General features: G+C 42.2%; 2 protein-coding genes across 5 annotated transcripts; both read left to right on the forward strand.

Annotated features, from left to right (window-relative positions):
* Nucleotides 1-5,277: 5,277 nt before the first annotated feature.
* On the forward strand, nt 5,278-11,452 carry LOC111152146 (MICOS complex subunit MIC26-like). Its single transcript, XM_022510501.1, has 4 exons — nt 5,278-6,750; nt 6,948-7,790; nt 10,715-10,803; nt 11,191-11,452. Exons 1-2 carry the CDS (start codon nt 6,521-6,523, stop codon nt 7,315-7,317), a joined length of 600 nt encoding a protein of 199 aa, XP_022366209.1. The 5' UTR covers nt 5,278-6,520; the 3' UTR covers nt 7,318-7,790; nt 10,715-10,803; nt 11,191-11,452.
* Nucleotides 11,453-24,911: 13,459 nt separating this feature from the next.
* On the forward strand, nt 24,912-60,661 carry LOC111150860 (lysosomal associated membrane protein 3). Of its 4 annotated transcripts, none has more exons than XR_002640824.1 (7): nt 24,912-25,200; nt 31,932-32,677; nt 33,570-33,698; nt 43,969-44,026; nt 47,280-47,450; nt 52,654-52,771; nt 58,985-59,038. XR_002640824.1 is itself a non-coding variant. In XM_022508513.1 (7 exons), the coding sequence occupies exons 1-6, from the start codon at nt 25,152-25,154 to the stop codon at nt 49,421-49,423; spliced, it is 1,293 nt and encodes a 430-aa protein (XP_022364221.1). In that variant the 5' UTR covers nt 24,912-25,151; the 3' UTR covers nt 49,424-49,450; nt 58,985-60,645. The 4 variants fall into 4 exon arrangements, 3 of the variants coding, with proteins under 3 accessions (XP_022364221.1, XP_022364232.1, XP_022364212.1); XM_022508513.1 differs by lacking the exon at nt 52,654-52,771 and adding an exon at nt 49,284-49,450 and having other exon boundaries at nt 58,985-60,645; XM_022508524.1 differs by lacking the exon at nt 52,654-52,771 and having other exon boundaries at nt 58,985-60,661.
* Nucleotides 60,662-60,948: the final 287 nt, after the last annotated feature.

The raw sequence follows: 60,948 nt of genomic DNA on the forward strand, positions 1-60,948 counted from the left end.
TATTTATTTTAGAGCACACAATGAGGAGGGGCAAAAGGAGGGGGAGAGAAAAAAACACAAGCGGACTGAGTGCTGAACACAGAGCCCAGTGTGGGGCTCAATCTCATGACCCTGATATCAGACCTGAGCTGAAATCAAGAGTTGGACCCTCAATGGACTGTGTCATCCAGGTGCCCCTTAATATTACTTTTAATAGGAAAACAAGTAATGTGAGATGGGGAACACCCTGTCTGTGATAGTGTTAAAATTTATCCTCAAATTGATACTTCTGTCTTCAAATAGTAGAATCAAATTATCTTCCCTTTGAGTGTGGGCTGTATTTGTGGCCCTAATAAAGAGAATGTGATATAAGTGATGGTAACTGACTTCTAAGACTGGGTTATAAAAAGCATTTTGGCTTCTTCCTCATTCTCTGTCTTGGATTACTCCCTGTGGAAGAAGCAAGCTACCATATTGAGAGGACAGTGAAGCAGCTCTATGGAGAGACCCATGGAGCAGGAGCTGAAGCCTCCTGCCAACAGCCGTGGGAATGAGCCTCCTTGGAATAGGTCTCCAGCCCTACTCAAGCCTTTAGATATCTTTAGCTCCAGCTGATGCCTTGTCTAAAACTTCATGAGAGACCCAGAGCCAGAAGAACCTAGCTAAGCTGCTCTGGAAGTCATTACTAGAAGACCATGAGATAATAGATGTTGTTTTAAACTGCTAAGTTTTAGGGTTGTTTGCTAAACAACAATAGATAAGTATATTACATAATAAAAAGCTGGTTAATAAAGTATTGTATTGGCATACAACTGAACTCTATGCAGTTGTTTAAAATAATGTCTTCTGCCTGAGATGTAGGAAACTAGAAAGAACACCATCCTCATACTTACAAGATCAAAAAAAACCTGGAAAATATGCAAATTCACTTTTCTTGGACCCATGATAGAGCTCAGCTCATAGGGCGACCATGTAACCTGAAATCTAAGAAAAGACACCTTCAAAGGGAGTTGGGACTCCAGCACTTGTTTACCTGAAGCAAAGACCTACTATGAGTTGGCAAGAGAAAATAGAAACCCTAGGGGCCACAGGTATCATGGAAATTTGCATCCACTTATAGATTTTTCTGCAAGAGCCTCACTACACACTCACAAAAATGATTAGCAGAAGTCCTAAGAAAGCAACCTTCTTGTCACAGACCAGGAGAGAGGAATATCAGTTGCTGCAGGAAAGGCATGAAACTATGCTCAGATTCTCTTGCCCTATCTTTCCTACAGAACAAAAGCAGAACTCAGTGCCAGAGAAGGGGCAATAAACACTTACACTTTAGGGGGCTGGCAAATCCAACAGCAGCTCAGGAAAGACAGCAGAATAAAAACCAAATCTGATCTTGCAGGAGAGGCAGGAATATGTGTCAGGCCCAGAGCTGCTGGGGGAGGAGGTACTTGGAAGACCACACATTAACTCTCACCCCAAGACCTGGAGACATAATGCCTGCTTGACTGAGTCTCCGTGAGAACTGAGCACTCACCCTCAGCCCCAGGCCAACTGATAACCATTGGCCAATAAGCAACAGTGGGCTGAGAGGCTGTCTGACAGACACCAGGGAAGACCTAAACTGCAGGTGGAGAAGACACTGAGGAAAACATTTGGGCAAACAAATCCATACCTTAAACACAGGTAACACTTGAGGAGTTGGAAGTGTGTAACTATAGCAACAAGAAGCCAAGGATCTACACAGAGGAATGAAAACTGCAAGAAATCATCATCACATGAGTAGGTGCATTATTTATATCTCTAAAAAGATAACTGCTGCTTAAGTAAAAAGTAATAACAATATGTTGTAGAATGTATAATAAACAGAGAATTAAAATGTATGACAACAATAGAAGTGATGCCAAGAGGGAAGAAACTGAAGTATACTGGTGTAAGGTGTGACGTGTTATTGAATCATTTGAAGGTACATTGTGACACCTTAAAGTTATATCCTGTAAACTCTAAAGCAAACACTAAAATAACATGCAGAGTTATAATAAATAAGCCAACAAATGAGATGAAATGGAATTTTAAAAATGCAATTAATCCAGGAGTCGGTAGAGAAAGAGGAGAAATGAAACCAAGAACAGACAGGAAAAATAGAAAATAATTGCCAAGATGGTAGATATAAACATAACCTATCATATGGTCCAAACACCTCAATTAAAAAGGAGAGATTGTCAAATGGATATTAAAAAAAAAAAAAAAAAGACCACCCTTGTGGCCTGCTTAAAGAAACCCACTTTAAGTATTTTTAGATTAACTGAACAAGAAGGCCATCAGACTGAGGTGGTTTTAATGCCTTAGTAGCTTAGGCAAGCAAACCAAAACCTATGCCTATAATGCCTCAAGGTTAGGAAACTGAAACCTAAGTACAACCAATCACAAACACCCAGCTAGCTTTTCTCAAAGAATGCAACCACTTAGGCTATAGCTACTTGAATAATTTCCTTGCTTCGCTTCCACCTCTTCTCTATGAAAGTCTTTCCACTAGCACCTGACAGTGGAGTGCTCCTAATCACTTCTGGTTTGGCACTGCCCTATTTGAATTGATTTTTGCTCAAATATACAAAAAGTTTTAAAAAATGTTTTATTTATTTATTTGACAGAAAGAGGTCACAAGTAGGCAGAGAGGCAGGCAGAGAGAAGGGGAAGCAGGCTCCCTGCTGAGCAGAGAGCCCAATGCGGGGCTCCATCCCAGGACCCTGAAATCATGACCTGAGCTGGAGGCAGAGGCTTAAATCACTGAGCCACTCAGGCGCCCCTCAAATATACAAAATTTTTAATATGCCTCACTTTAAAGACACAAATAGATTAAAAGTGAAAGAATGGAAAAAGATACACCATGCTAACACTAATCCAAAAAAAAAAAAAAAAAAAAGCCAGAATCACTATGTTACTATAAAATAAAGCAGGTCTCAGAATAAAAAATATGACCAAAATAAAGAAGATCATTAAAAAATGATAAAATAGCTAATCCATCAAGAGAATATAGCAATCCTAACTGTTTACACATCAATAACAGAGCTTCAGAATACACAAAGCAAAAACAGAACCACAAAGAGAATAAATAATCCATAATTATAGTCCAATATTTCAACTTCTCTCTTGAGAATTAATAAAACAATAGAAAAATGGAAGAATATAGAATACCTGAATAACATGAAATGTAAATGGATTAAACACACCAATTAAGGTGCAGGTACTGGCTGAATGAGTAAAAAAAAATGATCCCACTATATGCTATCTACAAAGACACACTTCAGATTTATACTTCAAGACTCAAATAGATTGAAAACAAAAAGATAGAAAATGATATACCATACACAGAGTAACCAAATGAGAACTGGAGTACCCATAGTAATATTATAAAAGTACATTTTAGGGGCACCCAGGTGGCTCAGTGGTTTAAAGCCTCTGCCTTCGACTCAGGTCATGATCCCAGGGTCCTGGGATCAAGCCCCACATCGGGCTCTCTGCTTAGCTGGGAGCCTGCTTCCCCCTCTCTCTCTCTGCCTGCCTCTCTGCCTACTTGTGATCTCTCTCGCTCTCTCTCCCTCTCTCTGTTAAATAAATAAATTATTTTTAAAAAGTACATTTTAAAACAAAAATTGTTACAAGACAAAGAACATTTTCTAATTACGAAAGGGTCATTCTATCAAGAATATATAAAAGTCATTAACACAGAGAAGTCTAGCAGCAGAGCCCCCCAAAACGTTAAGCAAACATGAACAGAACTGAAGGGAAAAATAGACAATACAACAACAGTAATTGGAGCTTTTAAAACCCTACTTTCAATGGATAAAATAATTAGACAAAAAAACCAAACAGGAAATAGTCTCAAACACTATAGACTAACTAGAACTAACAGACAACTATAGAATGCTTCACATTCAACAAAAGCAGAATACACATTTTTCTCAAATGCTCAAACAATATTCTTCAGGATAGATTGTATGTTAAGTCATAACATATTAACTTGTTGCCTCAATAAATATGAAGGAATTGAGATCATAAGTAGGTTCTCCAATCCTAATGGAACGAAACTAGAAATCAATAACAGAAGGAAATTCGGGGGGGTTCACAGATATGTGGAAATTCAAATCAAACTCTTAAATAACCCTAATAATAGGTCAAAGAAGAAATCACATTGGAAATTAGAAAATAATTTGGGATGAATTAAAATGAAATTATAACATACCAAAACTTATGGAATATATCTGACACAGTGCTTAGAGTTTCCAGTAGCTTCTGAAACACCCAGCTGGGGCATCTCTCCTCTAGTCAAAGGCAGGAGTCCTGATAAACAACTCCAAAACTCTGATCCTCTGACCTACTCAGGAGACTGGTTTCAGACACCCTCCAGTAAATGTTGACTGAATGAATGGTTGAGCCTTCTTCCCTAAAGCCACAGAGCCCTTACTATGTATCAGGCTAACTGCTGCTTCCATGTACAACTTTCAGTGACCCCATGTCCTCTAGGGTTGAAGCTGAACTCCTCAGCCTGGGTTTTGGCCTTTCCAAAATGACACTAACTTGACCTTTCAACCATATTCCCAACTTTTTCTCCAATATTCTCCAGTCAGGGCTATAACCACTCAAGAGATTTTGCTCCCTGGGTGCTAGGAGAAAGGGCACAGATGTCAGGGCTAAGTAGGTCATTATGCCAATCTTAGCCTATTGCATGATGCTGGGTGGTTCAGTTTCCACATCAATAAAATTGGAATTTAAAAAAAATCTGCCTTGAGGGGTGCCTGGGTGGCTCAGCGGGTTAAAGTCTCTGCCTTCAGCTGGGGTCATGGTCCCAGGGTCCTAGGAGTGAGCCCTGCATTGGGTTCTCTGCTCAGCAGGGAGCTTGCTTCCCCCCCTCTCTCTGCCTGCCTCTCCGCCTACTTGTGATCTCTGTCTGTCAAATAAATAAATAAATAAAATCTTTTTTTTTTTAAATCTGCCTTGAGGAGCACCTGGATGGCTCAGTTGGTTAAGTGTCCAACTCTTGAACTCAGCTCAAGTCTTGATCTCAGGGTTGTAGTTCAAGCCCTGCATTGGAGCCTACTTTAAAAAAAAAAAAAATCCACCTTGAAGAGTACCATATGTATTACACAGTGCTAGGCACATTGTGGAGATTCCTTATATGGAAATACTTTTACTACTACTACTACTACTACTACTACTACTACTACTACTACTACTACTATCAAGCAAACAATCCTAATCCAGCATATTACCTGTGGCAATAACCTGGAGATGTCCTGTCGTGTGGGCTGCAGAGAGCTGCTGGGGTGCATTAGGCATAAGGTGACCCCATTAGTTAACTCCCAGAAGGCAGAGAAGGACCGTCCTTAACAGCACAGCATAGTGGTGAAGAGCTCACAGCTCAAACCCAGCTCTGGGTTTTTGGATGAATTATGTCACTTCCTTGTGCTTAAGTCCTTTTCATCCTTTATTTGATAAAATGCAGATGATACTGAATAGTCTTACTGTGAGAATTAAATGAGATGAAGCTTTCAGACTAGTGCCTAGATGGCTGTTTGCATATTATCATTAACAACTTGTTAACCACATTCTTTCCTCCAGGGAAGGAAAGGAAAGGCTTGTCCATGATTTTAAACCAGGTCTCCACTCCACTGCCCCTCAAGTGAAAATGTGATAGAGGTGGCCTTAAAAATTTTTGCATGATTGGGACACCTGAGTGGTTCAGTTGGTTAAGTGTCAGTCTCGTGATTTCCTATCAGGTCAGGATCTCAGCGTCCTAACATCAAACCCTGGTTAGGGCTCTATGCTCAGTGTGGAGTCTCCTTGAGATTCTCTTCCTCTCTCTCTGCCCCTCACCCTGTTTGTGCGAGCATGCAGGAGTGCATACTCTTTAAAAATTTTTTTTAAAGTTTTGCATAATTGTAGGAAATAGTGAAAAATCCAGTTTGAAAGAAAAATAAAAATAGTTTGCCCATTTGAAATCGGCAGGGTAAGGAGCAGCCATGGAACAAGTGGACTCTACAGTGGTCCCATTATGCCATCTAGTGGACAGCAAAGGAAAGGCATGATTTTATCTTCAAAGGTAGTAACTTACCCAAAACGTGTATATTGATGAGAATAAAAACTCACTAATAGGTTCACATGTCAATAAATTTCATTCAATTTTTAAACCAACATAAAAGTTCAGAGTTCTATACACTAAGTGCTAAAGTTAAATTCTCAAAACCACTTAGGAGTTATGTGATGTATGCTAGAAAGATCATCCACTGAAGGAAAAGAGAATACACACCAGACCTTACTAGCATGAATTTTCACAGCCCACCTTGCCCATTCTTCTTATCCTTCTCCACCAACATTCTTCATGCTTATTCTGGTACATATACTTGGAGTGCCCCAGAGACTCAGAGTGTACCTAATCAATGCACCACTAGCCCTTGATTGGTACCAGAGCCATTCTGCTCATTTTCCAAGAATGCAACTATCACTTAAAATTTTGCTGTAATCGGCAGGAGCCACCTCTGCCAGCAACATGTTCAAGGTAATTCAGAGGGCTGTGGGGCCGGCCAGCCTGAGTCTGCTCACCTTCAAAGTCTATGCGTCACCTAAAAAGGACTCACCTCACAAAGCTTCTGTGAAGGTTAATGAGCTTTCACTCTACTCGGTTCCCGAGGGTCATTCTAAATATGTGGAAGAGCCAAGGACCCCACTTGAGGAAAGCATTTCACATCTCCGACATTATTGCGAGCTGTATAAAAGTTGGTGTCAGGGGGGCACCTGGGTGGCTCAGTGGGTTAAAGCCTCTGCCTTCGGCTCAGGTCATGATCCCAGGGTCCTGGGATTGAGCCCCGCATCGGGCTCTCTGCTCAGCGGGGAGCCTGCTTCCCCCTCTCTCTCTGTCTGCCTCTCTGCCTACTTGTGATCTCTGTCTGTCAAAAAAAAAAAAAAAAAAAAAAAAGTTGGTGTCAGGAAATGTACTCCCAAACTAAGCCTAAGATGCAGAGCTTGGTTCAATGGGGGTTAGGCAGCTATGAATATCTCCAAAATGCACCTCCTGGATTTTTTCCAAGACTTGGTGTTATCAGTTTTGCTGGCATTGTTGGACTTCTTTTGGCTAGAGGCTCAAAAATAAAGAAGCTGGTATATCTGCCTGGATTCATGGGACTTGCTGCCTCTCTTTATTACCCACAACAAGCCATCGTATTTGTCCAGGTCAGTGGGGAGAAATTATATGACTGGGGTTTACGAGGATACATAGTCATAGAAGATTTGTGGAAGGAGAACTTTCAAAAGCCAGGAAATGTGAAGAATTCACCTGGAAATAAATAGAATGCTGCATGCTCTGCCCATTTTAATCAGTTATAGGTAAACATTGAAAACTCCATGGGGTAAACCAATATTTCTACAGAAAAATGGCAGAGAAGTCAGTACCGAATGTAGTAAATTGGCTTTCTTCTTCAGGATAAACTATGCTAGGCTTCTTTGTTATCTTGGGTGATACCATATTACAAGTGGACTAATCGGAAATCCTTTCACCTAGAGAGAATGTCTAGCCTTAGAACTCGTTCTCATGTTGTTATTTATGTACATAATTAAAATTCCAAATTAAAAAAAATTTGCTGTAATCAAATTGACTGTTTTTCGAGGACCCATGTGTTTGGTTTTGTTTTTCGCGCGTGTGTGTGCGCGCGCGTGCGTGCACATGTTGTTTCCTTTCAAAGCCGTTTATTACTTTTATAGTTTGTTTTCTCCTCCAGATATTGATGAGGGTGAAGACAATGGCAAACAAATCTCCTCAAAAGGTGAGTAATAATAGCATATTTGAAGTACCCACAGCTGTTCTGAAACCTTCTCTTTAGTATTATTGTCATCACTATTAACCATAATAATAACAGGTGTTATTTATTAAATTCCTAAGGTGTACCAGACATTTTACTTTATAAGCCCTTTTTTTAATCTTGATCTCAAAACTGCAATGGATATTATTATCACTATTGTTATAGACAAGAAAACGGATGCTCAGAGAGACCAAGTGACTTACCCAGGACCACACAGCTAGTAAATGAGTGACAAAGTCAGAACTACCCTCAGGTCTCACTGACTCCAAAGTCTCTGCTCCTACCACTGGACAATGGGCCTTTCATTTATTCACTCATAGGATCTGTCAGACTCTGAGCCCAAGATTCTGGGGTCCCCTGAGTGCTGTCACCTTTATAGGAACTAAGACTTAGTCCCTAAGACCCCTGAGAGCCCATGGCCAGTGAATCCAGGAGGAAGGGCTTCAATATGCAAATGACAGAGATGTAGCAAAACTCAGACTGGGAGCTGCACTTTTGTCCCCTGCACTTCCGGCTTTAATAGATGGACCTTCTTCAAGGTGTGCTGGTTCTGAGAATGCTGAGTCTTTCCCAGGAGCTGGGGGGGCAGGGGGGAGGGGTACTGGGAGAATAGGATATAGTCTCTGCTGCCAAGAGCCTGGGACCCACGGGGGAGACGCAGGAGGGCTCGCTCAGAGCAGCTGCCGTTTGTGTAAGAAGAAATTCTGTCTTGAAGAGTCTTACAAGGTGATTGTGGGGTAGCCCATCACCTCCACAGTCCCTCTCCTCCTCTGTCTCCCATAATAGAATGGGATAGAATAGAATAGAACACAATGGAGTAAAATACAATAGTAGACTAGAACAGACTAGATCAGATCAGAATATCATACCTGTAAGGGGAATATTTTTCCATAAACTTGTTTTCATTTCAGAGATGTGTTATGTGTGTCCACTGTGTTGGATGGAAAATGGGCATCTCTCTGGAGCTGCTTCTAAGGCGTATAGACAACTTTGGTTTAGACTAAACTGGGCGGCCTGAGGGACTCCAGGCCTCCCCCACCCTCACCCATGGTACCAGGAATGAAGGAGGCCTTGTGTGCTGACAGTCCCCAGGCAGGAGGTGGCATCTGGGTCATGAAGCACTGGGAAGATCATTTCTTTCCAGGCTCAGGCAGATCCTTCCTGAAGGCAGGAAAAGGCCCAGGTGACCTTGAAATGATGCAGTCAACCTGTGGCCAAATGTGCAAGAGGTCCCCTTTGGCAGCCCTGTGCCGGGTTGAGGGTCCCCTTTCCTCTGGCTGGGCCCACAAGAGAGGGGAAACCCACTACCAGTGCCTGGTCGTCATTTTACCCCAGGTGTCACCTCCTGCAGAGTGGCTGGAACTGGCTGTCAGGTGTCTAAGCTGCACCATCGCCGCCCAGTCCTGCCGCCCCCAGGCCCTGAGTGCTCCATGGTTGCCTGAGGCCTCAGGCCAGGCCCCACCCCTGCCCTCCCAGCAGGTGGCTCTGGGGTCCCCCCCACCCCGCTTTGTCTGGGGCACTGAGGCCACGGACCCTGGAGACATCGTCTTTCTGTTCAGACAGGGGGTTGGGGAGAGGGTGGTCCAGAGCAATGTCTCCAGTGTCTTCCCTTATAGCCTTTTAGCAAGACTGCCATTCCTCATCCTCCCTGTCTGCTCCCTGGTGTAAGGGGGTCTGGGTTGGATGACTGCCCTAGAGAGATGTCTCTGGGTGTTACTGTGGATGGATGCCCCTGAATCCTGTCTGGGGGAGGGCAGTGGGAGGCAGTTCCCTGAACCAGTTTCTCCTCTACCCTCAACCCCTCACCCTACCATGTCCTGGGACTAGAAATCAAACCAGGTTTGCTGCAGTCTGAGAGCACTGTGTCCAGCTGCCTTACAATCCTCCAGCATCAGGTGGGGTCCCTGGAGGCCTTCAGGAAGGGGCTGCCTGGCTGCTCTGGGGAGAGCCCTCGGCCCCAGAATGCAGCTTGGGAGGTCTCTGGGCAGCAGGTATAAGCGTTCCCACATGTGCCCTTCCTGCTCATTGGTAAAACTGTGCCACCACCCCCAACTGTAGGCTCCTTTGGGATTCCCGTGTCTAGGATCCCCCACTCCCCATGCCCTGCTAATGCCCTTCAAGGCCTCACCCCAATCTCCACCTGAACAGAAACTTGGTCCTACACTCAGATTCCTGTGGGATGGATTACTCAGCTGCCGCTCAGCCATTCAGTCAACAGAACTTGGCCAAATGATTATTCCTCCCTCGTCTCAGTTTCTCATCTGTGAAATGGAGCTAAAGCTCTTACAGGGTTATGTGAAGCTTAACTTTTGACCGACTGGCACTCCAGCAGGCAAAAAGAGTGGCTCAGTGTTTGGGGTGTTGCTGTTCCCCTCAGTGTCTAGCAGCCCCAGGGACATGACAGGTGCACAGTGACATGACTGGCCCATTAATGAATCAATTCATTGGAGAGAGAGGCAGGATGTACTTGCTTCTCTGACTTCCCGTGGGGACAGCAGTGACAGAGGTTACCATGGTAATGGGAAATGGGCAGTAATCAGGGGAGAGAAAAGGGGGCAAGGGGAAAAGAAGGGAGGGAAGAAGGATGGAGGGCAGGAAGGTCGTCAAGCACAAAAAGACAATGACCGTTTTTTTGGAGGACAAGGAGTAGGACTATGAGCACCATGTAGACATGTCTTCTCAGTCACACACACTCACAGAATTTTGAGCTGGGAGAGGGAAACTGGAGATCACAGACCTCTACTTCCGCCCCCAAGGTGAGGCAGTCCAGGTCCTGGGAGATTGGGAGTTAGAGATGGGGGAGAATGGGTTCTTGGGGACAGGAACTGCCTGGAACATCGGCCATCCCCTCCCCCACACAGCAGGTCAAATTCTTCCCTTTCTCCAAGGCTGCTCCAGCAGAGAGTTCATCTCCATGGAAACCTCTGAGGAGACTGAAGGTGCAGAAGAAATGGAAAAGGAGAACAGTGCTCTGAGTGTAATTTATGTTTTTCTTACCTCTTTCATTTTTCTCCCTCATTCCTATCCATCAGCTTCTCCTTCCTGCCTCTTCCTCTCCGTTTCCTCTCTCTCCCCCTTTTCATAATTCTCACCCAGAAGGACCAGGCCTAACTCGAGAAGCTGAGGTCACTGAATCTGCAAAGTGCCTCAGACCCTCCCAGACTAGCATGGCCCCGTCTCCTTAGCAATGCACTAGTTTCTCATCATAAATACGGGGCTCCTGCCGGAATCCTGCGTGGCCACGTGGGAGAGCTAGGGTGGGCTCCAACCTGCCCCCGGGAATTACTGCTCGCACCTGGCCCGGGCTCGGGCACTCCCCGGCATTGCCAACTCTGAGTGTGTACCACTGTGCCCTCCCTTACAGCTCTCCGGACTTTTCCAGTTGGACGACAGTTATGAAACGTGTACCTCCAAATCTGTCCCGGAAACGGGAGAAAGCATCCAGGGGAAAAAAGAAGGTGGCGATGAGGACATGTGAGTGTGAAAGAGGAAAAAACAGTAAGCGAACTGGTTAGCCGTTGCTCCCCTGACTCTTGTTGAATTTCAGGACAACAAACAAAACTAAGCCAGGGTCCACTGGCTTGCTCGCCCCTGCGGTGGCGGGGGACAACTAGCTTACGGACATAAGCAGTGCGGGCAAGGGAAGGATGCCTGAGGACCCTCTCCCCAGAGAACTGACACTGGTACCAGACCCCCGCGGCTCCCCGCTCGGCCGAGGCCCCCAGGCCGCCTTCGTTCCGCTCACAGGCTGCGGCGGCCGCTGGGGGCCCGGCCCACCCTTACACAGAAAGCAGCCAAGGGGCCTCGGACCCTCCGAATCTGTCACCCTGGCGCGGGGGAAGGGCCACGACCACCTTCCAGAAGACTAAGGAAGGGTCCACGGCTTGCCGGGGGAGCCCACCCTCCAGGTATGAGCCGCGGAGAAACTGGAAGCTGCTCCCCACGCGCCTGCGCAACCTCCGGGCGGTGGGCAGAGAGACCCGCAACCTCCCAAGCTCGCTCCACAGGCGCCTGCGCGGGGACTCGGTGTGGAGGCCGGCGAGCCTCGAGGCTGTTCAAGCGCCTGCGCGAGCGCCGGAGAACCCCGCGAACTCCGGAGAACCTCGCGAACCCCGGAGCGGCTCTACGCGCATCTGCAGAGGTTAGCGAAGCCCAGTCCTGGACCGCTCTGCCCAAGGTTTCTCAACGTTGCACTCAGACTTTGGGGGCTGGGGAATTCTATGTCGGGGAGGGGAGGGCAGTCTTACGCATTGTAGGATATTTCACAGCATCCTTGGCCTCTTCCCGCAAGATGCCAGTAACAGCCCTCTCCCACCCGTTCACCCAAATTATGACAATCAAAAATGCCTTCAGACGTTGCCATTTTTTTTCCCTGGGCGGGAGTGGGGAGATCCGTTGAGAATCTCCTCCCCGAGCCTTGGAGGAGCTGAAACTCTACAGGGGCAGCCCTGTGCTCTTCTCCCTGAATCCCCACAAGAACGTTCCTGTGGTGTTTGTGTTGCTTTGTTCCAAGATTGTATCCTTTCAGAGAGGGTTGGTTCCAAGTTAATGTCTGAGGTATTTCGTTTTAGATTTATTGGTTTTAAAATTAGTTTCAGTTATTTTCAGTTATTTTTTATTTTTCGTTATATTAGTTAATTTTTAGTTAACCTCTATTTTTAGTTTTCTAGTTATTTCATTTTATAGCTTTAAAGTTACTTGTTTATAAATATTTTATTACTTATTTAGCTACTAAAAATTCACTGCAAGTTCTTTTTTTTTTTTTTTTTTTTTTTTTATTTGACAGAGAGAGAGAGATCACAAGCAGGGGGAGTGGCAGAGGGAAAGGGAGAAGCGGACCCTATGCTAAGCAGAGAGCCTGACATGGGGCTCCATCCCCGGACCCTGGGATCATGACCTGAGTCGAGGGCAGACGCTTAATGACTGAGACACGCAGGCGCCCCTCACTGGAAGTTTTAAAATTATTTTTGAATTATTTTCAGAAAAAAGTGTTTTTAGTTATTTTAGAGTTTTTCTCTTGTTAGTTTTAGTTATTTATAGTCACAGTTATTTTTCGTTATTTTAGAGTGGGGTTGTTTATTTTTATATTCATTTATTAATTATCTTTTAGTTATTTGGTTTTAAATTATTTTATTTTCAATTGTTGCATTTTTGAACATTATATTTCCTGAATTTTTCATTTTCAGAGTTTTGAGATATTAGTTTTGATTTATTTTCAGTTATTTATTCTCAATTATTACTTTTCAGTTACATCTTTGCCACTTAAATTTTTTTTTCTGTTCTGTATTTTTACTTCTTTCATTTTCAGATTTATTTTCAGAATTATTTAATATTAGAATTACTTTGTCTAGGGGATCCAAACAAAAGAGAGACATGACATCAGTTATTTTAACACAGAATTTAGTATAAAGAATTGTTATCCAGATATTGGAGAGTTTAAGAGGGAAAAAAGTGATAATGTGATACATGGAGATGTTAACTGCAAGAAGCTGCTACCAGCCCAAGGGCTGAGGGAGCAAAAGGAAGAAATTGGAGGTGGCCTTGCATAGCTGGGGTTAGTCCTCTGAGGAGGAAGTGCTGCCCCATAGGACAGGTGTCCCAGGAGCTGGAAGTTAGTCTGGGAGCTGCCAGCTGGTGCTGGTGTCTTTGAAGCAGGCGGGCAGGTGGGGGTTGGTAACTGAAACCAGATATTGCTCTCAGAGTGCAGACCAGTTGCTAGGCGGATGCCGACAGGAACTCAGGTGCACAGAGGTCCCTCTCCCCCCTTCTGTCCTCTGGTCAGTCTGCTCTATTGGCCAGGCTTCACAGGGAACAGCTGGCAAAAGAGGTGAGTGGCCCCAGCCCACAAAGCAGAGATTAGAAGGGTGGGCTGAAAGCTAAGAAATCAAGGCTAATAACCAGCACCCTGACCTCTAGAGTCGTTTAGTTTTAAAGCTAGTTTTGGATTTAGTTAGTTTTGAAATTGTTAGCGTGATTTGATTTTAGCTTTTCACTGGACGTGGGAGCTGGCTAAGTTTTTGGTTCCCTGATTTGTTTCTGGAATGGAGTGGGAACTTCTTAAACATCTGAGGACTGTCTCCCATGTGACTCAAGAAAATCACTTCAGAATTCAAGAAAACAAAAATAAATATCTCACTTTGTTCATAAAGAAGCCCTTTGACTACATGGCCAAAAAAGGGCAGAGACTAAGGGACAGACCATCAGGGAGAGGCTCTTCAGCAAAATTGTCCAACAGAGTGTTCTTTGAAAATTTTCAGGAAGTTATGTTGTGGAGCTATCCTCTTGTGCCCCTTTCCTAACAATAAAATATCTTTCTCAATGGAGTGTGTTTCACATTTGTAGACTACAATATTGATTGTTTGAACACAAAAATAAAGTTGTTTCCAAACCCACAGGAAATCTTATTTCCTTCTACTTGCATTGTTTTCCACTTTGGCCATAGAACATTTGTTTGTTTGTTTGTTTGTTTGTTCAGTACCTATTTCCTGAGCACCCCTGTCCTCAGGAAGGTACTGGCATCAGGAAAGACCAGGAAGGCATGAAGATGAGTGAGAAGCTCTCAGTACAGTTTGGGGAGACAGATGTGGAAACATCATCACAACACAGGGTGACAAATAACATGGGGGCATGGAACCCTGCTACTGACTTCCTGATGTAGTCAGGGATGATCTGACTTCAGGGCTGGGTCTCCTGGAGCAGGCATTTTCTCCAGATGGAGAAGGAGAAGAACATCCTGGTCGTGCACAGACACAGAGGCGTGGAGATGTGATGCATGGCAGGGAGGATGCTTTGACAGAGGCTGCTAGGCCACAGGGTTCAGAAAGGCACTAACGTTAGGGCTGGCCCTGGTGCTTGACAGATAGAACCTCATTTGGTCCACACAGCCAATCTGCAAGAGAGTAGGAAGCAACCTCAAGAGTCAATGCTTTTCCTGGTCTTACCGTTCCAGTCACAGCCTAGCAGGTTCTCTGACTTGTCATTTCTGGAATTTTTCAGCTCATTTCTGGCTTTATCCTTGGTCCATTCACTCCTCCCCACTTACCCTTGGAGGTGAGTCCCTCCATCCTCTATCTTTTGATTCCTGCTTCTTAAACATCGGTGGGGAAGGAGGAGGGTTGAGACCAGCCAGCTGTGAGGTGCCAGTAAGGCCAGCTGCAGAGGAGGCCGACAGAAGCAGAGGATAGTCCCTGTGGGGTCTTCTAGGGGAGTTTTGCTGACCAGCACGGTGGGAACTGAGCTCTTGGTGAACCAATCATAACCTACAACTGCAAGCAAAACCCCTTGAAAGTTTGTGGGGATGCCTTCCCAAAGTGGGGAGCCTGCTTTACAACAAGCCCAAACCCGTGAATTAACAGATTGGGACTTTTAAAAGCACACAGGGCCCTTTGTTGCATGAAGAGCACTGGACAGGTTTACCCAGTCTAAAGAAAGTAGAGTCCTTCCCAACCTATGATGGCATATTTTCACACTTTTTTATAGAACACATTCTTTCAGTCAGTCTTGAGTATGTTTCTCAGCACACTTCTCTGCTTTGGCTCTCTGGTCGTCTTATCAATCACCATATACATTTCTCCAAGAGAATATTTAAGACCCGGAGCTGGACAGAAGAATCTCTGGATTCTATCAGAATTATCAGAAAACGCATCACTTGGATCCTCTTCAACACTTGACCATTGACTAGCCATGTGCCCGCTATAGGAACAGCCCAAAGCTTTCTCAGTCCTTTGGACATCAGTCATTTTCTGAATTTACGAAACCAGCCACACTTGGTGGTACTGGCAGAGTGCAAAGTGCTCAAACCCCCGGGCCTCACCTGAGGAGCCTCTCCCCAAAACTTGCATCACAGTGGACAACCAGAGGAACCATGTCAGGACCAGTCCTCATTGCTGATGATGCCCCCGGGTGCTCTGTGGTAGCCCACTCTCACCTTCCACTCTGGCTCCTTTGGCTAACCCCCACACTTTTGCTCTGCTTATAGGTGTCCTTTCAGAGAAACAACAGAAATAATAATAAAGGGTAAATAATAAGGAAACTTACGTCTTCTATTTGAGTAAATGGAAAAGAATTCAAAACCAGATACAATCTTCCAGCCAGTTATTCAAGTCATCCATAGCTTGCTAGAGTTGCCTGTTGCCCACTAAAGGGACTCATTTCAACATGCTGCTGAGGACTGGGCATGCTGCAGCCCCACAGGAAGGTGACCCAGCTGAAACCAGCCCTGGATCTGTGAAAGCTGTCTGAGTCCACACTGAACACCAGCTGTGCCTTATGAAATAATCAGACAAGATAGATATCCTCCAAATCAGCATTTCCCAGAGCATATTTTGCAAAATAGGCAGAAGAGTGTAAGAGTTCAATGAGTTAATCCCATGTTGGAAAAAAAAAAGTTTAAATATATTTTTTTAAATACTACGTATTTTATTTCTCATTTTGTTCATCTCAGTTAGTGAATTAAAGGATTTGAGAACTCTTTCATGAAGGAAGTCTGTATATTTTTGTTAAACTCATAATTTCCCAGACATGTTTGACCACAGAATCCTTTTCTTTTTGGAATATAACTTTCCTTGTATATTAGTAAGGGGAAAGCTGCTGTAGCAGAGATCTATCCATATAGTGCATTAAAGAATAGTTATGTCTCATGAGACAGCCTGGATTGTGTATGCAACCTGCTCTGCTCTACACAGTCATTGAGTGTCCCAAGTTCTGTTTTTTCTACCATCTTCTAGAACTTTGTCCTTGTCTACGTAGTCAAAAGCATGTCTCAGGGATGCCCAACTTGGAGCTTGCAGGGAGGAGAAAGCACTTGGAAGACTGCAACATTTTAAGACCTAGCCTACAAATGTCACATGGTATATTTTCTTATATTTCTTCAGTGAAAGCCTTCTTGCACGGCCACACCAAGCTACGAGAGGGGTTGGAAACCTAGCTCTCGACTACAGCTTTGACACTTGTCACTGTCACCAGTGAGCCTGAAGCAAAGCAGGGACTAGAATCCAGTCTTATAACTCCTAGGCCAGGATTACTACATTAAGATTTGCTTGCTCAGTCAACATGTTTCAAGTGCCTCTAGAGTTCCAGGTTTACTGTCAGATGAGGATAGAAAACATAGCTTCACCAATTCTCTATAAAATGTGTGTCAATTGCATCTGTAATCTGGTATTATTTTTTAAGTATGAATAAACTTTCAAATATGGCTTTTTAAAAAAGATTTTATTTATTCATTTGAGAGAGAGAAGCAGGGGGTGGGGGAGGCAGAGGAAGAAGAAGCAGGCTCCTTTAGGCTCAGCCGGGAGCCTGATGTGGGGCTCAATCCCAGGACCCTGAGATCATGACCTGAGCTGAAGGCTGATGCTTAACCATCTGAGCCACCCAGCAGCCCCTCAAATATGGCTATAAAATAGAAAAATTGTAGATTTATATAATATTTTAATGTACCGGAGAATACATACTATGGAAATAAACATAAGAGGAACAGAGTAGAGAATCTTGAAATGGACTCAAATTCATCTCAGAATTTAAAACATGAAAAAGGCATTTCAAATTAGTTCTAAACAAAAAAGATGAATTATGTGTGAAAGTGGTACTGGGATCACTAGATAGCAAATATGGTGGGGGGGAAGGAGAAGTTTCACCTCGACCCTTAAAATTATTCATATTGTTCTATTATGTGACTTAAAGAAATCATGAAAATCAAAACATTTAAAAATAATTTTGAATAGAGTAAAGCCTTTCTCAGCAAAAATGAAAACCAGAAGTTACAAAAGAAAATCCGGACAATAGAGGCTGTGTAAGAGGCAAAAACATATATAGAAAAAAGGAACGGTTAGGAACTTAAAATGGGGCGCCTGAGTGTCTCAGTGGTTTAAGCCTCTGCCTTCAGCTCAGGTCATGATCTCAGGGTCCTGAGATCAAGGCCTGCATCGGGCTCTCTGCTTAGCAGGATCCTGCTTCCCCCCACCCTCTCTCTGCCTGCCTCTCTGCCTACTTGTGACCTCTCTGTCAAATAAATAAAAATAAAATCTTAAAAAAAAAAAGAAACTCAAAACATACATTTTCAGAACATATGGTAAAAGACTGATTTTCCTTGATATATAAAGAGATTTACAAATCAATAAAAACAATAGAAAAATGGGCAAAGGACATGAATATATACAGGAAAATTAATTAAAAATTCAACAAATATATGAAAAGAAGCAAAACAATGATATGCAGTTTTCATTACCAAACTGTCCAACATTCAAAACTTTGATAATTAACTCAGTGTTGGAGAAGATACAAGAAAGCCAGCACCCTCATAGACTGATGGTAAAAGTGTAAATTAGTACTAAGTTACTAATTTATAATAGAAGACAATTTTTAATAGCTTTCAACATTTTAAAATATATATATGATTTGATCTAGCAATTCCAATTCTAGGAATTTATTTTAATGTTATATCCATACAAATGAATAAGGGATACAGATGTTCATTTTAACTTTACTCTTTTTTAAAAAATTTATTTTATTTATTTTAGAGCACACAATGAGGAGGGGCAAAAGGAGGGGGAGAGAAAAAAACACAAGCGGACTGAGTGCTGAACACAGAGCCCAGTGTGGGGCTCAATCTCATGACCCTGATATCAGACCTGAGCTGAAATCAAGAGTTGGACCCTCAATGGACTGTGTCATCCAGGTGCCCCTTAATATTACTTTTAATAGGAAAACAAGTAATGTGAGATGGGGAACACCCTGTCTGTGATAGTGTTAAAATTTATCCTCAAATTGATACTTCTGTCTTCAAATAGTAGAATCAAATTATCTTCCCTTTGAGTGTGGGCTGTATTTGTGGCCCTAATAAAGAGAATGTGATATAAGTGATGGTAACTGACTTCTAAGACTGGGTTATAAAAAGCATTTTGGCTTCTTCCTCATTCTCTGTCTTGGATTACTCCCTGTGGAAGAAGCAAGCTACCATATTGAGAGGACAGTGAAGCAGCTCTATGGAGAGACCCATGGAGCAGGAGCTGAAGCCTCCTGCCAACAGCCGTGGGAATGAGCCTCCTTGGAATAGGTCTCCAGCCCTACTCAAGCCTTTAGATATCTTTAGCTCCAGCTGATGCCTTGTCTAAAACTTCATGAGAGACCCAGAGCCAGAAGAACCTAGCTAAGCTGCTCTGGAAGTCATTACTAGAAGACCATGAGATAATAGATGTTGTTTTAAACTGCTAAGTTTTAGGGTTGTTTGCTAAACAACAATAGATAAGTATATTACATAATAAAAAGCTGGTTAATAAAGTATTGTATTGGCATACAACTGAACTCTATGCAGTTGTTTAAAATAATGTCTTCTGCCTGAGATGTAGGAAACTAGAAAGAACACCATCCTCATACTTACAAGATCAAAAAAAACCTGGAAAATATGCAAATTCACTTTTCTTGGACCCATGATAGAGCTCAGCTCATAGGGCGACCATGTAACCTGAAATCTAAGAAAAGACACCTTCAAAGGGAGTTGGGACTCCAGCACTTGTTTACCTGAAGCAAAGACCTACTATGAGTTGGCAAGAGAAAATAGAAACCCTAGGGGCCACAGGTATCATGGAAATTTGCATCCACTTATAGATTTTTCTGCAAGAGCCTCACTACACACTCACAAAAATGATTAGCAGAAGTCCTAAGAAAGCAACCTTCTTGTCACAGACCAGGAGAGAGGAATATCAGTTGCTGCAGGAAAGGCATGAAACTATGCTCAGATTCTCTTGCCCTATCTTTCCTACAGAACAAAAGCAGAACTCAGTGCCAGAGAAGGGGCAATAAACACTTACACTTTAGGGGGCTGGCAAATCCAACAGCAGCTCAGGAAAGACAGCAGAATAAAAACCAAATCTGATCTTGCAGGAGAGGCAGGAATATGTGTCAGGCCCAGAGCTGCTGGGGGAGGAGGTACTTGGAAGACCACACATTAACTCTCACCCCAAGACCTGGAGACATAATGCCTGCTTGACTGAGTCTCCGTGAGAACTGAGCACTCACCCTCAGCCCCAGGCCAACTGATAACCATTGGCCAATAAGCAACAGTGGGCTGAGAGGCTGTCTGACAGACACCAGGGAAGACCTAAACTGCAGGTGGAGAAGACACTGAGGAAAACATTTGGGCAAACAAATCCATACCTTAAACACAGGTAACACTTGAGGAGTTGGAAGTGTGTAACTATAGCAACAAGAAGCCAAGGATCTACACAGAGGAATGAAAACTGCAAGAAATCATCATCACATGAGTAGGTGCATTATTTATATCTCTAAAAAGATAACTGCTGCTTAAGTAAAAAGTAATAACAATATGTTGTAGAATGTATAATAAACAGAGAATTAAAATGTATGACAACAATAGAAGTGATGCCAAGAGGGAAGAAACTGAAGTATACTGGTGTAAGGTGTGACGTGTTATTGAATCATTTGAAGGTACATTGTGACACCTTAAAGTTATATCCTGTAAACTCTAAAGCAAACACTAAAATAACATGCAGAGTTATAATAAATAAGCCAACAAATGAGATGAAATGGAATTTTAAAAATGCAATTAATCCAGGAGTCGGTAGAGAAAGAGGAGAAATGAAACCAAGAACAGACAGGAAAAATAGAAAATAATTGCCAAGATGGTAGATATAAACATAACCTATCATATGGTCCAAACACCTCAATTAAAAAGGAGAGATTGTCAAATGGATATTAAAAAAAAAAAAAAAAAGACCACCCTTGTGGCCTGCTTAAAGAAACCCACTTTAAGTATTTTTAGATTAACTGAACAAGAAGGCCATCAGACTGAGGTGGTTTTAATGCCTTAGTAGCTTAGGCAAGCAAACCAAAACCTATGCCTATAATGCCTCAAGGTTAGGAAACTGAAACCTAAGTACAACCAATCACAAACACCCAGCTAGCTTTTCTCAAAGAATGCAACCACTTAGGCTATAGCTACTTGAATAATTTCCTTGCTTCGCTTCCACCTCTTCTCTATGAAAGTCTTTCCACTAGCACCTGACAGTGGAGTGCTCCTAATCACTTCTGGTTTGGCACTGCCCTATTTGAATTGATTTTTGCTCAAATATACAAAAAGTTTTAAAAAATGTTTTATTTATTTATTTGACAGAAAGAGGTCACAAGTAGGCAGAGAGGCAGGCAGAGAGAAGGGGAAGCAGGCTCCCTGCTGAGCAGAGAGCCCAATGCGGGGCTCCATCCCAGGACCCTGAAATCATGACCTGAGCTGGAGGCAGAGGCTTAAATCACTGAGCCACTCAGGCGCCCCTCAAATATACAAAATTTTTAATATGCCTCACTTTAAAGACACAAATAGATTAAAAGTGAAAGAATGGAAAAAGATACACCATGCTAACACTAATCCAAAAAAAAAAAAAAAAAAAAGCCAGAATCACTATGTTACTATAAAATAAAGCAGGTCTCAGAATAAAAAATATGACCAAAATAAAGAAGATCATTAAAAAATGATAAAATAGCTAATCCATCAAGAGAATATAGCAATCCTAACTGTTTACACATCAATAACAGAGCTTCAGAATACACAAAGCAAAAACAGAACCACAAAGAGAATAAATAATCCATAATTATAGTCCAATATTTCAACTTCTCTCTTGAGAATTAATAAAACAATAGAAAAATGGAAGAATATAGAATACCTGAATAACATGAAATGTAAATGGATTAAACACACCAATTAAGGTGCAGGTACTGGCTGAATGAGTAAAAAAAAATGATCCCACTATATGCTATCTACAAAGACACACTTCAGATTTATACTTCAAGACTCAAATAGATTGAAAACAAAAAGATAGAAAATGATATACCATACACAGAGTAACCAAATGAGAACTGGAGTACCCATAGTAATATTATAAAAGTACATTTTAGGGGCACCCAGGTGGCTCAGTGGTTTAAAGCCTCTGCCTTCGACTCAGGTCATGATCCCAGGGTCCTGGGATCAAGCCCCACATCGGGCTCTCTGCTTAGCTGGGAGCCTGCTTCCCCCTCTCTCTCTCTGCCTGCCTCTCTGCCTACTTGTGATCTCTCTCGCTCTCTCTCCCTCTCTCTGTTAAATAAATAAATTATTTTTAAAAAGTACATTTTAAAACAAAAATTGTTACAAGACAAAGAACATTTTCTAATTACGAAAGGGTCATTCTATCAAGAATATATAAAAGTCATTAACACAGAGAAGTCTAGCAGCAGAGCCCCCCAAAACGTTAAGCAAACATGAACAGAACTGAAGGGAAAAATAGACAATACAACAACAGTAATTGGAGCTTTTAAAACCCTACTTTCAATGGATAAAATAATTAGACAAAAAAACCAAACAGGAAATAGTCTCAAACACTATAGACTAACTAGAACTAACAGACAACTATAGAATGCTTCACATTCAACAAAAGCAGAATACACATTTTTCTCAAATGCTCAAACAATATTCTTCAGGATAGATTGTATGTTAAGTCATAACATATTAACTTGTTGCCTCAATAAATATGAAGGAATTGAGATCATAAGTAGGTTCTCCAATCCTAATGGAACGAAACTAGAAATCAATAACAGAAGGAAATTCGGGGGGGTTCACAGATATGTGGAAATTCAAATCAAACTCTTAAATAACCCTAATAATAGGTCAAAGAAGAAATCACATTGGAAATTAGAAAATAATTTGGGATGAATTAAAATGAAATTATAACATACCAAAACTTATGGAATATATCTGACACAGTGCTTAGAGTTTCCAGTAGCTTCTGAAACACCCAGCTGGGGCATCTCTCCTCTAGTCAAAGGCAGGAGTCCTGATAAACAACTCCAAAACTCTGATCCTCTGACCTACTCAGGAGACTGGTTTCAGACACCCTCCAGTAAATGTTGACTGAATGAATGGTTGAGCCTTCTTCCCTAAAGCCACAGAGCCCTTACTATGTATCAGGCTAACTGCTGCTTCCATGTACAACTTTCAGTGACCCCATGTCCTCTAGGGTTGAAGCTGAACTCCTCAGCCTGGGTTTTGGCCTTTCCAAAATGACACTAACTTGACCTTTCAACCATATTCCCAACTTTTTCTCCAATATTCTCCAGTCAGGGCTATAACCACTCAAGAGATTTTGCTCCCTGGGTGCTAGGAGAAAGGGCACAGATGTCAGGGCTAAGTAGGTCATTATGCCAATCTTAGCCTATTGCATGATGCTGGGTGGTTCAGTTTCCACATCAATAAAATTGGAATTTAAAAAAAATCTGCCTTGAGGGGTGCCTGGGTGGCTCAGCGGGTTAAAGTCTCTGCCTTCAGCTGGGGTCATGGTCCCAGGGTCCTAGGAGTGAGCCCTGCATTGGGTTCTCTGCTCAGCAGGGAGCTTGCTTCCCCCCCTCTCTCTGCCTGCCTCTCCGCCTACTTGTGATCTCTGTCTGTCAAATAAATAAATAAATAAAATCTTTTTTTTTTTAAATCTGCCTTGAGGAGCACCTGGATGGCTCAGTTGGTTAAGTGTCCAACTCTTGAACTCAGCTCAAGTCTTGATCTCAGGGTTGTAGTTCAAGCCCTGCATTGGAGCCTACTTTAAAAAAAAAAAAAAATCCACCTTGAAGAGTACCATATGTATTACACAGTGCTAGGCACATTGTGGAGATTCCTTATATGGAAATACTTTTACTACTACTACTACTACTACTACTACTACTACTACTACTACTACTACTATTTAGAAATAGTATTATTACTATTCTCCAACTATCCACATCCCCTACAACCTTCAAAGTCTCTCCAAGGTCCAACAACAACCAAGTCATCTCTGACTATTCCTTTTCTCATTTAGTGTAGCTCTAAGCAACAAACAACTGATCAGTCACTCTGGCTATTATCCTGTATTAATAAATGTTGTTTCTCATCTAGGTATCGAGCAACTTGAAAACTTATATTATATTCTAGTTTAGAACACTAAGTGCAACGTGATGCTTAAAATCCTAGACTCTCAAGCCAAACTGGATTCACAACCCAATTTCTTCATATATTACCTAAGTGACTTTGGGCAGGTCACCTAACCTCTCAGATCTCAATTTCCCCATTGGTGAAATGAGACAGCAATGATAACAGTGCCCACATAGGGTGGGTGGCTGTAGGACTTAAATGGAGTAAGAAGAATGCCTGTTATATAGTATCTGCTTAATTATTGTCTGTAGAATAAATTGACTCAAAGTCCAGAATATTAGGCAGGCAGTTGCAAAAATTAGATCAACTGACACACATTAATTTTCACCTTCCACCATAAAAATCCAATTTGGTAACACACTACTCTGGCAAATTTGCTTGATTAGAGTGGTTAGAACAACATAATATGATCAAATCATTGTAGCCAAAGTTGTTTTTCAGGAAATTACTTGAGACTAAGCTGAAAGCCCTAAACCTAGTAATCAGAAGATAATCCTAATATACTTCCTAAATGTGTGTTCCTCCCTGGGACTCACAGTCCTAAGAGATAGACCATCATTGTTTTGTCTGATTAGTAGAGGAAGGAGAGATGACACGGAAAGGTTGCTTTTCCAAGATATTGAGTATTGTTTTTGTGTGTGTTCCAGGTAAACAGCTTGGGAGTAGGCAATATTATCCCTATTATACGGCAGAAGAAACTGAGGCTCAGAGGCATTACCCAAGACCATACAACTCGTGGCCACATTCAAACCCAGCTTTCCCTGACTCCTAAGCTCGGACTCCTTTTGGTCTCCACAAGGTGAGGTGGCCATGGGCAAAAAGTAGTTACCTCAGACTTTTCATGAATACACACAGAAACAGTGTTCTCACCACTGAGTTTTCAGACACCTGCTCACCTTCATGACTGAGGGGCTCTTTTTCTCCTGGCTGAGGAGAAATGTACTCAAGATCTTAGAGAAAAATGGAGACCCATCTTCTGAGAGAAGGAAGTTGGCACTGCCACAGATCCTCCATCTCTTGTGCAGAAATGGTCTCAGATGCCCTTCACCTCGGCTGGAGTGGGGGGGTGGGTATTGCCCACCCCTCACCAACACTAAAGGCAGAGATGAAAGTGGCTGCTTTCACAGAAGGGCCACTTCTGGTTTCCCTCCCCACTCAGCCTACCCCTTGAGAGGGCGTTTCAACTACTTGTCATAATGAAAGTGACGTTGGTTTCTCTGCCGCAAGCGAATGAGGGGTGAAGAGAGGTATCTTCTTTGTTCTGGAGCCTGCCCTGGAATTAAGCTCCTGCTACTCAGAAGAGGGAGAAGTGCTGAGTGAGGCCGAGGAGCAGCAGCAGAGCCAGCCCCTGGTGACGAGCGGTTATCTCTGGCTCCCCAGCCATGCCCTGGCAGCTCTCTGCAGTGGTGGTGCTCTTCGTGTCCCTGGCTGGTGAGTGATACCCGTGGTTTTCCGTGGTGGCCCTCCTACCTCTGGTCCTGTTCAATACAAATACATTCTAGTGCCAGGGATCAGACAGGCTGGAGATAGCTGTATGGCTTCAGCTACTCTAGGTATTTAGCTTGGGAAGCTCTCCTCCTTATTACCTTAAATGTGTGGAGTACACTTTCATGTTTTTCCCAAGGGCTTTCACAGTTTGGACTTGTTTTCCGTGAGTCAGGCAGAGGAGGTGTCAACTCCAGAAGACAGTGACACGAAACCTGGTTCCCGAATGGCTTCTGAGCACCTTATCAGGGAGAGTTTTGGAAATCGCTTAGATTTAAGAGATGGAGAACTGAACCAGACTTTAGAAATGGGGCTCTTGCTAAACACATTATACCTTGCTTTTCCTGTTTTTCTCAAACGGAAGTGCTGTGTTTACATTATATAAACAATGAACCGTGAAGTTGAATGAGATGCGGTCTGGCAAATTGTGCCATCTCAAAGAGGTGTAAGCCAAGCAGTCAAGACTTTTTTTTAAAAAAATTACTATTATACTTCAGGTCAGAGAAGCTGTCTGGGAAACTGGGCTTTTGATGATCATTTTATGTGCCCACTGCCTGCTTTCACAAAGAGGGTTTTCTCTCTAGGACATTGAGTCCTCCTGTGTGCTGTTACCCAGTTGCTGGTTAGCTCACAATTCCTTCTAGAAGCACTGAGTTGAACATGTGAGGGAAACCCGTGGCCCCACTAACACGCTCCATTGGGGGGAAGCAGATGCACTTGATTGTGGCATGAATTGTCGGGAAAGTTGGGTGAAGGGTCACGGCAGTGTCCTCATCCTGGCTGTTTTACTTCTGCCGTGTTTTCAGAAATAGAGTTTGATATTCTTCTAGAGGCAAAAGGCAAAATCTAAGCTAATAAAAAAAGCAAAAGATCACAGTCTAGCAGTCAGCCTCTGTGGACCTGTGAGCAGATGACTGGCAGATTCAGAAATGCAGTGCGTGCTCAATAAATTCCCGGGGAGGTGGAGAGGAAACACCTCTACCACCCTCTCCTCTCTGAGCTGTGGATTCTCCAGGGTGAACCAAGTGAGCAAAGTGTGTGAAGGGCCCCCATTTTCCAGATGAGGGTACTGAGCAGGTTAAGGAATGCCTCGTGGTCACTCAACTAGCAAGTGGCAGCCTTGAGATTTGCATCCAGGAAGCCTGGTTTCAGGACCCTGCACGCATAGGTTCAAGACATACTTGTTGAATTGGAGATGAGCAAAAACCATTGGACATTTTCGTAGGAGAGGCATAGATTCTAGGTAAAGTAGCTCTGTAGTCTTTATCTACTCAGTTTGCTGCCCTGGTCTGTTTCCCCCACAAAATGAGGGGATTTAAATTTGTATCGGTTCCATTTAGATTTAGCTGCTCCTCATAGACAAATAAGAGCAAAATAAGCAAAATAAGTGTGTGTTTCTCTTTCATCTGAAAACAAGTCCAGAAGAATCCTTATCAGGTCCAGTGCAGGAGCTCACTAGTGTGGACCCTCTGTCCGGTGTGGGACTCCCATCTGCAAGGTCTTGTCATGGTTCTAAATGTCTGCTGGAACTCCAGCCATCACATACCATTTATAGGCTAGTTTGAAAAGGAAAACATAAAGGCTATAGAGAGGGTCCATAGGTGATGGACCCCCCCCTTCCAGCAGCATTCCCAGAAGGCCCACATAACCCCACCACTTCTCCTGCTTTGGCTCAAATGCAGTTACACATTCCCACCCAGCTGGAGAGGAGTCTTGGAGGTAGCATTCTTTATTCCAGGCAGCAAGTGCTCTTTATTCCAGGCAGCAAGTGCTCCACAAGTGAATTTGTGGTTCTGTTACTAAGGGAAAAGGGGGGGCTGGATTTGGGAGTAGTTAGCTAGCAGTTTGTGCCACGGGACTGGAGCTACTTCTATATAAGGGTTCTCTTTGAATCTCAAGTCCCACAGAAAGTAACAGAGGTAAGATTTATATCTTTTTGCTAAAAGATTGAAGGTTAAATTGTGAAACTGTAAACAGAATCTTACGAAGGGCCCACCCCTGCTGCCTCACACATCCAGAAACAGTCTTCCTGCTGCACCCAGCTGGGGCTGCCTCTGCTCCCTGGGAAGGAGAAAGTATTTAGGGGCTAAAATTCAGTTCCCAGCCCCTAGGTGTGGCCATGGGGCTCCATTTACTTCCCAGCTCTGTTCCTAACTGCACACATCTCCCTCTTCCTTATATTCCCGTCATGCTTACCCCAGTGCTGTTCTCCAGACCTACCAGGCTCTGAAGACCCAGTGTCTTTGCACATACTTTTCCTCCTGCCTGGGTTACCGCTTACTTTCTTATTTGCCTAAAGAATTTGTCTTGGTGTTGGATTCCCACCCCACCTTATAGCACTCAGGGCCTCCTTCTGTAATAACACTTGTCACACTGAGGAATGGGGTCTACTTATGAGTCTGCCTCACAAGGTTTTGAGCCCCTGAAAACAAAGACCTAGTGTCTGGCATGGAGCCTGGCTCAGAAGAAGCTCCTACAAATCTGCTGAATTGGGTGTGACAGGGACACTGAACAAAGGCTATCTGGGAAGTACCAGCCTTCCGGGAAGTACCTAGAGAAAAAGCCCTTGCATGGTCACTGACTTTCCCAGGGCTGGGCTGATGAGTCATCTCTCAGCTCCTTCTATGGGTTGTAGGGAATCCAAATCTTCTAGCACCTCTTCCTTCAGCTTATCATCTAGAGGAATCCAAGCATTGGATCTAGGTTCAGGGGTACTTATTTCCTAAGTCTCCTGAATCCTGGAGAGAAGATGCTAGGGGATTCGGGGTGTGGGCTTGACAAATCAGCATATGAACTCCAGGGCTGTGTTCTTTTGAAGAGGAAGGGTTGAGACAGATTCTGAACTATGCCCTACCCTTGCTTCTGCCCACTGCCCTCTTTGTGGGTCTCAGACAGACCAGTGACTTAACTAAGCCTTTACTGAGTCAAAGGTCCTGTTTAAGAACTGTGACCCAATTTTGATGAAGATTGGTCAAATACGCGTGTTCATATACATAGACTTTATAAAACAGAGTATTTTCCGGAACATTATTTCTATTAACTACCTAACATGTGAACTTTGAAGAATGTATTATAATGAGCAGTATACTTACTCATTTCAGTTTTCCATCTAATTACCTGCCCATCTTTTACACCACTCTTCTACAGGGAAATGGGAAGGGGAGAAGAGAAGCTGCAGAGGGAAGGAGAGGACTATTAGAACAATATTTCCCAGTTCTCTCTGGGAACACACTCTGTTTCAATCTGTAACACACTCTGACACTTTCGGTCCGGCCACCTGCTGGCCCAGGCTTCTGCCTATTGCAAAGCCACACACGATGTCAAGACACCATGACTGCCATCACATCCAGCCACCCCATAAATACTTCCTGCACACCAAGTATATCTTGACGGGTGCCATGAGTCATTTTGTTCTGTTTGGGAGGCTGTGCATTCATGAATGACCAGTGTACTTTTCCTCCCTTGTTTGAGTTCATTTATCACTACTGAGAGAAGACTTTTAATTACATTATGAGAAAGGTTCCCCCTTTTAAAGGGTGTGCTACTCAGTGAGGATAGTCTACTCAGTTGAGAAAGGTGTGCTTTAGCTCATAGGCATAAAACATGAACAGTGAGATTTTTATTAAGGATCTAATGATCCTCCCAAAAGAACAAAAGCCAAGTGATTTCCAGTCTCCCAGAGTTCTCTATAGCAATCTTTGATAATCACTCTAAGATATTCCTCGAGAGTACATCTGGGAGTGAATTCTCTTTCTCCATAGTGATAGTATAAACTTAATAGGGTTTCTGTTGAGGTCATGACTGAGAAACCAGCAACCCAGGTTTAGCCCAAATGAATTTTGAAAATAAATCTTCCATGACTGTCAACCTTCATAACAATCTTGAAAAGAAAGATCTTGCTCCAAGCTCTACAATGCAGGCATGAAGTTTCCACATATAGTGATTTTATGAAGGTTTACAAAGAAAACCTACAGTCCATAAAATCCACAACCCTCAAGTATCATACAAATTATCCAAATGAACATTTTTAGATACAACAAAAAACCATTTAGTAAATAGTCTCACATAACTTAGTACCATTAATAAGCCTTTCTTAAAGGTTATTCAAGGCAATTTAAACTGGTGCTTTTGACTTTCTCATTTTTCAAGCCAGCTGTGCAGAAATAATTCATAAGCATTATAATGGGCTTGAAGTATGAACTTTTCTTCTGGAAAATAATCACGATTGCATCATAAAAGCTTTTGAAAGGCTTATCAAAGACCACCATTATGAGGGTCTGGTGATACGGTGTCGCTGGAGAGGCACCCTACTCTTTGCTTCTCTGCTTTTGTCTCTTCTCTCACCATTCTTCCCAGTGATGAATACCACTTCCACCTATCCCAAATCCAAGGCCAAGCTTTGGTTCAGACAGGGGCTCAAGTCTCACCTCCAAAATTTACTAGGTGTCTTACCTCCAGAATATACTAGTTGTGGGATTATGGTCAAGTCGATGGGACTTTTCTAAACCTGAGTTCCCTCATCTGAAAGGTTGATAAAGATAGAACCAACAGAGGGTTTTTGAGAGGAGTTGGTGAAAGATGACCCTTGACCTAAGGCCTGTCATGTATTAAGTGTCCAATAACTTAGATGCTTTAGTGCTATTACTATAGGAAAAATAACCACTTAGAAATGTAATGAATGAAAGAGGGAGACAGTAAAGGAGTTTATGGATGATTTTGATTATGTATGAACTTCAGAACTCCAAACACCAGCATGGAGTGATCTCCTTTCCCTTTTACCCATGTTTTCCCAAGTCACTGGCCAGCACCGGGGAGTTCCAGCTGCAGTGAATGTAAATACCATGGGCAAATACGATGAAACCACAGCACTGAAGAGATAGAGCCATCTCTCAGTGTGCCTGATCCTAAATTCTCAAGGAACATCATCTGCATTTTGCTCAGTTTTCTGATTTAGTCTGTGCTTGGGAGGAGGCAAGGGAAGAACTACTCTGGGTGAAAAAGAGCCAGAGGCCTTCCACCCCTAAGGAAGGTCCCAGTAGAGAACCTGTGACAATAACACATGTTGTAGGTATTCTTGATGGTCTAGGACAGCTTTATTTATTTATTTATTTATTTAAAAATTTTACTTATTTATTTGACAGACAGAGATCACAAGTAGGCAGAGAGGCAGGCAGAGAAAGAGGGGAAGCAGGCTCCCTGCTGAGCAGAGAACCTGATGCGGGGCTCGATCCCAGGACCCTGAGATCATGACCAGAGCTGAAGGCAGAGATTTTAACCCACTGAGCCACCCAGGCGCCCCATAGGATGACTTCATTTAAACCCATTTGTTTGAGCCTTGCAATAATCCTAGACGGTCTACAATGCTATTATCCTAATTTACCTATCCAGTTATCTATTCATCCAACTCATATGCACTGAACACTTTCTATGCAAAAGTACTGGAGGTGAAAAAAATACACACAATCTCCACCTTGAGGTTGCTTTTAATCTAGTGGGAGAGATACATAGTCAATAAATAAACCAATAAATAAACATATAATCAGGGCTATTATTCTGCTGGTACACACTGGGTGATCAGGCTTACTATTAAATATGTTAGTACCATCCCCTTATATAATTAGCAGTTATGGTTAGTGCAGTGCAGGCAATGAATATAACACTGTGATGGGGGAATTGTAGGGTGGGGAACTATTTATATAAGGATGTCGGGACTCTCTGAAGACTGGCATCTAAGCCAAACTACGAAGGACAGCATCTGGTGGGCTGTCCTTCTTTCTTTCCTACTTGAGAAGCCTGGGCCATTCAAAGGGTGAAGTAAAGAAATGACAAAAACGGGTCTATGTTCACAAACACTCACAGCAAAATACAAAATGGAAGGGAAACAAATCTCCCATCATTTGAGGTAATTATGCATCGATTGGATGAACACGTGGCAAATATTCATAGGTACAATTTACACATCAGATTAGGGTTTGGACTAGATGATCAAGACCCCTTTCAAACCTGGGATTGTATGGTTGTATGCAAACTACACGTCTCTGTGTAAGTCTTTATTACCACCATTCATGCTGTCCAGCTCTATTAGGGCATCACAGCAGCACCCCACCCAGGAACACTCTCCTTCCAGAACTGTCTGGATTCACAGGGAAGATGGGGAATGAAAAGGTATCCGCACTTAGATATCTAGCTAAGCATGACCACTTTACAGTGTTAGTACCACACCCCGTACAGACAAAGGGGCTGGACATAGAAGAATATCTGCAGTGTGGTCACAACCCTATAAAAAACATGGGTGCAACCCAAATTTTTAAGTTGTGGCCTTATGGTAGAATCTTCGGTGATCTTCACTTCATTGTTCTATCCTTATAAATTTCACCCAAATCTAAACATATGCACATTTCTCATTAAAAGTAAATGAGCATGTTTGGAAATAATAAAATAAATCCTATTTATCTTGGGAAGAATTAGAACTACCATGTGATCCAGGAATCACATTTCTGAGTGTGTGTGTGTGTGTGTGTGTGTGTGTGTGTGTGTGTAATAAGGTCACTATCTCAAAGAGAAAAGTAAATAAATGCCTCTTAATTTGCAGTGAAGAAACATTAAAATGGGGATGGTGGAAGGACTCACCAATGTGAATTCATCATGTGGTAACACTTTTGTTTCCTAATTTGCAGTGATTTTGCATTATGGCAGTCAAATAACAGCACAAGTGTTTCCAGAAACCGGGGACTATCTGCCTACAACAGCAGCAACAGCAGAGGCCACAGCAAAGCCTTTCCTGAAACTAATTCACCACATCCCTCACCAAACTTCAGCAGCCAGATCAATCGATGGTCACACCCCCTCTCAGAGAGCTGCCCCACCCTCCAGCTCTGAACTCCCAACCACACACACAACAGTAAAAACTCTGGTAACAACGTCCTTGCTAACTACAAACAGCATCCCAGCTACCAGCCCGACAACCCACACCCTAGTCACAACCTTGGCCACACCCAATAACTCACACACAGTGGCTTCTCTCACTGAAGCTACAATTGGTCCCAGTGCAGCCCCAGGTTCACCGCCAACTACCTTCCCTCCATTGGCCCATACGACAGGAACAAGCCCATCGACTGTCAGCCACACAACTAGGAAAGCCACCCAACCCAGGAACCAGACCGCCCTTCCAGCAACCTTGTCCACCCCACCGCTTAACAGCACAACCAGTCACCAGTCTGCCCAACCCAGTCATGCCCCAGGCCCAACCACAGCTGCACACAATACCACCCACACGGCCTCACCTGCCGCCACAACTTCCGGGCCCACTCTTGCACCTCGGCCTTCGTCAGCCAAGACTGGAATGTACCAAGTTCTGAATGGAAGCAGGCTCTGTATCAAAGCCGAGATGGGGATAGAGCTAACAGTTCAAGACACAGAGTCGGTAAGTTGGGGCCATAGGACTGTAACACTGCCTTCAAAAAGTGTGAGGGAGGGTGTCTTGCTAAGAATAGACATTCCCCCTGCATCTTGTGTCTTTGAATGAAATAAATAACTACAAGCTCCTCTTTCTCCAAGGTGCTCCATGAAAAGATGAATCTGTTTTAGAATGCATATAAGAATAGAAACTGGTAGCAACTGGCTAGTGGAGGGAGCACACCAAAATCGTAACCATGCACACCTCTCACTTTTAGCCAACGTGGGCACGGTGTTGGAGTGTGCTCTGCATTGACCCCAGCCTGGCCCTGCCCCTCCTGTTGACCTCAAGCCTCAGCAACTCTCCTGTGAAGGGAAGGCCTTGACTCACATGGTCTCCATGGTTCCAGCCAGCTGTGACATTCACATCAAAATTCCCGGTTAACAAGAGGATTAGAAGAGGTGGGGGTGGGGTTAAAATTATTTAATTTACTAAAAGAATCGCCATAAAAATAATACTTTCTCTTTTTTTTTGGCACAGGTTTCATTGAACTTCCACATTCAGGTTTTCATGTGAAACAGAAGTACATTAGACAACAAGATCTTTCCTTGTAAAACTCGTAACACACTTACCTTGTAATGTGTTTAATTTAACAAAAATTAAATTCCATGCAGTGTATCAGGAACAGACTGGCTATAAATGAACTCTCAAGGAACGCTTTCTGTGGGAGAACTTCTTCTTTGAAAAATCTTTTGAACATAGCAGTTTGGAAATGAGAGAGATTTTCTGGGGACTTGGAAGTTTTCAAGTGAACTCTCACTAGACTTGAGTTTCAGGCTCACTAACTAGCTGTGCTTCTGGTTCCCAAGCTAGAGTTTTCCTTGAAATCTCATTGATCTGATGATTTTATCTGGTTTAGGTTTTTTCACCTCAGAGATACTTCAACATTGACCCCAATGCAACCCAAGCCTCTGGGAACTGTGGCTCCCGAAAATCCAACCTTCTCTTGAATTTCCAGAGCGGATTTGTGAATTTCACATTTACAAAGGTGAGGACTGAGCTCCTTCATACTAACAGGCTCTAGCATCGCTTTCCCTTTCCCTCACCCTGGGGCCCAGTGGTGCAACCCCACACTTCACTTTAAGTTCCAAAGGAAATAGATCTCAGAGCCTTTTGAGACATTCCCTGATAAGAATGAGGGGCATGGAGATGGAGAGGAGGGAAGTGTCAACATCTTATGTTTGCCTCCTAACCCCTTCAGCCTCCTCTGTGCAGCCCAAGAAGGGCTTCAGTGCCTCTTAGGGGAGACTTGGCCTTGGGGAACCCAGCCACAGGTGCCCTTTGCAAACCACCCAAAGGAGGAAGTTAAACAGATTAACAGACCCACTGAAATTCCCAGTGAGCACACAGAAACAGGATTATTCTCAGACCAAAATCAAATGTCATGATGGGTTCTTTCCAACTGCAGCAGGAAAGATTCAGGGACTAACCGGGCACTGGATTTTCCAGACCATAGTACAAAAGGGGTGGACCACAGAGTGGGGTGGAAAGACTATGGACATGAGGTCAGAGAGTCTTGGCTGAAATTTGACTCTGTCACTTGTTCTCCTTGTGACATCAGGCAGGCAACTTAACATGTCTGAGCTTTATTTGAATACTTGAGAAATGGGGGAAGGGAATTAAAGATCACCTCTGTAAAGAACACTTTCAGTAGTTGGAAAGTAGATGTTCAAGACCAGTAGCTATGATTACAATGACTCAAGTGGGTGAATGTCTTGGGGATACAACGTTGGTCATCCCACTCTCAAAGGAGAGACTTGTCCCGGATTCTCCCAAAGTATCATTCAGATAGGCCAGGTAAGAGCTGGAGAGGTGGTGCTGAGAGGATGCTGACAGCTGGGACTTGGTATGGGTCTCCTTCCTACCTGTTGAATGTGACCCCTGAATTTAGAAGGGTCTTGGGTACCAAAGCTTGGAGAGGAATGAGCATAGACATTGGCATGAAACAAGTCAAGATTGGCTCTCAGTCATAACATTGATTAGCCACATGATCTCGGACTACTTGGGGCATGTTTTCTCATCTATAAAATGGAAATAATTACACCTCCTTTAGTGGGACCCATGGGAGGGTCAGAAATGGTATATGTAAATTGTCTTGCACGGTGCTTGGCACATAACAATGTTCAACAAAGGGTGTTGACTTTCTTAATTTGGTGTCAAAGACTTTATCCTCCTTGTGCATATGGTTCTCCTTAAGGTAGAGGTGCACTGGAGAAGTCAGGGGTTTCCTTTCAGTATCAAAAGAGAAAAATGTATTCTCTCACACCAGAAGAACATTCTGGGAATAATGTGTGCTCTACTTCGGGACAACTGAGGTTAAACCTACAGAAGGGTCAGGAATTCTTTTAAAGTTGCTTCAGCAAAAGGGCGGAGGGTATAGGTACAAGCATCGGTGCTTTAGTTCAGGGCTTGATTCCACCCAGACTACTGCCTGTATGAGCTTTTGGTAAGCATCAAAGCCCAGCATTTGTCTGTAGCATGCTGTGCCCACTGTCTTAGGCAGGTCTGCAACCAGGAGTTTCTTTGGCACCTTTCAATGTCTCTTTTTGCTCCTTTCCTCTGTCTCCTAATGCCCTCTCTGCCTGCCTTTCCAATGCCTTCAGACTGGATTCTGTTTGATCAAACTCCACCCAAGGGTTGAGCCCCTGTCTTTCTGGAAATCTCTGTGCCTCCAGAGGTAGAGGCAGGAAATGAGTTTGGAGATGGAGCTAGAAGCAAGCACCAGCAGGGTTTTCCTCCCTCCACTCACCTTCTGGAAGGAGCAAGGAAAGCCACTATCCATGGCCCCAAGTTTGTAATAGCTGCTTTGCCTGAGTTCCGCCAACCAAATTCACCTTATTTATTTCATTCCCTGGCACCAATTCCTCAAGCAGCTGACCTTAGCTTTATTGCAAGAGGAAAGCAAGGAAGATTATAGAAAGCAAAAGTTCCCACCAGCCTTAGTCCTTTTGGAGAATTTCCACATTGTAAAAGAGAACTTGTTTAAGCCAAAATAGTGACCACAAGTTCAAAGATCACAGGGGCTAAGTATAGAATTGAAAGAGAGAAGTAGGCCAGTAATTTTTTTTTCCTTGAAACAGGCAGTCATTTTTTTCTCCCCACTTTTGATGACGACTTCACCTTCCCATTAAGTCTGCCTAAGAAAAACATTGGAGGATTGAGATGATGGAGGCGAGCCTCAGAAATGAGGAGACACGAGGGAGGGGTAGGGAGTCCCAGAGATGCCAGTGGCTAGGCAGGCATCACTCTCTGGAGGCTCTCACTGTCTTTTATGGTGGACATCCATTCTAGATGGCTGGGTATACATTCCGAGTGGCTGCTGCCCTATTATGTCAATCGTTAAATATTTTACATATCATCTCTCTCAGTTGGTCACCAGAAACCAGTGTTGTAGATCTTCTGACTGTTCAAGACAAGGCAGAAATCCAGATCTTTTTATCTTTAAATGCTGGCAACACGTTTTTTGGAAAACTTCAACAAAGCTAGCCAAACAGAACACAGTGGTAAGCCAGATTTGGCCTGTGGACGTTCTGCCCTAATAGGTGGTCTGTGTGAAATGCATTTAGGCAGGAAAGCCATCTAGTTTCTTCCACAGGAGAAATGGTCTTAGCAATTCTGTCAACCACTTTCAAAATGTTGCTACCCTCTAGACCAGTGCTTCTTGGTAGCAACAGTATTAATGTTTGGCTCCAGATAAGTCTGTGGTATCTTGTGCCTTGTGGGATACTGAACAGTATCCCTGGCCTCCTACTTACTAGATGCCAGTAACAACACCCAGCCCCATTTGTGTCAACCCCAAATGTCTCCAGACATTGCCCAATGTCCCCTGGGGGAAAATCACCCCTGGTGAAGAATGACCAAGTTAGAGAAAAGAAGAGTCTTGGAAAATAGTTTGTGTTAGTTATGACATCATAAATGTTATAAATGAGAACCAAGTTGGAGAATGGTAAATGGATGCTGGTAAGCAAGCCTAAATTAACAAATTACTAATGGGAATTTACTGAGCACTTATTGTGTCCTGAACACTGAACCAGACATTATGAGAAAAAATAAAAGAAATATAGGCAATAGTTCCAGGTTTCAAAACATAGACAATAATATGTAATTTTTTTTTACTTGAAATACTGCCAGTGACAGAAATGTAAAGAAGTCTGTCTCCCTAACTGTCTCTTGATGTTGTTCTGTCAAGACTTAAATTATCCATGTCATTTCTATGTGACCACGGACAAGTCACTAGCTCTCTTTCTGAGCCTGTTTCCTTCTCTGTGAGATGAGGCCAACCACCTCCGGTTTTGTTAGGTTGCTGTGAAGGTGAAACAGGCTAGTGTACATGGCAGTGCAGAGCGTGGTATCAGGTCCCTAGCTGGGTTAGGAGTGGTGGGTTTTGTTTTTTTTTTTTTCTCATTTCTCTCATTTCATTTTTAAAGAACGGAAAACCTTCCCATGTCAGGGTCTCATTTAATTCAGGTCACAAACTGAAAGTTGTTCAGGCTCTCCAGGTGCAAGATAAATAGACCTCCCTTCCCCCACACCCCACAATGTCCTTCCTGCTAGGTTAGTTTGTTTCAAAACATCTTTCAGTAACTTAGTGTAGAGTTTATTTTTTCCAGCTCAACACTACCCTTTTCTCATCCACCTGGCTGTCAGGACAGCTCAGTGAGGCTTCCATCCCTGACCTGGGGATGAGACATGGGAGAAATCAGTGGGAGGGCTGGGGGCAGAGGGAGGGACACCCAGCCAGGCAGCGTTTTGGCCAGACAAGGTCTGGAAAGCTAATGCTGCCCAGCGCCATGGTGTTTACCCAGAGCCTTGCAGGGGTATTTGGAGCCCTCTTAACTTAGAGACTCTGGAAAACTGTTCTCAGTGTTCAAATATTTAAAGCTTCCCCAGTATGCTGTATTATTTCATGCCCCGTTTTCCCCTATGCTTCCCCTCTGTCTGAAATGCCCCTCTCACCCTCAGCCCCTTTTGCACTCATACTTTAAGATGGCTCATAGATCTTTACCCTGTGGAGTCTCCCCCACTGCCCCACCCCTCACCTCCATCCCAGGTAAAACTGGGAGGCTTTCTTCCTTTGGTTTCTGGACCCTGCATTGATGGTTCCCCAAACTCCATTAATGCACTCATTGCACATTTTGCTGTCTTAAAGGCATGTTTGTGATTTACTCACGGTGCCAAGCCCTGACTTTGTACATAAGTATATCTTTAGCAAATTGTTTGATGAAGAAATGAATCAATAAAGGAATGAATCTGAATTTCACAGGGACTCTTGGCCAGGCTGCCAAAAAGTAGATCGGCAGCTCCAAAGAGACAGCCTCTTTGGCTTTCCCTTGGCATATACAGAGCAAAGGTTTCTTGACATAGTCGCAACAATGCTGAGCAAAAAAGGCCTGATTGATGTTGAAGACAAAAATCCACATCCTGAACATCGGTGACTATGAAACTCCCACAATGCATTTTGCTGACCTTAGGGAGAGGACCCTGGGCCTCAAGGTCATTGGTATGCCTCCCGGGATAGGTTGATTGACTGGTTTGCTCTGGACCTAGTCCTTTGCTGAGGAGGCTGTTTAGGTCCCTTGGGGAGTTAGGGACCCTCTGATGAGATACTGCTGAGCTCTTAGATACTGGAGATGAGGAGCCCTGTGTCATCCTTCCATCAGTTGAGTGGTGAGCTGGGACATGTGCCAGTGGTCTATTCCCATGGACACACTGTAAGACCTGAAGTACCACAGCTCGCTCTTAGGAGTCCTTAGCCCCTTTTGGCAATCCTGATAGGTGCACAAAGGATTTTCACTTTGTTTTCAAGAATCTGACATGGTTCATCTTTGTCACTTTCCAACCTGAACCCCAAATGCAAAAAAAACATCTGGCAGAGAATCACTGTGTGGGCATCAAAGGAGAAAGCAGATACTACTAACTACATAATGTGCAGCATGTAAATACCCTGGTGCTTTGGGTTAAGTGTGACATCTGCTTGAGGCTCCTTCCTCTGTGCCCACCTGTCTCCCATCTCCAGAGCTGAGGTTTCACTGTATTTCTTTGATGAGTAGGGCTGTCGAAGCTTAATTTGCTTGCTCTCTCTTTCCATCTATGGTAGATCTGAGCTCTAAGAAATAGACAAGAAAGGATCATTTGAGCTCAATGAGAGAGGTTTACTGGGAAGGGGCAATCTAATTTCTTGTCATCATTGTGAAAAACACTGGTTAAAATTTGAGTGAAGACTCTGTGGTAAATTTTTTACATGCATTCCTTCATTTAATCTTCACATCCAACTAAGAGGTGAGTCCTGTTATAATTTTTCCCATCCTTTTGAATATGCAAAAAAATAAAATTTTTGGAATGCCCACAAGTATTTGACAACTCAAACTAGGATACATGGAAACAAAAAGATATTTTTAAATTGGTATTTAGAAAGTCTTAGCAAAACTTTGTCTTCCCAAATAGGAGATTAACTGCTCTCTTTATAACATTTTTAAAATTATTTTTAAATCTTTATTTAAATTCAATTTAGTTAACATATACTATATTATTAGTTTCAGGGGTAGAACTTAGCAATTCATCAGTTGCATATAACACCCAGTGCTCATTACATTAAGTGCCCTCCTTGATGCCCATCACCCAGTTACCCCATCCCCTGCCCCCCACCTCCCCTCCAGCAACCGGCAGTTTGTTTCCTAGAGCTCAGCATGTTTTATAGTTTGCCTCCCTCTTCTTCCTCTTATTTTTCCTTCCCTTCCCTTACATCCACGTGTTTTGTTTCTTTTTTTTTTTTTTTTAAGATTTTATTTATTTATTTGACAGAGATCTCAAGATCTCTCTCAAGTAGGCACAGAGGCAGACGGGGAGGAGGGGGGAAGCAGGCTCCCTGCTGAGCAGAGAGCCCCAATGCAGGGCTCGACCCCAGGACCCTGAGATCATGACCTGAGCCAAAAGCAGAGGTCCAATCTCACTGAGCCTCCCAGGCACCCCAAGTTTGTTAAGTTCTTTACAGATTTTAGATACTAGCCCCTTATCAGATATGTCATTTGCAAATATATTCTCCCATTCCGTAGCTTGCCTTTTAGTTGTGTGATCTATTTCCTTTGCTGTGCGAACCCTTTTTATCTTGATAAAGTCCCCACAGTTCATTTTTGCTTTTGTTTTAACCAACTGAAAAATGAACTGCAACTTTGTTTTTCATGGATGGTGGGGACCAGGAGTTGACAAGCTATGGCTCCCCAGACCAAATTCAGTCTGCCTCCAAAAAATGTACAGTTTGCAGCCTAAGAATGACTTTTACATTTTTAAATGGCTGCTGGGGGTGGAGAATATTGCATGGCACATGGAAATCATATGAATTTCAATTTTCGGTGTCCATAAATGAAGCTTCCTGGAATATGGCCACACTTGCTTGTGTACGTGTTGGTCTGTGGCTACTTCTGTGCTACAACGGCAGAATTGAGTGTCAACTACACAGAGCCAGGAAGCCTAAAATATTTACCATCTGGCTCTTTACATAAACAAACTTGCCAGTCCCTTTTATAGAATAAACTTCAGCCCTACTACCATTCAAATTATGCCAAATTCTGAACTTCTGAGTTGAAAAAGAAATGCCTTGCTCTAGTTTAAATAAAAGACAATTTCGGAGTTTCTGGCTGGCTCAGTCCTTGGAGTGTGTTGCTCTTGATCTCAGGGTCGTGAGTTCAAGCCCCACATTGGGTGCAGAGATTACTTAAAAAGAAAAAAACAATTTCATTTCTATTATCTTATTTCTATTTCTATTCTAAAAGTTTACAGAAAAAGTGAGCACAATTGTCTAGATAAGACTCACTTGGTACCAGTAGCATAAATTTTACAAAATTTGGAATCTCAACGGAGCTGTCTGTGCTTCTATTTACATGAGTTCACCTAACAAATGTTTTTCCTTTATCTTAACCGTGGACATAAGCACAGGCCCAAGAAGCATTTGGCTAATAGAAGGAAACCTGGATATGGGCTCTGGACTCTGTCCTGTTGCATCATTAAGGTGAACTCATAGTGGGGTGCCTGAGTGGTTCAGTTGGTGAGGTGTCTACCTTCAGCTCAGGTCATGATCCTGTGGTCCTGGGATGGAGCCCTGCATCAGGCTCCCTGCTCACTGGGGAGTCTGCTTCTCTCTTTCCCTCTGCCACTCTCCCTGCTCATTCTCTCCTCCTCTCTCTCACAAATAAATAAATTTAAAAAATCTTAAGAAAGTTGAACTCACAGTGAATGTGAGCACTCTGCCATCTGCTTTGGAAGGTCTCATTTTTGGCATTAGCCCTATACAGTACTAGTTCTTGGGGGAGCAGGAATGGCCCTTCCTGTCAGGACTGGATTCATGAGCATGTGACTTGAGCAGTCAGCCGAGCCCATGTGTAGTTTAAGCGTGGTATCATTTCTTGAAATTCTTCAATGATTTTTGAGCAAGAAATCCTACATTTTGGTTTTATAGCAGGCCCCATAAATTTTGTAGCTGGTCCTATTTCTGATAGATGGTTAAATACGGAAAACTGCATTACAGGGAATGGGAAAGAAAGTTCTTGCACAACGAATTTTTTTTCCATACCCACACATCCTATGGAAGAAAATGTAGGGCAGGATCCTATAGACCAGATTTTGCTTTGTGTCACCTACAAACAATGTGAATTAGAGGTAGATGGTTAACTCGTCTGAGCCTCTGTTCTCAGATGCAAAATGGGATGATAATATTTATTCTGTCCCAGGGGGGTGTTGTGAGGATCAAAGGGGGCAATCTAGGTGACAGCATGCCCTTAGTAAATTGTGAAGCCTTTGTAGAAACACAAAGCCTTTCCTTTTTTTTTTTTTAATAAAGATTTTATTTATTTATTTGACAGACAGAGATCACAAGTAGGCAGAGACACAGGCAGAGAGAGAGAGGAGGAAGCAGCCTCCCTGCTGAGCAGAGAGCCCGATGTGGGGCTCGATGTGGGGCTCGATCCCAGGACCCTGAGATCATGACCTGAGCTGAAGGCAGAGGCTTAACCCACTGAGCAACCTAGGCGCCCCACACAAAGCCTTTCCTTATGTGAGGATAGATCAAGGAAATGCCACAAAAAGGAGAAGATTCCAGGAGGTCCCCTATGGAACTCAGAGCTGGTCTTATCACTGTTCTCCTGCTGCTCCTTAAAGCAATCTCTCGCTGCAACCCATGCAATTTCAAAAAAGAAAGTCACACTCATGTCACTGTCCTGCTTAAATCCCATTGGTGGACTCCTCTCTGCTCTTAGGATAGGGCAGGGTCTTGGGGCCTGAAGTACAGGTCTCTTATATGCTAAAAAGGACCCCAAATAAAGAATAACCTGAATAAATGGTTTGTGAAAGTGACCAAAGAGGGGCCTGGCTCACAGATGTTCTCTCTAGAAGAAATGGATGGGCCAAGCACATTGTTCACCTTACCTTTGAGAACCAAGATTAAGTACCTTGAAGGAAGGAACCAGGTCTTACTCTTCTTCCAGGACCTAGAGCAATGCCTGGTTTGGAGAGGATATAAGAGAAATTAAATGCTAGACATGGAGACAAGAAGCTTGGGGTCATACCTTCCCCTGCCACCTATTAGGGCTAGGATTTTGGGCAAGTCAGTGAGCCTCTATTTCTTCTCAGAGTTGCTGTGAGGATTAAATAAAACATGGCAGAGAAGTGTCTGCTCCAGTGCCTGGCACAAGGTAAGAAGCCACTATATGGTAGGTGCTATTCAATGAATTACAGGCTCTAGACTTGAGTGTACCAGTAGCAGTTACCTTACTTAAACAGCTTGTATTTTTAGAACCCTTCATCATTTCATCTACAAATAATACACAAATGGACTGAATGTAGTTGAGATTATTACTGTTAAATTTCTTTATGACTAAACCTAGAACTTCTAAAGGTAATTCAATTTCAGATTCTGATTTTCATTGCTCTACCATTTCTTCACCTCTTACTTGTGGATAATTTCTTTCTTTCTTTTTTAGAGATTTTATTTATGTATTTGAGGGGAGAGAGAATGAGAGAGAGAGAGCATGATGGGGGGAGGGTCAGAGGGAGAAGCAGACTCCCTGCTGAGCAGGTAGCCTGATTCGGGATTTGATCCTTGGGACTCCAGGATCATGACCTGAGCCGAAGGCAGTTGCTTAACCAACTGAGCCACCCTGGCACCCTTGTGGATAGTTTTCTAATGAATGTTTACAAATAAGAACTAAATCGCCTACTTTAAAAAAAACCCGAAACTTCCTTTTTCAATTTACACTTCCATATCTCATTTCAGTTCCCTTTACTATTTCATACCCTTAGTCTCTCAGGAGGTTCTAGAGCTGTTTTGTAATGGTTTGTTTGTTTTGTTTTTCTGAAAGGACAATCCTTGAATAAAATGTAGAACACTGCTTAATATTTCTGAACATAACCTCCTGGGGTCCTCTTTTACAGAATATCCAGATATCTCAGAGTAAACCATTTCTTCTCAGAATCCCTCATGGTGGCCCCATCTAACCATACTGGAGATATGAACCCTTTAATCTGTTTAAAGCAATTGATAAATTGCATGAAAAATTTTGCACACACTGTTTATGAGAGTTTATGAGCCCCATGAAGTCCACCCATGGTAGCCTTAAAGATGAGTGGTCTCAGGGCACCTCAGTGGCTCAGTCAGTAAAGCAGCAGACTCTTGATTTCAACTCAGGTCGATCTCAGGGTCATGAGATCAAGCCCCACATCAGGCTCTGCGCTAAGCATGGAGTCTGCTTGGGACTCTCTCTCCCTTTCTCCCTCTGCCCCTCCCCTTTTTCTCTTTCTCTCTAAAATAAATAAATACATCGTTAAATGCTGAAGTTCTTTATGCCTTTAAGAAAAAAGATGAGTGGTCTCCATTTGAATCTCTACCCTAAGATATTCATTACTAGTAAAAGCTTAATGTTTACCCCTCCATGCTCTCCGCCTTCCAGACATATATGCATTTTAACAGGAAGAAACTTGGTCTAATTGAAGGGACTCTAGACCGGGGGAATTTGAATTTCAGGCTCTAGGAACAAGTATGGAGTAGAGAAATTCGGGACCAGGAGTAAGCCATTACTTATTATTTATTTGTTGTGTGGTATCTCCACTTTTTTGAAGCTTCTGATACAATTATGGTTCTGTACCCACAGACCCCCAAATGCCCATATTGAGGATTGAATAGCTGGAATCCTACCAGAACAAAGTTTATAAACCAGGATCATAAACGGAAAGACAGAGTGCCCAAAGGTTAACACACTGCTGTTTTACAGGATGAAAACTCGTATTACATCAGTGAAGTGAGAGCCTATTTGACAGTCGCAAACCCAGGTAAGCTGCTAGAGAAGGTCACTCCACTAGCAGTGACACTGTGCCTCGGGTTAGCTCGTTTTTCAGCCCATTGAATTTGCTCATCTTTGATGCTGCTTTGGAGAAGCCAATGGAGAAAGTAACCAGGAGAAGGCCATGCATCTTTGTATGCTTCCGTTTGCTCAGCTGCCTGTGAAGAAGGGGGGACTACGTTATGTCGGAGATCGTTATCAGCAACTCGAAAGAGTTGAGTGACTCTGGGGCAGATTTGCTAGTGATGGTGCAGTTTCTTCAGTACTCTTGGAATCATGCATTCATTCTACAAAAGTGTGGTTAGTGCCAGCTAGGTGCAAAGCCCTGTAAGAGGCAATAGAAATGCATATTAGCCAAACATATGGTCCCTGCTGTCATAGAGCTTACATTCTAGAAGTGGGGAGGGGACCACAAACAGGCACATTAAATTATAACAGTTAAGTAGTATTAAGTCCTATGAGCAAACACAAGCAGGTTGGGGTGGGGTGCAGAGGACTGGAAAGATATTTTTAGGTAGGGCTTTTGGGAAGCTCTCAGGGGAGGAAGACCTCTCTGAAGAGGTGAGGCTTGAGCAGAGAGATATCCCCATTTGGGGGCATGTGGGCCTGGGGAAGGTTTTTTTCAGGTGGCAGGAGCAACAGATGCACAAGCCCTTAGAAGCCAGCTTGCACATAGGTTCAGAGAGCGGCAAGTGTCACATGTCCCCAAGAGAGCGAGCAGAGCAACAGAGCAGGTCTGACGGACACCCGGGCCAGAACATGTAGGGCTTCTGCGTGAGGCAAGCTGAGGACTTTTGATTTGAGTTTAAAGTGTGAAAGGATGTCAGTGGAGGGTTTGATGTAGGGAAATGGTATATCAGATTTACACTGATAAAGATTCCGTTTGGTTGCTGTATCGAGAATGGCCCACAGTGGGGCCAGTTGAGAGAACTCCGGTAAGGTTCCCATCCAGGAAAGTAATGCTCCCTGTCCAGTGGGGGGAAATTTCTTAGGCGACTCAAATGTTTCTCTTGAAAGCCCAGAGTTTGATAGCAAACCATTGCTGGGCACCTCCTCTGTGTCACTAACTGTACAAAGTTTTCATGTCTGTTTTCTCCTTTTTAAAATTCTATCTTATGACGTGCTTAAGCTTATCTTATTAAGGAACCTACGCTAAAGAAACTTGCCAAGAAATGAAAATGTCGAGAAATGTCTATTTAAAATATAACATATTTTATTGATATTGTTCAAGAGGATATTATCCATGATTATTGTTTAAAAGTAAGTAAGATGTCACAGTTGAGAATTCACTTTAATATATAGTACCTCTCTTAGACGACTGTACTCACAGAGGCTGGGGAATAAATATTGTGCACGCTAACAAAAATTAGCTAATGTTATCACAAGGTATGGATGAATTTTAGCCAGGAGTCGGGTAGTAATGTCTCAAGAGGCAGGGAAAGGGAAAGTGAGACCAGAGGCTGAGTTAGAAGCTGAGAAAGGGGATGAAACAATTTAGGTCCCCCAAATCCAGGCTCAACAGAAGCAGGAGGAACTGTAGGAGTCACGATGATGATAATTTGCACGTCAGCGGTGGCGGTGGTGGTATTATAACAGTAGTCAGTTGTAATTACAGTGGTAATGACTGTTGTAATGTTAGTGGGAGTGATCGAAGTAAACTACCCTGGGATATAACACATGATATAGCGGTGTCCATGGATAATTCAGGGCATCGTGTAGGGCATTTGAATGTACATATGCGAGAGTCTAACCACTTACTAGCTGTAAGCTCTTAGGCAAATAAATATTTTCAGTTCTCTGACTCTCCATTTCCTTGTCTATAAAATGGAAACAGTAGAACCGATCTCAAAAGATTATATGAGAATTAAACAGGACAAGGGTGCCTGGGTGGCTCAGTCGGTTAAGCGTCTGCCTTCAGCTCAGGTCATGATCCTGGGGTCCTGGGATCGAGCCCCACATTGGGCTACCTGCTCAGCAGGGAGTTTGCTTTTCAACCTCTGTGCCTTCCCCTTCTTGTGTGCTCTCTCAAAAAGAAAAGAGAAGAAAGGAAAGGAAAGGAAAGGAAAGGAAAGAAAGGAAAGGAAAGGAAAGGAAAGGAAAGGAAAGGAAACAAAGAATTAAGCAGGACAGTGCCTGCAGAGTACTTGTGTGGTTATTCCTGGCACATAGCAAGGAGACCCTTAATGTGGAAGGCTACCTTAGACACGGGCAAACACACCCACAGAGGCAGGAAAGGAGGGAGACTTTCAAGCCCCCTCATTAATAGCCCATGGGTATTCCTTTCAGGCACATCTTTGATAAATTCATGAAGGTCCATAGTCCAGTCCTCAATCGTGAGAGCTGTCAGCAAGCACCCCCTACATCTCTTCAAGGAGACATTTAAACCAAGGTCATGAAACTGATGTATAAAATCAAAATCTAAACGTGTGTGTTTATCATGCAACTATTTCTTATGGTAATTGCCAAGGAGACTAGACAGTTGGGTCGTCTGGCCAGTGAAATTTCTCCCATTTAAGAAGCCAAAGTATAATCAGAAGGGTGTAGGATGAATGTAGCACTAGAACAAATGGAGTTAATTATATGATTAAAATGTTTAACCCCACCTGCCTTGAAGCATATGCTTCCTTGAAAAGGGTGTACCTCTCCTAAAACAGCAGCAGTCCCTGAGCAGGTCTTTCTCTCCCTGGCAGCACTCGGGTAGACAGAGATGGGCCTCTCCCTTCTCTGTGTCCCCATGGATGGATATAACACCCCTCCAAATGATGGGATCAGCCTGTCCTTTTGCTCTATTAATACAGTCTGGTAACATGCAGATGCTCCACTTGGTGACTGCACACGTCTGTTCTGGTTCACTAAGGGTACATGTGATTGTCACAGAGAGCAATCTTACTTCTCTTATTTCTGAGGTCTTTGCGGGCACTTCTCTGTAGTCCCTAAGCACTGACAATAGTCCCCACCAACTCTGCCCCCAACGATTCAAGACAACTGAAGAAAAATTTCCTAAACGTTCTCATTTCAATGTTATCACATTCTAATTTATGTGAGTTTGCCCGACATACTACATAATACCAGAAAAAAAGTCCCCAAAGAGCACCAGAGTGGGTCTTCATGAAGAGAAGGCAGAACCCCTGAGAGCCACATCTTAGTGAAGGCCATTGAACTGCATATGGACCCCTGGTAACAGCTGACACTCAATGGATATATGCCAACAAGTGTCTATATTTCATTTTTTGTGTTTTCAGAGAAAATTTACCAAGGAATGAAAAGTTCTGTGGTGATGTTTGAGACTGTGGTTGGGCATTCCTTCAAATGTGTGAGTGAACAGAGCATCCAGATGTCAACTCACCTTCAACTGAAAACAATGAATGTCCAATATCAAGCCTTTGATTTCGAAGATGACCACTTTGGAAATGGTAAGTCAAATCTTCATCATGTCGCAAACAAAAACTTCGGAGACCCAAGAGTAGTTTCAAATTGTTTTGTGTGTGTCTAACTGTCAAAAGGGACAAGAATCACATGAACTTCCTACAACAGTATGGTTCCACGAAGCTCTTAGGGCCGAGTTTCTCTAACTTTCCCTCCTGCCATTCCTTTGAGTGAATACCAACCTCAAAATTGGACACTACCATGTTCATGTCCACCAGTCTCCCACAGCAGGATACATTCTCCTTGCATGATGTATTCTGACTCCTCAAGTGTATTTGGAGACTTTAAAGATCCTGAATAGTAGTAATATCTAAAATTCAAGATTTCAGAATAGATTTTTTTTCCACTTGCAGAGGGAAAAAAGAAAGTTGCAATAGTAATGTTAGCCCCCCTCTTCTCAATTACGAGCTTAATTCCCCTGGCTAGAGCTTCCTTATAGTTGGTGTTAGTTTCTATGCAACTTCTGCTTTGAGTTCTAACCACTACAGAGAGAAGCAGGTCCTAGGCAGAAGGCCAGGGACAGATGAGGGTGACTTTCTGAAAAAGCCTTTTTTTCCCTTCTGGGAAAATGGGTTACAGGATTGCTACATATGTCCAGGAATTGAATTTCAGTTTCTAAAACATTCCTCTCATAATAACTAAGAACATTATGAGTACCTCTCAATTTTCATAAATAGATTTAGTTAGAAGTTTAGCTGTAAATTAAATTTCTGGAATGTGAGTCCAACTTCTCTTAGTGTTCCATTATAAACTTGAAGGTGTCGACAAAAACCTTCTGATACACTCTCTGGGAGGCACTGAGCAGAGGAAGGATTAAAGTGTCGCTGGCCTTGGATCCCCTGATTTCTGTAGGTTTTGTCTGGAGTCCTCAAACCTCTGCCACCATTTTGGACCTTAACCACAGTGCTAAGATAAAAATATTAAAATTTCTTAGTAGGTGTGGCCCTACAAAATGTGGCACTTTGTCATCTCGTCTCAAAACTTCCAATTTGGGGAAACTTACAAATTCATGATGAGGGTTTGAAAAGCCTCTGTAATTCATCATGTGGTCTTAAAAAATAAGGTACACACTTGCTCTTCCTCCTCCTCCAAACCTCTGTGAAACAGGAAGTGAGCAGGTGGGAAATCGTGTAGTGGCAGAGGTGAGAAATAAAACCTTTCGGCACCATACACCTGGCCTCTCCTAGCAGTGCCCCCAAGGAGATATAGAAAATTTATCTTTTCGTTTTTTCCTGCCCTTCCTCCCCCTTTCATATAATTCTCAACCTCCCACATTCTTAACCCATTTTAGAGAGCTAAAATCCCAGAGCCTGTAAAAGGTTTCTCCAGTACCTGGAGCCCCAGGCTATCCACCAGCAACCTTTAAGAAGCAGAGTCTGGATAAAAAATCTTGGCCATGCAATTTGGGGCAGGTCTCTGTTGCCAGAGGTGGGAAAACTTGGCCTCAGAACTTACCTGGGGTTACAGGTCTGATCCTGACTCTCTGGACCAAACTGACGTTTCCCAAAGTTGGACCTGCCTCCTAACGGCAAGAGAATCACCTGGGCCCCACCTCCAATGCACTGAATCATAATTTCCTGGGTGTGGGGACAGGGTATCTGCAATTTAAGTGATCACAACCACTGCACACTTCCGATCATCGCATTGACTTTTCCCTCCTCGTTTTCACCTATCCATGTCTGAGGCAGCTGTTGGGAAGCCCAGAAGCTCCACCTTTCCCCCTGGGTTTCCTTCTCTGCATGGCTGAGGCAGGCAGGGGCAGTATCACTTCCCAGCATTGCGGCCAGCCTATAACACCTGTTATCTGACTTCAATTGCAGCGGATGAATGCTTCACTGACAGAAACAGGAGAGAAAACCCTGTGGCCGTGGGCCTGAGTATCGCAGTACTGCTTGTCGTTTTGCTAACAGCATGTCTCATGGCCAGCAAGAGGCCCAGTAGAGGATATGAACGCATGTAAAGCCCCACCTTCTTCAAAAGTCGCAAGGTTAAGGCCTTGGGTATTCTGACTTCATATTCAGCCTGAAGTGAAGGGATCAGTTTTTCTACTTGCCTATCCAACCCTCCCAATCTGATTAGGAAACCTGGTTTTCCGCTGCGGGGCCATTGAAAGGTTACCTAAAAGGTAGCCTCCATCCACTTTCTCTTGTTGGCACAGGGAGGCTGTGCCATATGGGCTTGAATTCCACCCTCTACACCTGATAATACAGGGCTGGCTTGGAGAATTAGGACAAGAGGCAGGGACATGAAGAAGGTGCTTGGGAGAAGGAGAAAGCAAATACCTAAAGGGAGAATGATAAGAAACATAAGAAACATGATAAGACATTTTCAAACTGCACTGATTTTTCTTACACATTTTTAAGAGTCTCAATATCCAGTTTTTAAAAAATTACAGTTATAAAAAAATTCATTTCAAAATAGATTCTAAAGTGATTTTAAACTCCCGGATTTTGCCCAATTCCTGGTTTACTTGAATTACAGAATGGTGTTAATAGAATACTGTTTTTAAAAAGACATTATATGCTATTATAATGTAATACTAGTAAAAAAAAAATAGATAACTTCCCAACGTTTCATTTAAAAAAAAATTTTTTTTTTTTTTAATGTAAAGCACCCACCACAGATCTTGGCAAACAAAAGAGGCTCCATAAATTTTAGTTCTCCAATTTCTTCACCTTCATTTATTGTCTGTCTCCTTCACATTTTTTTTCTGCTTTGTCTCTGTTTTTCTTTGATCCTTAGTCTATCCTTGCAAATTTGTTAATTTGGGCCATTGTGGGGAGGGGATGTAGGCAAGCATCAAAACAATCAGGAATTGCAAAGAGAATAGGTAGATCTATCCCAGAGTATTACCCACTTTCCTCTTAAGCAAACATTTACAAAAAAAAAAAAAAAATCATAAACCACGAGGTTCCTGATTGGGAGAGATTGATATGTGGAGGAAAAATTCTATCAAATATGGCTTGGAATGTTATTCATGATTTTCTATTACATTGTTTAAAGAGGAGAATTGAAGAGGCACCTGGGTTGCTCAGTCTGTTGAGCCCGTGACTCTAGATCTCCCCTAAGCTCTTGATTTCAGGGTCCTGAGTTCAAGCCTGGCCTTGGGCTCCCTGTTGGGCACAGAGCCTACATTTAAAAAAAAAAAAAAAAAAAAAAGGAAATAGGAGAATTGAGGTTTTTATTTCCAAAAAAAGGGAGAGTAATGGGCTTCTGGGTGTTTTTAATTGCTTTTACTAACAGAAGTGTTCTTCTTTTTCTTTATTTGCCAGAGGTGCCATTCATTGTTTTTAATAGGAAGTTTATGAACCTTGGCAACAGCTCCATAACCTCTGCTTATCTAGGGCATATTCTGGCTTTCTCTGGAAGGATTTTAGCTCTCTCCACTTTCTTAGAAGTGAGGGGATAGGGAGGGCACACAGCAGCTTCAAGAGAGCTTTAAGAGCCCCTAGGACATTTGGAGTGTTAGGACATTCCTGTTTCCTCCTTACAACAGGAGGTGTTGAGGAAAATCTGGGCTGTGCAAGGCCCTGGTGTTTCCCAGAGTGACTCAAGCTTACCAGGAAGGGCTTGCTTTTGGAGAGATGCCATCTCCATCTCCAGCAGGACCTCCAACAGGTCCCTCCAGCAGCCATCCACAAATACCCGTCTCCCCACTCCCCTTTCCAGCTCTGTCTCAAGTGTGCTCAAGAGCTTCTATACCAAGGAGCATGAGTTGCTTATTCACCGTGCCACTGACCAGCCTGTAGAATGACTAAAGGAAGGTTACTCTTCGAGTGTGTGGAAATGTCCATGGGAAGGGACGTGGAGTTAAAATCAAGAAGAGAGGGATAAGGCAGTTCACATAAATTCAACTTTCCTTTCTACCATCTTCAGTGAGTTCTTTGGGGTGACAGCTGCTGCTTGGAGTCCTGTTATCAATGAATTAATATTCTAGTAAGCAAAAAAGAGCAAAGGTTTCATTTGGAAGACTAGTAAATACACCCCAATGCATTCCTGCCCCGCAGTTCTGCCCACTTTCTGTAGTGATTTCTGGGGAGGGTCCCAGATTGCAACTGCGACAAGTGGCCTCTCCCGCCCCTGGGTTCCTCTGGTGCTGCCCCGGAATCCTACTCTCACAGCTGTAGTTCCAGGGGTCCCAGGCTTACTGCAGAGCGCGCCTGGTCGCTTTCTGGGATCCCCCCGACCGAAGCCCTAGCCGTGGGGGGGGTTGCTCTGTGGGCCTTTCCAGCGGCTGTGCTATCCCCTTACCTTTAGCGCACCTGCTGCTTGCCCGTCCTGAGGGTTTCAACTCCATTTTTCTCTTATGCAGAGGGTAGAGAATCCTGAATTCACCCTTCCCAGTACAACCCACCTAGGGATAATAGAAACCTTCAGGAACGCCCAGCTAGAGATAATGTATCCATTGTTAATTTTGATGTGTTTCCCTAGCATGAATATTGTTTTATAAACTGGAGCATACAGAGTACACAATTTGGAATCCTTTGTTACGTGTGCATCATAAGCATTTCTCTGTGCTATTAAAGGTGCAAAGTGTCATTATTACAGCTGCTATGAATACGCTATCAACATCCTATAATAATTTACTTAATTATTGTGTTGTTGAGAATTTTTATTGTTTTTAGGTTTTCACGAATATGTGGTGATTAAAGAATTACACATGAATTAAAAAACAGACAAGACATTGCTTAACAGATGTGTATAAATGTGTGCCTGAATTTCGCTTTTGCCTCATAAACTGTTTAAAATGGTTATAATTTATTCTGCAGTACTGATTCTTAATTTTTAAGAAAAAGTGGAAACAAAAGAAATACATGTAGATGGTTTAAAGATTTTATTACAGAAATATATGAAAAGAAAAAGCAGAGCTAAAATCGTGACTAGAATTTCCCTCACAGAATTTCCTTCCTCATTATCAAATAAATTGGGGTCGGGGGGGGAGTGTTTAAAATCATCAGTGGCAGTCAAGATATAATCTAATGCAATAAACTTTTAAAACTGGTGAACAAAAAAGAAAAAAGATTCAGAAGAACAGTTGAGAGGACAGCAGAGCTGGGCTCTGGGCACCTGTCCCCCCAAGTATACTCACCAGGAAGCCATATGATGAGAGAAAAAAATCTCTTCAACACTTAACTACCATTCCTAAAACTGGAGAGAAAAAGACTGGTTATTTCATCTCTTCTCATCTAGGAGTAGTGAAAATGGCTACTGGGAAGAGGAGGCAGAGTAAACACAGAGACTGATGGAGGTGAACTGGGGAGCCAACCCCAGATCACTGGATATCCCCAGGATGTGGCTAAGTCCCAAGGTACAGAAAAGAAGATAGACTCCAAATAGATAGCTCAATGGGAAACATTAACTGATCTCAGACACAGTGGGAAGAAAAGCCCTAATTTACCCGAATGATATTAAAGGTAACGCAATGTCCTGGATGAGATGCTCAAGGATGAGCCGAAAAAGACTGCCTGGCTGGTCAGTCAGTGGAGCTGGCAACTCTTGATCTGGGGTTTGTAAGTTTGAGTCCCATGTTGGTTGTAGAGATTTCTTAAAAATTAAAAACCTTAAAAAAAAAAAAAAGGAATATGCAAGATAAAAACAAGTTCTATGACCACTATGCAACATTACTGCAGCAAAATAACATAAGACTTATATTAGATCAAAATATGGCTGTAGAGTTTAAGTTTTGCAAGATGAAAAATATTCTGGAAATGGGTAATGGTGATGGTTATAATGAAAGAGTGGGGTGAACGGGAGATTACACTCCTACAAGTGAACAAATTGGGCATCTGCCCTCGGTGCAGAGTCTGTTCAAGATTCTCTCTCCCTCTCCCTCTTCCTCCCCCATGCCCCTTCCTCCACTTGTACTCTCTCTCTCCCCGAAAAAAAAATAAATTAAAATCTTCAAAATGTATTGTTAAATGAAAAAAAGCATAATGTACAATAATAGTGAGAAAAGGAGGGGGTGCCTGGATGGCACAGTTGTTAAGCATCTGCTTTCGGCTCAGGTCATGATTCCTGGAATCGCGCCCCACATCGGTCTCCCTGATCTGCAGGAAGCCTGCTTCTCCTTCTACTCCCCCTGCTTGTATCCCTCTCTCACTGTCTCTCCATCAAAGGAGTAAATAAAAATCTTAAAAAAGAGAGAGAGAAAGGGAGGAAAAAATATACTTTGATTTTTGCTTATATCTGAGAGATTGGAAATGTATATAAAAAGCCAAATGGTTAGGGTGCCTGGGTAGCTCAGTGGGTTAAAGCCTCTGCCTTCAGCTCAGGTCATAATCCCAGGGTCCTGGGATCGAGCCCCACATCAGGCTCTCTGCTCAGCAGGGAGCCTGCCTCCCCACCTCTCTCTCTGCCTACTTGTGATCTCTGTCAAATAAATTAAAAAAAAAAATTAAAAAGCCAAATGGTTACAGCAGGGGGAACTGAGCTGGAAAAGGGTGAAAGTGGAACTTCTCAATGTACAGCATTTTATAGTATTTTGACTTTGAATTGTGAATGTGCTATTTGAAACAAATTTTTTAACCATAGGAATGACAGTTATCAAATAGAATTGAAATAATGTAAACCCAAACAATGATTGAAAAAATAATATATCTATTCAAAGTTTGAGTTGGGAGGAAGAGAGATAGAAAGGAATCTGCCTGTGCTCATCTTTCAAAACACTATCAATAGATAATGTCTAAATTGGAAACACAGGATTTAGAAAACATATAATGTCCTGTCATTTATTTCATAACCCTCTTAATTCATTTCATAATCCTTTAGTGTGTATTTATAATCTCTTTTTTGAACCTTAAAGGGATCTTTTATGAAACAATACTTTCTGAAACAAAGATACATTAATTTGAAGTTCAGTAACTGTCCCAGTTTTGTTTTAGCTTTTTTTTTTCTTCTGTGAAATCAAATAAATGAAAATCAACAATTTTGGTAAAATAGCACTTGCATGATCCTATATTAATACAAGTGTTTGTACTTATTTTTCTGCCCATCCATCCTTGTAGGTGAAGTTATATTGGTTCATGTTTTAGCAAGGATAATTTCTGGGTGGGTAGTTTTCAGGTGATTGGTTTTGTTAGGGGTCCAGGGGAGGTTTGCCCAAAATGTTCCACAAAGGCATATTGATTATTTTGAATTGAAGCTACTTGGGAAACAAGGACATCCACAGATCCTCCTCTGTCACCCTGAAAGCAGAAAATTAATGTCCCATGTGAAAGATACCACCCCTGTATTAAGAAATAAAAAGACATTCTTATCACCTGAGAAAGGAACTTGAAAGCCACGAAAGCTATAGAAACAAATCCTGTTACTTTTTACTAATTTACCGTCTCAGCCCAATTCCACTTAGAATTCCTTACTAATTGAACCTTCCAAACGTCTGTTTTCTTTATCCTGTCAATTCCTTGCAAGTATATTATCTCTTTGTCTAAAATGTATCAAAACTGCCTGCCTTGGTCATTTCTTTGGGTGTCAGTTTCATTATTGGCCCTCTGTGCACACATAATAAAATTAAGGTTTTTTTTTTCTATTAATCTGTAATTCTTAAACCAATTGGAAGAATCTTGGAGGAAAGAAGAAATTTCTTCCTCTCCTACAGTTTTTACTTTTTTTTTTTGAGTTTTCGTAAATCATCTCAATTATTTATAATGAGAAAATACCATTTTAAACAAATAGAATGATGTTTCTTTAAGCATACAGCACACACACACACACTCAGATATGTACAGAGGAAGCAAATGCCTTCAAAGGTTTGCAGCGATTCATTCAAGTGGAAGGACTGCAGTGATCAGATAATTATTTTCTTTGTGTACTTTTCTGAATTTTAAAAACATTTCAGCAATGTGACATTAAATAGTATAAAACTATATGGAGAGTAAAAGTTGCTCTCGGGGTTCCTGGGTAGCTCAGTCCGTTAAACGTCTACCTTTGGCTCAGGTCATGATCCCCGGGTCCTGGGATCAAGTCCTACATCGGGTTCCTTGCTCAGTGGGGAGTCTGCTTCTCCTTTTCCCTCTGCTCCTTGACCCTGCTCATACTGTCTCTCCCTCTCCAATAAATAAATAAAATATTTTTTAAAAATAAGATTTTTTAAATTTATTGGAGAAGGAGAGAGAGCACACAAGAGCCAGGGAGAAAAGGCACAAAGGGAGAGAGAAGCAGAGTCACCACTGAGTGGGGAGCTGGATGTGGGACTCAATCCCAGGACCCTGAGTTCATGACCTGAGCCAAAGGCAGACTCTTAACCTACTGAGCCACCCAGGAGCTCCGAAATAAAATCTTAAAAAAAAATAAAGTTGCTCTCTCTATTCTCATCCTAGCCCTTCCCCAGTATCTTGCTTATCTTTTCACTTCAGGTGCATGGGCACATTTGTTTGTATTCATGCAACCCTCTGCAGATCTTAGGGGACCTCTCTGTCAGCTCACTGAGATCTACCACATTCTTTGTGTGGCTACATTATATTGTATTGTATGGATATGACATTTTAAATTTTGGATGGATATCTAGATTATCCACTTTGTTCTCATAAAATGAGATTGTTGTAACATGTCTTTGTATATTCACATGAATATATTGTTAGTATAAGTTCCTAGTAGTGGAATTACTTTAGGGTATATGTTCTACATTTTTTTTGTATTTTTTTTCCAAATCATTTTAATCAAATTAACTTCTTAATTTGTCAATGTTCTTTTCTATCTAAGAAATATATATATATATATATATATATATATATATATATACATATATACATATATATATATGTATATATATATGTATATATATGTAACAGGGTTGCCTGGGTGTCTCAGTCAGTTAAGTGTCTAACTCAGGTCATAATCTCAGGGTACTGGGATCAAGCCCTGTGTGGAGCTCTGTACTCAGCGGGAAGTCGGCTTGAGATTCTCTCTCCCTTTGCCCTTCCCCCACCTCATGTGTGCCTGCTTTTTCTCTCTCTATGATAAATAAATCTTTGACTTTAGATACATATATAGAAATACATATATAACAAAATTGTGTACTCTAAAAGGACTTATGAAAAGCAACATTTCCCTGTCCTTCCTCTAAGAGACAAAGTACTTTTAACTAATTTTAATAATTTCTTTTTTTTTTAATATTTTATTTATTTATTTGACAGACAGAGATCACAAGTAGGCAGAGAGGCAGGCAGAGAGAGAGAGGAGGAAGCAGGCTCCCTGCTGAGCAGAGAGCCCGATGCGGGGCTCGATTCCAGGACCCTGAGATCATGACCTGAGCCGAAGGCAGAGGCTTTAACCCACTGAGCCACCCAGGTGCCCCTAATTTTAATAATTTCTTATTGTAACTACTTTGGTAATTCTTTTTAAAAATGTTAAAAAGCTTTCTTATTTCTTAATTTATTAGCTTTAAACTACTTATTATGGTAGATAAGGATTTCATACTCTTACGCCATTACTTTTATGGTTATATTTTTGTTTTTTGCCAAATTAATAAGGTATATATTATTATAATTATGTAAGTATTTCCACTGCCATGTCAAAAGTGTAGGACAAGCACAATTCCTATCTTGTAGAGATTTGTTGTTTCCTGGAATCTCTATCATTCGCTCTCCCCTGGTCCCTTCTGATTCTTTTTTCTCTGACCGCAGGTAAGACTTGATCCTTGATTCATTTTGATATTGGCTCATGCAAGGATCTCATGGATATATTATCTATTCTTTTTCTTCTAAGATATTATTCTAATATTTGAAATTTTGACCAAAAGTCTTCTTTGCATGTAGTTTAAATTTAAATCCTTGCCCCCACCTTATTCTTCCATCCTATTCTCCCCTTAGCCACCCATAGGCAATTACTTTTATTAGTTTATCATGCATTCTTATCCTTCCAAGTTTTCTTTAAGTAAATGCAAGCAAATATATCTTCATTTCTTCTTTATTTACACAAAGCATTGTAGTACTATATTCAATTTTCCATGCATTGCTTTCCCCCTCTTAACATATACTGGAGATTTTTCTTTTTTGACACACAGTGTTACAGTAGTTTCAGGTGTACAACATAGTGATTCAACTTCTCTATGGGTTATGCTATGCTCACAAGTGTAGCTACTCTCTGTCACCATGCATGCCATTACAATATTATTGACTCTATCCCCTATGCTGTGCCTTTCATTCCTGTGACTCATTCATGCCATAATTGAAGCCTGTATCTCCCATTCCCCTTCACCTACTCTGCCCATCCCCTCAGCCTCCTTCCCTCTGGCAACCAACAGTTTGTTCTCTGTATTTATAGGTCTGATTTTGCTTTGTTTGTTTATTCATTTGTTTTGTTTTTCTGGATTCCATATATGAATGGAAATCACAGGGTACTTGTCTTTCTCAGTCTGACTTGTTTCACTGAGCATAATACCCTCCAGGTCCATCCATGTTGTTGCAAATAGCAAGATCTCACCCTTTTGTGGCTGCATAATATTCCATTGTGTGTGCATACCACATATTCTTTATCCATTCATCTACTGGCTCTTATCTATCCTTGAATAAGATATAGATATAGTTTTCTACTTAAGTGTGTTCAATGACATACCTTCTTTTCCTTGGGGCTCTCCATCTTTCTCCAAGGGGAGACTGATTACATTTTAAATGAACTGAATAAGCACTCTCCAATGAAATAAAGAAAAAAGTTTTGACAAATTTACAAACTCTCATTTTTAAGCTCTTATGAATATTTAGGTCTGTTTTCTAATGTTTTTAGCTCATTAAACACAATAAAAAGAACGTTAAGTGTAGCAAAAATGTTTTACATTTTTGAAAACATGGATAAACATCACACATTTTCAAGAGATCGTGTGTAATGTAACAGAAGTCTCTTTATGTAAACACATTCTACTTTGCAGAGAGCACACCTGGAAGAAAATGGGTCTAACAATTATTAAATATTGAATAATTGCTGAGAAGATAAATGTGTCTTATTTAATCCTTCAACAATTTTATATATTATTTGTATATATATTTGTATATATAATATATATATTTGTATACAGTATATACAAATATATACGATATATATTTGTATATATATTATATATATATATATATATATAATATATATATATGAAATGAATGAGGAAAGTGCAAGGTTCCATAACTCATCCCGGTTCACACAGTTAGTGGTGGAATTAAAAGTCAAGCCCGGTTGTGTGTCAACTATACTTAAATTTTTTTTTAAAGATTTTATTATTTATTTGACAGACAGAGATCACAAGTAGGCAGAGAGGCAGGCAGAGAGAGAGGAAGGGAAGCAGGCTCCCTGCTGAGCAGAGAGCCCGATGCGGGACTCGATCCCAGGACCCTGAGATCATGACCTGAGCCAAAGGCAGCGGCTTAACCCACTGAGCCACCCAGGCGCCCCTCAACTATACTTAAATTTTAAAAAAAAGTCAGGTTAGGATTTGACTCTCAAGTTCATATCCTTCCTACTCTAGCCCACTTTCTGGTCTGTCCTCACTGAACCTTACCTGCTATCTTGTATTTTTTTTCTCTCTCTCTCTTAGTGGACGAGTGTTCGTCTGACTACACAATTGTGCTTCCTGTGATTGGGGCCATTGTACTTGGTCTCTGCGCTGTGGGTTTGATTGTCTATGGAATCCGCCTAAGACGCGAATCATCTGGATACCAGAGAATCTAATTGGTGCCCAGGGGAAAAGAATGTAATGGCATTTAGAGAATTCTTTCATCGGTTCCAGGGTATTGGGGATATTTCCAGGATATTTCCTTAGAATTAGTGCTTCCAACAATGTAAACCACCATCTTTCACAAACCCCAAGTCATTTCTGATTGAAGTCCAAGCAGCAAATCGTTTCTGCAGAGTGTTTGTTCATTTTATGAATGATCTAGTGAGTTGTTTCAGAGTATTTTCCAACTTCCTGCAAAATATTTTAACCATTCCTAAGTCAACATTTGAGATATGTTAAATTAACATAATGTATGCAAAGTGGTATATGCTTCCAAATTATAAACTTAAATGTCAATTGTAATTAAAGCTACCTGTGCACATTGGGGATTTTATTTTATCCTTCATCTTTCACATTTAAAAAAAAAATGCCTCTACTTTACCTATGAAATGGACTTCTAGTGCTTTTACTCTCCATGTTTTATATGATATACATATATCTGATGACCTGCTTGTCTTCTTTCCACATTAATTTTTTAAAAATCATGAAAAAAACTACCATATCACAGGTTGTCTAGGTTTGACGTGAAACTAACAAGAAGAACAAATCAACTTATAATCTTGATGACTCCTCCTTCAGAATCACTAGAGACTCAGAACTCGGTGGCTATGGACAACAGAATTCACTAATAAGCCAGAAACAATAGCCCTTAATTTTTTAACGCATCTATGCCAGACACTAGGCTAAGTTTAGATACAGCCCATTTAATTCTCACAACTTATAGATGAGTAAACTCAAACTTCAGGAAATGAATCCCCTCCATGTCACCAGCTCACAAGTGGCAGACGCAGAATTTGAGTGCCAGCTGGTCTGTGGTAAGATCTCTGGACTTTTCATTACACCATTGACACTGACTGCTACCTGAAGCCTCACACCAGCGCACACTCCTTTTTCACAGAGAAAATTAATTTCTCCAGAGTCATGAGAGATTAGGAGACACGAAATGAGGACTTGATAGGTAATGAAATAGCTGATCTTCAACAAAGTTCTCTACCTCCTTGAAGGGGGACTGGGGGACTCTGAATGAAAAACACGGGTTTCTTATTTGTATAGGATTGTGCCACTGTGGCTCTAAAGATAAAGGAATGGAGGAAACTTCTTAAGTCATTTTTTATTTCTTTGAAAATAGAGAAATCTAACCACCAACCACCTTTTCTTTCTTGACCGTAGATCCCCCTCTTGTGGTAACTTGCTTCTTCTGCACTGTTACAGCCACATTTTCTATCCTAATTCACTTCATTCAGTAGAACAACCTGCCAAGAATTGATTCCTGCTTGTTTTTACAACTAAAGAAAGGAGCTAAGTCTACTAACAGAAAAGACCACATAACCCTAGCATTCTTTAGGAAAGGATTAATTCAGGTCACCCTAGAAGACAGGTTGACTTTCTTGACTTGTTCTCTTATGAGTCAGTAGGGTTGGCAAGATTCTCGGTTTAGTCTTAATAGAATATTGAATTGTATTAGAAGTTTTTGTAATAAAAACTTTATTTGGAGGTGAATTTATGTCATTCCTGTCTTATAATTTGATTTTTGTTTACTATCGTAGTGGAGGTTCTTGCTTGAATCAATACAGTACATCATCTTTTTATGACTTATTTTATGGACTATTCTCTACCGCCACTTTACTACTAACTAGGAAGACCTAATGAGAGAATCTGAATTTTTGAGAAGAAAACCACATTAAAATTATAAATTAAATCTCTCAACTTTTAGACCAGACTAACTGACTAGATTACTGGTATACTTGACTGCTGCCACCATTTATCCATTCATTTATTCATTC

The sequence above is a fragment of the Enhydra lutris genome, unplaced genomic scaffold (assembly GCF_002288905.1).
Source record: "Enhydra lutris kenyoni isolate GAN:26980312 unplaced genomic scaffold, ASM228890v2 scaffoldscaffold2, whole genome shotgun sequence".
Lineage (NCBI taxonomy): Eukaryota > Metazoa > Chordata > Mammalia > Carnivora > Mustelidae > Enhydra > Enhydra lutris.

Bases quoted from the DNA above. Each gene is read 5' to 3' on its own strand.
- LOC111152146 (XM_022510501.1), top strand. From the start codon at position 6,521: ATGTTCAAGGTAATTCAGAGGGCTGTGGGGCCGGCCAGCCTGAGTCTG. The intron at 6,751-6,947 runs GTGTCAGGGGGG...AAAAAAAAAAAG, and splicing joins TGCGAGCTGTATAAAAGTTG to TTGGTGTCAGGAAATGTACT.
- LOC111150860 (XM_022508513.1), top strand. From the start codon at position 25,152: ATGCCCTGGCAGCTCTCTGCAGTGGTGGTGCTCTTCGTGTCCCTGGCT. The intron at 25,201-31,931 runs GTGAGTGATACC...CCTAATTTGCAG, and splicing joins GCTCTTCGTGTCCCTGGCTG to TGATTTTGCATTATGGCAGT. The intron at 47,451-49,283 runs GTAAGTCAAATC...CTTCAATTGCAG, and splicing joins AGATGACCACTTTGGAAATG to CGGATGAATGCTTCACTGAC.